Here is a 71,621-nt window from a genome sequence, read left to right as displayed (position 1 = left end):
GTGGTCGAGGTTAAAAACAGAATACAATATAACACAAGGCGGAATATCGCTCGGAGCAGGAATGGCGAGCGGACAAGGCGGTTCATTCAATCCCAGTCTCGGTCGGAGGAGGAAGCCTGCAGCCAGAAAGAAAGAGCTTCATGGGGGAGATTAAAAAAAAAAAATGGTTTCGGAGCTTACTTTTCTCTCGCTTGTCCGTCCGACGGCACGGGGGTGCCTTTGCCTTTTGGGAACATGTTTTTTTTTGTGTGTGGGAGGACGCCCGCCTTCTCTTTCTTTTAGCTATTTCATCTGTCAGACCATTACGGCCGCGACCCTCCTGCACTCCAACCGCACTGCTCCTCTGCTGACGCCAGCCTCGCGAACGATTCATTCGTGGCGAACGAGTGTTTTAAACGAATCGGGAGCCATTGAGTCGCTCGGCGAAACGATCGTGCGTTCCGGCCACAATTTCCTTTGGATTTAGACTCACAGACTGAAAATAGGAGGCCTAATGCGGGGGGGGGGGGGGGGGGATGCATTTGCCATAAATAATGTTGAATGTGACTGCTTCACAGATTGTATTCCACCAAAATCAGTCATTTTGACAAAAGTCCATTATTTTCTATTATTCACACGTGGATCGTTTTTATATCATTAAAATGTTGTTGTTTTTTGCGATAGTTTCGTTGTCTAAAAGACCTCCACCTCTAACCCTCGTTCATTATTCACCGGAAGCCCTCCCTCGCTCAATCGTGAATTACACCAACTGGATCGAATGGACGAAGGGCCTGGCGCTGCACTCTTTTCGTGCTGAGTGACTTGTCAGGGATCGAATCTCCAAAAAAGAGTCGAACCTGTCCTCGCGGTCGTTCTCAACCGAGCCTGGTGAGGGCTGCGGAGGGGGCGGCGCCAGCTAGCAGCGACGTGTCATCCAGCCAATCAGAAGGCAGAAAGGCCTTTTAAGCTCCACCCACTGTCCGTTTCAGCTCCAGTACGTTGCGACGGCGTCAAGCCGTTTAATGATTGTGTGATAAATATTGGATGTGCACTGGCTTGTTGTAGTTGATTGATACTATTGATACTCTTATTCCTGATTAACTCAGCTTATAATTTGAAGATTAATGTATTTTCCCCTGCTTTTCCTGCTATATTACCTATCATTTATGTGACTATTACTATTATTATTATTGTTATTAGGGATCCAGCCCCGAAGGGCCTTAGTGTTTTTGTTAATGAAAAACTGACGTCAGTAGACTATGGATGTCATGGATCCGCCTCAATCACAGACAAGATGAATAAAATGTGTATTCGGGGCAGTACCGACATGCCGTTATCCAAGTTTGATCCAGATCTGTCCATTATTTTGGAATAATTGAGTAAAAAAACTGCATTTTTTTTAATCATCACCATCATGCGCACAGTCTAGTGATCGGTCAACAACCCGGTCCTCACCAAGATGGCGGCACTCGCAGATGTCACTGACCTCAGAAATTTATGGATGTCATGGATCTGACGAACCCACAGAAAATCGTATTTTTCTTATTAAAAATCTTAAAAGAAAAACATCAATGTTAGAATTTCTAGACATTCCAGCAATATCAATGTGTTCAAGTTTCCTGAATTAGAATTACTGATAACAATAACCATAAGCAATTACATTTATTCTATTATTTTATTATTTGTTGTGTATGTGTTTTGAAATATTTTAATTCTTTCATGTTTTTGGGTTGCCTTCTAGATGCCTCAAAGATTTGTTACAATTACAGCAAAAACTACACACTACACACAATTTATTTAATTATATATCCTCTGCAATTGAAGTCAGTTAAACCACTTACCTTAGTTTATTTATTTATAGCTCTATAAAATACATTATTATTGTAAAGGCAGTTTTCTGTTGGTTTACAAAGTGCCATAAAATAATTCTGTTCCCCCAAAATGGATGAATAATTGTTATATATAATCGTGATAACAATACTGACTAAAATAATTGTGATTATCATTTTAGCCATCATCATGTAGCCCTACTTCAGAATGATAACCGCGGTTAGTTGCGACTTAGGAAACCAGTCCACAGCTGAAAACACCTCCCGATCATAGAATTACACTGAAACCAGGCTGGAACAAATGAATCACGAAACATACAGGAACAGAGAACCAAAGCACACTCATCCATTGAACTTTAACAAAGGACCCTGGACCCCACGTGTTGCTGCCTGGGGCTATATGTATTATTATTACCACTACTTCTGCTACTACTACTGCTACTTCTAGTACTACCACTACTTATACTACTGCTTCTACTACTACTACTACTACTACTATAATAAAGCACTTTGTGTTGTATGTTGTGTGCTGTACAAATAGAATAATACAAATTAGTGGGACAATATTTATCAGCGTGGTTTTATGAAAAAAACACAAATATATATCTAATAATATATATATTCAACTCAAAGATTCAACATGCAACTGCACTTTTTATTTAGAAAGGACACAACGCTCCATAAATTACAAAAGTTAAGAATAAACCAAACAATAATCGGTTTGCCTATATTTGACTGACTTGTTAAAAGTGTCTTATATCTCTTATCTATTATGTTGATTTCTTGCCAGTTTCGGGGGTCGAATTGACTGCCTCTCGGTTTCAACATTCAAAATAAAACATTTCAAAATGAAAAACGCTTCCGTCTGAGCAGCCTAAGGCGAATTCAAAATTGAAAAAAAAAAAAAATCCACCTCAAATATTCAGAGTTCCGCCTTAAAGATCTAAGCGTTCCACCTTAAATATCCACGCGTTCCACCTTAAATGCTGCCGGGGGCCTCTACCGTGGGCGTGTCTTCTCTCCGTCGCTGAAATGCCACTGCTCTCCGCCAGAGCTCACGCTGTGGAATGGGGGACGATTGGGGGACATTTTATGGGGTTCAAACTTTAGTTTGACGAGTAGTATGTGGTCACTTCACATTCGGTCTTTCGGTGTTGTTTCGATTTTGCACTCTGCAGCAACATCGCTCGGGTAAGTGAACTGTTCAGGCGCAGTTATTCCGGCGAGGTTACACTGTGTAGTAAATAATAATAATAAAAAAACAAAAACACGTTGCAGCTATGACGACGTGAAGTGGTGTTATAAATCACTGCGCGTTTTTTGTTGTTGTTGTTTTGCTTTTTGCTTTTAACGAATCCGTGGCTACAAGTCACAACAAGTTCAGAAATGTCGCAAAGGACCAAAAAAACAAAAAAAAAACGTGACATGTTTTAGGTCCAGTGGGTGTGAAGGTCACAAGCGTGAGACAGGTGACGTGCCGCACAGCCAGAACGTTTATGAGAAGTCACGAAAGTTAAACAGCTGTGGAGGTCTGGTGGTGGTGTGTCCTGAGCGCCGCGTTCAAGTCCATTTACAGACGCTGCTTTATTCGTACGTTTGAGGAGCCCGCGTCACCAGTCTCGTTTAGAGCTTTGAAGCGCAATTGATGTTGTGACGCGTATGATCGTAGGGGTGTTATTATATAATTAGCGAGTGGAACACTTTTCCTCTTCCTCCAGGTGGTCTTGGGCAATCTCCCAGACTCCAAACTGAGCTGATGATTATGTAAAGCGCCTTGTTTTGAAAACACAAAAGCTCCTTTGTTTTGTCAATGGCTCAAAGGGAACATGCGGGTTTTTTTTTTTTATATACTGATTTTGCTTTTCTAGGAAAGAATAATGCTCAACATTGACTTAAACTAAGCAAAGCACCAATTGGCTTTTAGAGAAGTCTTTAATGTTATTCTCAGTTTGTAATTTCTTCTGATTCTGTCCTCTGGATTGCTCTGTTGCGAGATTGGCCAGTTTAAGACTGATCACATTATTGATGCCTGACAGCCCAAACTCTGCTCATGTAATCTGCTTTGTTTGCCTCACCCCTGTACATAATGATCTAATCACATTAATTAACGATTGCAACTAGTCCTCAGAAAAAGCCACAGTGAGTGTGAGGTTATTTGTGTTGATCGAGCTTGTAAAGATCCTCTGCTCCTTTGTTTAAAAACAAATAACTCTAAAAAATCAGTTGTATTGCTTTTCCCCTGTGCTCAGTTCAAAGTGATGGCATCGGACGGGGCAGACGACCTGCAGCACCCTCTCTTCATTCTGGAGGGTGGAGAGTTGTACAGAAACCCCACTGAGGTCAAGATGAGTCAGATTGTGCTGCCCTGTCACGCCAACCACTGTGGGGAGCTGAGTGTTGGCCAGCTGCTGAAATGGATGGATTCCACGGCCTGCCTATCCGGTAAGCGGAGCCCAAAACCCACTCACAGTCCAAGCAGGATGCCTTAAAGACTTACTTCTTCATTATTGTATAAGTGAAACTTGGGGGGCGGTGGATGCACATATTCATCTCGGTCATGGAAGTTTCCGTTTCCTTGACTTTGTTGGTGCTGTGTGCTGAATTAAACAGGACATCTGTCAAATCTCTCCTATCCCAGCTGAGAGACACGCAGGCTGCTCCTGCATCACTGCCTCGGTGGACGACATCCACTTTGAACATACGATAGGGTAAGAATGTACACAGGAGGTTGGACGGGTTGTCAAGCTAGACCAGATAATTGACAGTCTCCATAGGATTAAAAAAGGAATATAAAATGCCTACCAGGCCAAATCTGAGGGTTTGTTTATTTTAGAATTTTGGCGGAATTAAAGAGGATGTCACCTGTAACGTCGGCTCTAATTTCATTCTCATTCTGCACTTTAGTAGGCTTCAGATTCAGTTGATACCGTAGTTGTTGCGCAATCTTAACAGTCAAGACAAATGTATATGTGTCCGTTTTAGGGTGGGACAGGTCGTCAACATCATCGCAAAGGTCAACAGAGCCTTCACATCCAGCATGGAGGTAGGTGGAGTGCATGTTTATGTTCCATGTTTGGGATTTGACAGAAAAAAAATAAAAATAGAAATCACTTGCTTAAGCGGCACCCTTGATGCAGTTTTGATCCTTTTCAGGTGGGGATTTTGGTAAACTGTGAAGACCTGTACTCTGACAAACAGTGGAAGGTGTGCCATGCCTTCGCCACCTTTGTTGCCAGACGCACAGAGGCTGGGAAGGTGAGCTCTAGGAGGCCAAGAATCTTCGGCCAGTATGGACACAAGGCCGACCAAAACTATGGCTTTGATACCTTCAAAACCTTTTTCGATACCTTTTTAAGAAATGTGCCATAACTGATAGCTTCACTTTGATAGCACCCCCCCCTCCCCCATGCCAGTTACATTCCATATTGATTTAATGTTATATACTGCTTTAACAACTGAGTCTTAGCTAGCTTTAGTTTGCAGTCGCTGAATAACTACTTTGGTTTTGAAATTTGGTGATGAATGCCGCAGACTGTTTTAATACTCAGTAGTAACGTACCCATGCAAGCCCTAAGGAACACCAATCCAAACTTTCCTCAACATGCTTATTGATCGGGTTTCACGTATGTGTGGAAGTGCCCCCTTCTCAAAGAATCAAATTCCAAGCCTGTCTATGTGCATTCATACATACACAGGTGCAGTTGAAGCAGGTGATTCCCCAAACTCAGATGGAGCAGATGGAGTACAGCCTTGCAGCAGAGAGGAGGAGGATGAGACTGATCCACGCTGAGATCATCACAGACCTGCTGAGCAGCAGCACCTCTCCGCACGGTATGAGCGGCCACGAGATGCCAAAGCACCGTGCCAGGTATATGTTATTATTATTATTTCCGTCCTAATTTTGATCGATCAAAGCGACTGTTTTTTGTTTTTTTTTCTCTGTGCTTTCAACAGGAGAATGTCAGGAGTTCCAGGATGCGGTTCCAGCCGAGAAGACTCAGGTGGAGAGCGTGGAGCTCGTCCTGCCCCCCCACGCCAACCACCAAGTCAGCACGTTTGGAGGACAGATCATGGCCTGGATGGAAAATGTGGCGACTATAGCTGCAAGGTGTGTACTGAGTGTTCGGCACTGAGACTCTTACAACGAAGACTCAGGAAACAACCCTTAATCCAAGGTGAACAGCTGAAATTCATTTCTAACACAAAGTACAAGCACATTTCTTCCATATTTCGAGCTCTTGCCTATTATTGGTTTGACTGCAGTTTCACCTGCTCACAATCTTCTTATCTTCTCACTGGGATATTAACTTCCTCGGTCTAGGTTGCACCTACAATTTGTTCTCCTTGAATGAATTAATGAATTTCGTGAGGAAGTTGTTGGGATTCAATTTTACACAAATTTGCAGATGTTCACTTTTTTCTTTTTTTTTTTCTTCCCCCTTTCACATAATTTAGTCGCTTGTGCAATGCTCACCCCACTCTGAGGACCATAGACATGTTTCACTTCCGGGGCCCGTCTCACATCGGTGACAGACTGGTGCTGAAGGCCATTGTCAACAATGCCTTCAAGAACAGGTGAGTGTGGATACAACCGAACAGGGCCAATAACAAAGGAGGAAATATTAAGATCACATACAACGTCATAACTTTGTCCTTTCTGTGACCTATTCTGTTTGTTTGGGTGCGTGCATGTGTGCTTCACACCACTTTAGTATGGAGGTGGGTGTATGCGCGGAGGCCTATCAGGGTGGAGAACCTCTGCGTCATATAAATAGCGCGTTTATGACCTTTGAAGTGCTGGACGGTGATAGGAAACCACGGACGTTGCCACGGATACGACCTGAACCTGTGGTGAGTTCTGGTGAAGACCTATTGCCTAGAGAGAATCTTGCTATTTATACAGTTGTTATCATTGGGGTAAACGATTTTAATTCAGAATGTATTTGTTTCGCAGGATGGAAAAAGGCGCTACCAAGAGGCGATTGCCAGGAAGAAGATACGTCTGGATAGGTTAATAGATCCGTTTTAGAGAAGCCAGTTATATCTGTATTTATATCTATATATTTCTGAAAGTGAGTATTTAGTGTGTTTGTCTACAGGAAGTACATCATCTCCTGCAAACAAACTGAAGTGCCTCTGTCTGTACCTTGGGATCCAAGTAACCAGGTATCCTTATTTGTTCTGTCAGAATAACTAAGCAGTACTTTATACATTTATATGATCAGAAATTATTTGTATTTGGTCCATAACTCAGGCCGGGCAATGGATTTTTTTTTTATTATCATTCACCATCTTTAAGTGGTTTCATGATCACACTGCCATATCACAATAGATATACGTATTTGCAGATGTCAGATTTCTGTTTTGCAGAAAAAAACAACAACCGCATTTTGTGAGAAAGTTTAACATCATCCATCCTTGTAGATGTACCTCAGCTATAACAACGTGTCGGCACTGAAACTAATGGCTGCCAGAAACAACTGGGTTTTGTCTTCTGAGAAGAAAAAGGTCAGTACTGTGGAGCTGTAATGCGTTGCATATTCCTGCCTTGACACAAGGCACAATGATCACAAAAGAAAATTGAAAAGGTCAAACAAGGCAAACAAAGTCCATCCCAAAATGTGTGGCATCGTCCCTGTTGAGGATAATTTAGTATAGATGATACAGAAATTAAAGTTTGCTCTCAACTCTCATCCCCAGGTTTGTATTGTTCCTGTTTTGGGTCTTGTCGTTGGCAGGTCAGTTTGTACACTCTGGAGGAGAACCAGGTTCTGTGTTTCAAGGTGGAGATGTACGTCAACGTCGCCGCAGATCAGACATTCCACCTCTTGTCCGACCTAAGGAGGAGACAGGAGTGGGACAGGCATTATGAGTCAGTAACAAGAACATCTTACACATTTCACTGACCTTGAGTGACTAACAATAAGTGTGTGTGTATATAAAACCTGTGTATATTCACCATCGGAACTGCTGGTAAGGAACATAAAGGTCAAAGCAGAGAAAATTGATGCAACATTTATTTGAATGTTGCTTTTACATGGATAACATGGTGCATCATTTAAGAATTTTTTTTGTAGTAGTTGTACAAATCTTGAAGCGGTTACACTGTTATGCTGGACCTATTTTTAACCATCAGTGATTAGATAGACGAAGTGTAAAACAAAAATTCAGTCGATATACCGTGAGACAATGCCTGGCGCCTTGGATCTCTGCCTTTCAACAAAATTTCCCCTGAGGAGATTAATAAAGTGCTGGGGGGAAGGAAAAAAACAAAAAACCCTTGTCGAAACTTGAAACAATTGCCATCATGAATCATTTTACGTATTGATTTGTATTATGCGTTTTATTTGGTGGGGACCTCAGGGATTGCGAGGTGATCCACCAAGTGGATGAAGAGGATACCATCTACCGTGTGGCCGCACCGTGCATCAGTAAAGGTGGAAAGGGTCAAGACTTCATCCTCTTGGCATCCAGGAGGAAGCCGTGTGACACCAGGTAGTGCACCGCAAAGTACAATAAACATTGTGTATTCTGCATCTTTTGAAGACACTTCTGAAAACATGCTTTTGTTTTTTGTCTTTTGCTGTTCACCAATGCTGCCCTCTTTCATTCCTTGCAGGGATCCTTATCTCATTGCCCTGCGTTCCGTCACTCTGCCTACACACCCGCCCACCGACGATTACACCAGGAGAGAGGTTCTGTGTGCTGGCTTCAGTATCTGGGAGGAGTCCAGTTCTGTCACCAAGGTGGGCCAAATGACACTGGCGCCTTGTTTTAGCATCGCAGCTTTCTATTACTATTATTACGCTATTACGATTCCTCCTCTCATCACGTTGCTCGATCTAAGAGCCAAGCTATGTGACATGGCCAGTTTTGAACAGTACAAAATAATTGCATTGTTAGTAATGAACATGTTATTGGTCAAGTTGGAAATGAATGTTTGAACTTCATAATTTAACCCTGTGTCTTGTTTCAGATCACTTACTATAACCAGGCGACCCCGGGCGTCCTCCCCTACATTTCCACAGACATCGCTGGTCTGTCCTCAGGCTTCTACTGCAGTTTCTCTGCCTGCAGCAACTTCCTGGAGGCAAACAAGGACAGCCTGGCCGCGCTGCCGCCTTCCCTGCTGTGAAACAGATGTACTACTACGGTCCTTGCTCTTTACAAGTGGGAAAAGGAAAATCCTTCTGGATGTCTTTCCCCGGGAGGTGCGGTGTTATTTCAGATGTGAGGGTTTAAAGCCATGTGTTGCCTTGCCAGCTCCAAGTCCACTCTGTTACATACAGGGAAATTGAGGGTTCGTTCAGCCTTCCAACCCCTTTAGAGGCTCTCGGTCGATCCTTTTGGACTTAACTTGGAGTTCATTCGGAACTGCCGAGAGAACACTGTGTGCCTTTTACAAGGAAGGCCTTTGCTAATTGTTTTGAACCTCTCCTGTTGAGCCACCTTTGGACTGGAAGCTGCTTAGGTTTTACTAGAACTGATGAACTTTAATAACCTGTTGTTGTGCAATACTAAACAATGCAGCGATCGATCATACGTGAACGTTTATATAAATCAGTAATTAATTGTATTTAATTCTAATGACTGAGGTTAATGTTTATGGTCTGTATTTGCCTTGCGTTGCTTTTTATTTAAGTGTAGTTTAGGGTTTGAATCTGCTGTTTTTGTAATAGGATGTTTTCTACCTCTGCTAAATTTCTAAATCTATTACTCACTACCTTTTTTTTTTTTTTTTTTTTTTTTTTTTTTTTTTAATATAAATTAATTTTGAGATGTACATTTAGTGTTATTGTATTTGAATTTGACAGTATGCAATCTCAGAAACCTACATGCATTTTTATGATAAGAACATAAATGTATGTGAACAATGGCCAAGTATCTCACTTGATAAGCTGCCAAGATTTAACTCAAATAAATGAATATGATTGCCAGTATATATGTTGGCTGTTCTTTAAAATTTCCACAGAACAAATTAAATGGCACAGCTGTTGCAGTGCATTTACACACTATGCACTGCAACAGCTTGCGGGATTGGTGCTATAACAAATAGAATAATAAGGAAAGGTGTAATGAATAGTGAAAAGGCGTCAGGCTTTTGGTGCTGAATCTCCATTTGGACACTAGCCTGGGCAGATGGTGTAACTGCTCAGACACATTTAAACCCAACAGCACGGCCACAGACACAATCAAGTAGACGCAACAGTTCTTTAATGTAGCTCAGGCAGAAGACAGGGGGAAAAGACAGGCGAGGAGGTCATCCAGGAAATCACTCCGTAAGGCTACCAATCCCAAAGGGGCAGGTGATAGGTGAATCTAAAAGGCGGGAACACACTCAGAACCAGGCAGGGAAGGATACATAATAATGCAGTGGAAAGCTGGGTGGAAGGTACTAGACAATCTGGTACTGCGTGAGTGAAAACGACCGGTATACATTGATCAGCCACAACATTAAAACCACTGACAGCTGAAGTTAATAACATTGCTTATCTCGGGATGGGATATATGAGGCAGCAAGTGAATAGTCAGTTCTTGAAGTTGATGTGTTGGAAGCAGGAAAAATGGGCAAGAGTAGGGATCCGAGCTACTTTGACAAGGGGCAAATTGTGATGGCTAGATGACTGAGTCACACAGGGTCATGTCGGGATGCCCAATGCAGACCGGTCAGAGTGCCCATGCTGACCTCTATGCATGTGAGCGTCAGAACTAAACCATGGAGCAATAATAGGTGGCCTGCTCTGAGCAATCACGTTTTCTTCTACATCATGTGGATGGCCGGGGTTAGGGTCCGATCAGATCAAGCATCTGTGGGATGTGCTGGAACAACAAGCCTGATCCATGGAGGCCTCACCTTGACACTTATAGGACTTAAAGGAACTGCTGCTAACATCTTGGTGACAGATACCACAGGACACCTTCAGAGGTCTTGTGGAGTCCATGCCTACACATTATAAGTGGTTATTAGTGGTGGTTTTAATGTTGTGACTGATCGGAGTATATACGCAGGCATAGACAGACATGTCGTCTCAATGCAATGATGTCACAGTGCTGATTGCGGGGAAAATCAATATTGTTTGTCTTTCAGTGGTATTTACTGTATATTATCATGAAACTAAGATATTGTTATATGAGGAGCAACAACTTTGTAGTCTTAATGGTGACCAGAGCATATGACCTAAAAGTCCTCGCAATATATAGACATTTGAGTCTTAATCTGACATTCTTTCCATTACTATGTAAGTTCAATTGGTTATGGTTATAATCATTATAATTTTTTAAATTGTGTAAAATGCTCATTGATTAGCATCATAAATATTCCATCTCCCTAGCTTTACATTTGTGTTTCCATTCACAATGCCAACATTCGCCTTATTCTCCTCCTGAAATCAAGAAATATCAAACCATGAGCTAATGCATAATAAGTTAAATTGTTTCATCTATATCTCAATAATTGAGTCTAGAATTAGGTAATTTTAACCCAGTTGTGACTTTTCTCCTCTAGGGAACCACAATGTTGGATGACCTACAATATAATACTTACAATAACATTATTATTGTTTATTCTCTTCCAGAAAAGCTGCTTTGCATGTCAAAAATAAAACGTTGTAAGCCAAACAGTAAATTAAAAAAATACTTACTGTGTGTCAAAGCAACATGAATGATAAATGAAGGGTTTTTACCTTTTCCTCTTGAGAGTCTGTTCGCTGAGGTTTATTTAAGCTCAAAATATATATTGTATTAGTTACCATATCATTATTCTTGAGCCTCTGAAACTAACAAGAATGTTATTTTTAAATATTTATTGCTCATAAATCCCATGATGTAGTTTCATGTTTGTAGCTATCAATGAATTGTATTTGTATAGATGCCTAATATCAAATCACCAAATATCACTTGGAATATTTGAAAAAAGATTATTAGTAATGTGTATATTATGACCAAGCAGGTAGAAGCATTGTTAGAACATCTAGAACAGTCTGTGAAGTTGGAAATATTTCATTATTTTGCTGCTCTCATATAGATATTGTAATTATATATCACTGAGTCCTAGAAAGTATACACGTACAACCTTTGTCTTCCTTATATCCAGCTGCCAAAGTGCCGAAAGTGAACTTTAAACTTTAGGCAACTTTAGTAAACTAGTTGTACTGTCCACCTTCCAGTAGTGAAAATATGTAAAACTGTGTAAAACCTTTTAGACCTTTGTCATCCTTCCAAGTTGTCATCTTCACTTGGAATTTGTTCAAGACCGAGTTCACTTTTTAAAATAAAGGTTTCAAAAACTTTGCACGGATGTGACCTTCCTCTTCAATCAAACACTCTCTGACCCAGACTGAGTTGTGTGCTCATCGGTCGGTCTGAGCCACTTTGACCAGTCTAACAGATCAAGATTAGAAGTGGGGGGGGGTCTAAAAAAAAAATAGGAAAAGGACAATGATCGAAAGATGTTAGCAGTTAGTTTCACAACATACAATATTCAATACTGTTCAAACATGATCATCAAAAAGGCTACTGTCAATTTTAAATTTCAAGTTATTTTCCCTTTATTATATTCACAAAGTATTTAACGAAAGTCAGAGAACTGTCGATGTAAATCAGAAATCATCGAAGTTGAACGACCACGAAGTCTCAGAAATTAGTTTTTCCTTTCGGGCTTTGGACCTTGATGGTAAGAGGAAGCATTACTATCAATTAACTACTTGTCTGAGATCACACAGTGACCCACAGCTTGCAGTGACCATATGCTGTGAATGACTGTAGTTTTCCTTAAGGCTAAATGGAGGTGCAGTGAAGAGTTAATCCGGTAAGGGGTTTTGGCAGCCAGCCAACCCCTGAATATTTTCATTGTCTCCATATTGTTGTCATGGAGATTAAGAAGCTGCAGCTGTCCCAGTCTTCTCCAAATTAATGCATTGGGGAGTGGGGTTATCGAGATAGTGTAGATGGCAGTAACACTATATTACATACAATGCCATATACATATAATAAATACAATAATAAATAATAATGCAATACATATACAGTATTTCACCTGAGATATCATAAAAATAAAATGAATTCATAAACAGAATGCATTAACCGATTTCCCAATTTCACCAAATGTACAGTCCATGAGGGCATATATCTTTGTTATGAAGTTGTATCATCATACATATCTTAAGGAATCTAAAAGCGTCCCAAGTTTTTTTTTTTTTTTACCAGGAATATTGGCATGGTAACAGTGCTTTAAAGCACTGACAAACAGGACATACAGTATCTTGATGTCCTGTATCTAAAGAGATTATTTTTGCTTCATTTCCTCGTCATTGAATATACATATTTAAACTAAAACAAAGAAAATGTAATAAAATTTAATTAAAAAAAACAATGTTCGCTTGATTGTTCGATCAGACTAAGGAAGGTCAAATGACATTGAGGCATTTTAATAGTTTAAAATAAACACTAGTTATAGACTAGTTATAACTATGAAAGTAGGTTCTACGTAGCAGCGTACGCAACACGCTGTTGCCTTGGGAACCGAACCACGCGCTGCGCACACACCTCCCAAACTGTAAACAGGCACCCACGTGACCACACACCCGGAAGTAAAGAAATAATTCTGTTGCAGGTCTGAAGTGGCGCAACTTCGGCACCAACTGGGTGCCTTGTAAAACCTTTGTTTTTATTTTGACTTTTCAAAATGAATGAGCAATGCAAAACGTTACAAATTGCAACGAGAGAGAAGCTCAGAAAGTTTGACACTTTGCGCGGTAAGTTTGGAGACCGTAATGTTTGAGTGCATGTTTTGAGCTGCCCACTTGCTCTGTGAACTAATAACAACTGGTCGCAAATATATATATAGATATCTATATATATAGATATCTATATCTATATAGATATATATAGATATATATATCTATATATATATAAAGATAGATAGATAGATAGATAGGCGGGCGCATTTGGCTTCATTCATTTATTCATTTATTTTTTTTTGCTTTCCATTGTTAGTTTCTTAAACAATGTTATGATTGTGAATTGAATGTGCAAACATGAAAAAACTTTTTTTTTTTAATAGACAAGGTCCAAACATTTATTTGTAGAGAACAATGAACGTTTTAAAACTTGATTAATGAAATTAGCAGAGTGCAAATAACCAAGCAAAAGCGCAAACTACATTCAACCATTGTTCTTTCCTTCAATTAGAGGTTTTTGTTAAGAGTCAAAAAGATGTTTTCATTTACATACATCACACACACACACACACACACACACACACACACACACACACAACACGTTTCCCTTTCATTGCACTTATTCTCAGGCCTACTAACCATTCTGCCTTTGAGAAAATCCTTTCTGCAAAAAAAAAAAAAAAAAGCTAAAATGGGTTGCCGCACCCCCCTCCTTTTTGTTTTTCACTCAGGTTCCTCTGGTTCTTTGTCAGTTGAACCATTTTGCACATTCGTTTATGATGTTGACGGGTTAGTCAAACTTTTCATCCCACAGTCAAACAACCTAATTTACCATCACCTTCACCATTCACCGTTGTCAAAAAAGGTGCCTGTGCTCACCGATGCATGCGCAATTGTGCAGCGGAGTAAACGCACCAACACATGTCGGCTTTCTGGTTCTGACTGGAGTAGGTCAGAACGTGAAGAATATTTAAATAACAGGGATACGAGAGTGATGCTGAGCATGTCCGTATTACGCACGGTACTTTTTTTGGTCCGTTCAATAAAGAAGTTTGAGTGAAATAAAATACATCTAAAATACAAACACAATGTTTTTATTTGCTTTATTTAGAGGAACGGGACACGCCATTGCTCCCTCGCCAATGTCTACATCATGCATGGAGAGGGAGAAAACTCGACATTGCAGCCCTTGGCAGGCACTCTTGATGACGCTGATGAACTTCGGTGGGATGTCATAGTTGCGCCATTAATTTCAAAATTGTCTCTGTCAGTTGCCTCATCAAAATCAATGAAATTCACATAGATGGGAGAGTTCCATTCTAAAGGTCGCCGATGATAATCCTGAGGCTGGCAATTTGGTCTCCACAAGATCTACCATTCCTGAAGCCAGCCTGGTTTTCCCTCAGTCTTTCATCAACTACTTTCTGCAGCCTCTCCAGTAGAATGCTGCTGAGCACCTTCCCTGGTGTTGAAAGGAGCATTATTCCTCTAGTTTTCGCACTCCCTGAGGTCTCCCTTCTTGGGAATCTTTACAATGATGCCATCTCTCCAATCTGATGGGACTTTATTTTACTCCCAGAAAGCCTGCGTGAGGTGGTGAAGCATGCTGGCAGAAGTTTTGTGTCTGCCTTGAGGGCCTTCACTTGGTATCTCATCCGGCCCTTCTTACCTCCTCTCAAGACCTTAATGGCCTTCGTCAGTCCCATCGTGGTGGGGGGGGTTGCAGTTTATCTCGAACAGGTTTGGAGATGGTGGAGCCTCTGTTGTCAGTTGAGGTGGTTGTCTGTTGAGCAGCTCTCTTAAGTGTTCAGTCCATCTCTGAAGTTGATCTTCCTTGGTAGTGAGGAGTATACCCTTTGTGTCCTTAATGTGTACATGTTCTTGTTTGAATTTTCTGGAGAGCTTCTTTGTGGTTAGGTAGAGTTCCTTCAGATTGTTTTTTTTTTCCTGCTGCATCCTCTGTCTGCTGTGATAAATCCTCAATGTACTTCTTTTTGTCCCTTCTGGCACGTTTCTTCACTGCCTTGTTTGCTACCTCATTCTTTCTGTGCGGCTGCCTTTTTTGTTCTAGTTTTACTTATATTTAGTGCCTCCTTTTTTTCCCCTTCTCTTACTCACTTTTTTTGCATGTTTCTGTGGATAGCCAGGGTTTGCTTTTTGTCTTTTTTTTCTCTATTCCACTTCTTCACATCTCTCCTTCCATTTCGCCTGATCTTGGGGTTGTAGTGCTTGAAACCATTTGTGGAATGTGACCTTGTATAGTTCCACTCACCCTATTTCTTAAAATTTATGTACGTTTTATTTGACTCTTCCTTTTTTGGGATTCACATGTTTCAATTTCAGCTGCGTCTTTGTTATGACTAATGGTCAGACCCAGCGTCAGCTCCCCTTTTCACTCTGACATCTAGCAGTGAGTTCCTAAACTTCAGGTTGATGCAGATTTGGTCAATCTGATTTTCCATTGTGGGGTTAGCGAAAACCCATGTTGTTTTATGGATGTCCCTGTGCGGTAAAACCGGAACACCAATAACCAAGCTGTTGTCTGCACAGACTGCTGCAAATCTTTCTCCATTTGAATGTTTGGCACCGAGCCCTTGCTTTCCCATACTCAGCTCATAACCATTGTTGTTTCCCCCTATCTTCGCTTACATGTCTCCCATTAAAATGTCATGATGTCCTTTCCCTAGTTGGTCTGGAGTATGTTATGTGGTTGGTTGTAGAAATGGACCTTGGTTTCATCATCTGCATCATTGGTGGGGGCGTACCATTGTACGATTTAAAGGTTTGTTTTCTTATGCGCGTGGTGTATTTTTTTCTGTAATAATTAGACAGGAAGTCCCCAGGTTACGAACGCCTACTTAGGAACGGCCGTACATACTTATGGACCTCTTTAAAGCCTATTGGTTAAAAAAGAAAAATTGAGTTACATACAATGGTACGTATTAACGAACGGGTGGACTACTTTGCGCAACAATCAAAACACTGCACGTTTTTAGCGGTTGGTCGGCCTGAGGGAGAGATCTCCCTCTCTCTCTCTCTCTCTCTCTCTCTCAAGTAGTTACATTTATTAATATTGTATTATTATATTTAATATGTTTTTGGTAAAATATAAACAAAGACAAACATTTTACTAATTGACACTAGATGTGAACCGTAGGTAACTGTTCCGACATGCATACAGAGTTGACTTATAGACAGACTTAAATGCAGTACTCGTTCATAACTGGGGACTGCCTGTAGTTGGGTGGATTTCCGGTTTTGCCAGTCCGCTGTACGAGCCGACTGAACCGGCAATTGTCATTATGAGACATTCTGGCAAATTACCATTGACCAGAATATAAGAGAGGCTTTTTTTCCTGGAAAAACATCTGAAAAAGTGGTGTCGTCTTATATTCAAGGTCGGGATTCTAGACTTTTATGTCAATATACGGTAGAATAATAAAAAAATAAATGTGTACCCTACAACTGTCGAACAACGCTCACACACTGTCCTCGTCTGATCCACCACCTGCTCTACATTGCTGTGATAATTCACTGGGAACCCATCATTTCCCCACATGTTCCCCCATATGTTTGTGTGCAAAATGGTTGTGTCCTACATGTAATCTACTTGAGTAGGAGCCTGTGTTTGTGCACCGACTTATTTCTTAATTTGTCACATCTCTTGTCTATCACTCTGTTTTTGTTATATTAAGACTTGTCAATTTTGCCATGGCTATTTAATTCAAGTTATTCATTGCAAGCTACTTGTATACAGTTTGTCATTGTCTTTTTGGATGTGTGTGTTTTTTTTTTATATATATATATATATATACAATTTTATTTACCAATTAATTTTTTATCAATTTATTTATTTTTAGACCCAAGGATTGTTTGGGTTGGATAAGGGGGTGTTCTGTGTGCTTGCAGGGAGGGAGGGAGGGATGGAAAGGGTGGTGGGAATGTATAAAATATGTATAAAAACTGAAAATTAAATAAAATTGTATTGGGGAAAAAAAGAAGAAGCAGACAGGTCTTCTAGCTCCTGTGTATCAGGCTCATTTGCATTTGTCATAGGGTAACTAGAACTTGAGCTAGGCTAAGCATGTTGCTAACTTGCTAATGGCTTCCAGGTGGAATTCGACTCGCGCTTGTAAAGTTTGGTTCCGGTTGCCGGTTGGAACTTGTGTTTGTGAAATTTGGTTAGGTTAGGTTTTGGTTAATGGATTTAATATTTGCACTTTTGCACATTCCCTTGACAATATTTTGCACATTCCTGCACAAAACTGCACAGCTCTTTTATTTTAAGAAACATATATATTGTACTTATTCTTTTAACCCTTTTTCATATATTCTTTTGTTAATTTGACACTTATGTTTGTTGTATTTTGCAGCACTTGCCTGTTTTTGTCCTCGCACTTTGTTTATTCTTATTCATCATCAGACCAACGCAAATTCCTTGTATGTGAAAACCTACTTGGCCACTAACCTGTTACTGATGTAGCGCTTTTCTTGCAACTCAGAGCACTTTACATACTTTGGTCAGGAATCTAAACCAGGTCTCCTCCCACATCTCAAACAGAAATTCTACCGCTGTGCTAGCCTTACAAGAAAAAGATGACAACAGAATGCGAAAGATGAATACATGCTACAATCCACAAATCTGTATTAAATATGCCTTTTTTACATGCAAAAAACAGAAAAAAATATCCACAAGTCAATCTATATTGTAAAATGTAATAACTTTTTTTTTTGAACATGGCTTACAGAACACAGTTCTGTAAGCCATATTACAAAAAAAAAAGTATCGTAAATGGAAATGCTGTCATTTATGTGATTAAATATGTTTTCAACACTTTCAGATGCCTAAACACACATTGAAATGGTTTTTAACTTTCGAAATTTTGCATCCCCCCCTTCATGCCTCACAGTGAATTTAGTCCACAGGTCTCTCAACAATTTCATCCACTACTGTTGGACAATTGGTGGAATCTGATCATCCCATCCATAGTTCCTCCTCCTCAGATCCCGTAGTATGAGCTTTAAGGTATAATACACCACGGTTAGGTTGTTCCTAATCAATTTTGTCAAATGGAAGCCTCCTTTATGACAAACAACAGTCAAATTCCTGACCATTTCAGACGGCTCTTATAAGACCGTCGTCCATGTAAAAGTTTCTATTGACTGTGGCAATTACCTCGGCAGGGAAACTGTTATGGTTGTAGCAAGCACAACTAGGTGAAGACACTGCCCCGAACACATGCACAGTCATCCTGTATTCTCCATGTTTTTGCCTTAAATTGGTTCTTGTGGTGGCCTGAAGGCAAAGAAAATCCGTATCTGTCTCTACCGCCTTGACTTTATGGAACATGGCTTGAACATCAGTCATCAATGCCACAGGTTCCTTTCTAAATCGTGTGAGGACCCCTAACAAAGAACTGGTGCGGTTAGGGCCTTGTAGAAGTTGACTGTTGAGAGGTTTTCCTTTGAACTCAGCTTCACAGTGAAATACAATATGAAGAGTGCCTTTCTGCAGATGGTTCACTCCATGTGTGGAATGTACCATACCCTTCCATCAGACTGTTCCGCCTGATGTTGTGGCACGCGTTCAGCATACCCCTTACTGATGACATCATTGAGAAAGTTGGTGTATCCCCGGTGGAACATCTAATTTCTCTCAAACCTCTTCAATCCAAAAATGTGCTGCTTGGCACAGCATTGATTGTTTGGCAGACCTCTTCTTCCTTAAAGGAAAGTTTCAAGCTATAGTGTCAAAGCTTGACTGAATCTTTCATGAGTTCCATGAACTTCATGTCATCGCTGTCATCGCTGACATCTCCTCTTTGTCTTCTGATGTCTTTTCATTAAAATCATGTACTGATTCTTCAGCAGCTCCGCCAGAGAGATTTTCCAGATGTTCCTGGCCCCTGTATGACCACTCAAGCGCTTATCGCAGTCCTTGCTCATTTGCCCAATGCGAAGGCAGCCAAAACAGATTCCTTTCTCCTTCAGAAAGTTAATCTTGTCCCCGTGTGTCTTCTCCTCCAATCTTGGACACTGCTGCAGTGTGTGACCTCGAGAGAAACACATACAAAATCTGGTGTTTCCTGATGAACTACTTTGCTGTTGAACCTGGTTAGACTTTGTGGATTCTTCAAATGTCAGGGTTTCAATGGTTGTAACAGTAGTTGCAAAACGTCTCCTTTGTATCTTGGCTTCAATTGTGATTTCATCCTGTTCACATTTTTACTTACTGTACAGAGTGGTGTATTCTGAACATCCCAAAGGATTGGGTCAGACACTATTTTGACTTGATGCTTGATGAATGTGACAATATCAGTGAACTGTGCCCTCTGATTTAATCTTTCCAGTATCTCCCATGCAGAGATTGTCAGATTTTCTCTTAGATTATATGGAAGCTTCAGAATCACTGTTCTCATATTTGCTGGCATATCCAGTTATCTTATGTATTGTGCATCCTCCATTGCATTGCAACATTCACGCAAAAAGACTGCATAGGAGTGAAGAGATTTTACATCCTCAGGCTTCACTACTGGCCACCCGAGGGCTTTCGCCATACTGTATATACAGCAGTGACCTTGTGTTCATTCCCAAAGTGCTCCTGTAGCAGATCCTAAGCCATAGCATAGCCTCTGTCTGGAGACATATGCTGACAGCTATCCACTAGCTCTCTTGGCTGACCCATTGTGTACTTATCGAAGAAATACAAACAATCCCCTCTGTTGCTTGTGTTGCTCTCCACACAATGTTCAAAGGATCTGACAAATGTTCTGTTCTACAGAGGATCCCCGTCCAAAAAATGACGTTTGTTGTATAAGCAAGTCGTCATTTCATTTTGCCTTTGCATTAAGTTGCAGAAAGCCAATGTTTCACCATAGTTGAGACTTGAATGACATTTGGATTTATTAGCTGCACATGAGGGTCCAAGAGAGGCTTGCTTGATGGTTTTCCATGCATTTGGGTTTTATTTAGTTGACTGTCCTGACTGTTTGACTCCTAATGCTTGGCATGTGGGTTGATGAGAGTGGTACAGGTTTCCTTTAAACTTGCTCCTTATTCAAAGTGTGATGTCATTCAATTTGATTGAGTATTAGAGAAAGCTTGGTAGAAGCTGTTGACACTGCAAATATAATAGCAGAAGCTGCCATTTCTGTATTGAGCTCCAGCCTTTCCTTTCTCGGCAACTTTGCTTGCTCCTTCAGAGCATGCTTCTCCTTTCAGGCAGCAGTGTGAGCTACAAGTGCAGCTCTCTCTGCCTCTGACTGAATGTGTGCTGATGAGGTAGAAGATCTTCTGGATTTGCTGCTTCTTGGACTGCTGTGACTTTACCTGCTTGATTTCTTACTAGAAACATTTTGTGGTGTGGGGATGGGGTGGTTTGAGCAGCCACACCTGCCCTGGCTCTAGGTAGTTGGGCCCAGGATCAGTGTGGCTCTGTACCTGTTGCTTGGTCCAACGAGCAACAGGTAAAACCCCTATCCCCACACACACCAGGGAGGAGCCCTTGTCATGACATGCTGTACATCTGCTCCTGAGCTTGTCCCACTTGCTACAATAAATTTGTGTGTCTGCAACCCCATTTTGTGTGTCTCTGTGCCAGAGGGCCCTGAAAACGCCAATCGGGTGGCGTGTGGCAGGCAACACTGCCACACATTTGTTTCAACATTGGAAATGCTCCCACTGGGTTTTACTCCTCTCATTAAAGTCATCATTAACATTTTTTGTAGGTTTGAAAATGTCTGCATTTGACAACCACTTATTCACATCATCAGTAAATTCATCATCACACTCAACATTTTTGCTTTGATGTTGGTGTGTTTCCCTGGCTTCATTGCACAGGGTTTTGTATTTGTCAAAAGTGCAATGCACCTCTGTTTCATATTCTTGCTCCTGCAATAGTTCTTGAATTGTCCTTTTTTGAGTGAGATGCTCTGTTTAGTTTGGACTTTCTAGCTTTCTGTAGCTTGTCCAGTTCATCCATCATGCATTTTGTGTAAGTTTAATAGAACATTAGACAGACTTAGTTTATATTTCACCATTGGCCACACCCACATTGGACTGTGTTTCAACCGTGGCAGGCTCATTAACAACAGAACCTTGATTGTGTACCCTTATATCAGAATCCATCACCAATAAAATACATAAGCAATTAATTATTTTCACAGATAGACCAACACACAGCTCTTATAAATACAAGTTGGAACCAATGCGTTGGATTTATACTCAAAATAAATGTGTACACAAACTTTAAAATGGCCATGTATTGTTGGTAGCGCTACACATATCTCTGTTCATTCACTGTCCATTGTTAGTCGGCAAAGAATAGATTGTCCGGGTGGTGGACCCTGTTCGTGGCCCTTGTAGCTAGGCTAGCAAGCACTTGTTGGCGTGGTGGTCCAACATTGTCCAACTGTGATCTAAAGTGAAACAGAAATCCAGCAATGTCCAATGGATCAGCTGATGAATCCTGTGAACGATGATCCTGGCGAGTTCCAAAACAGTACGTTTTTTTTTTTTTGTTTTAACTTAATTGTAGTAACTTTTAACAAAACGAATACTGTCATGACCAGAGCTAGGGGAGACGGAAGGCAGGCAAAGGATGTTTATTAGCCTGGACGGTGGAGCTGGCCAGGGGGACCCGGTCAGGTAGGGATGGAGCAGTGCTGGGCAGGGACGATGATGACCAGGAGAAGGGGTCCAGGATCTGGGTGGAGAGACGGGGAACCAGGGTGGATGGAGAAGGACCGGCAGCCTTGGTCGACAAGCAGAGACAGGCAGGTAAACCGGGGTGGCTGGATTTGGAGAGACAGACTGGGTCGATGAGAGGAGACAAGCAGGTAAGGGGAAGACGAGACAACGAGACATGAACTAGGAACTAGAAACAAGCACTAGGAGCTAGGAACTTGGAAAGGAGCCAGTAGCTGTACAACTCGGGTAAGCTAGTTGAGGGCCTGGCAAGGAATGGCTGGGAAGCTGAGACTAAATACTGTGCAGGTAATTGATCCCAGGTGTGTGCAATTGGGCTCAAGTAGGGACCTGCAGATGGGGCAAGGGCGGCCTCTAGTGGCGCTGGGAGGCCGTGGGCCTAACAGTACCCCCCCCTCTACGGACGCCGCTTGGCGGACACCTGGAACCGGAAGGGCGAGTTCGATTGAAATCCCAGATGAGGGAGGCATCCAGGATCTGTCTCCGGGGGACCCAGGAGCGTTCCTCCGGACCGTACCCCTCCCAGTCCACGACGTACTGGAAGCCCCTCCCCCGGCGCCGCACATCCAGCAGGCGCCGCACTGTGTAGGCCGGGTGACCCTCGATGGTGCGGGGGGGTGGTGGGGCCTCGGCGGGGAGGGAGAGAGGGCTGAAAACCACCGGCTTAAGCTGGGATACATGGAAGGTCAGGTGGACACAGAGGGAGGGAGACGGAGGAATACAGCACAGATGTTGATGATTGACACAATGGGGAAGGGGCCAACATACCGGGGAGCGAGTTTTCTGGAGTCCACCTTGAGGGGGCAAGTCCTTTGTGGAGAGCCATACCATCTGTCCGAGGACGTATGTGGGTGCGGGCACACTGTGCCGGTTCGCCTGCCGCTGGGACTTGGCAGAGGCCTGGAGTAGTGCAGAGCGGGCCCTCCTCCATGTCCTCCGGCAGTGACCAATGTGGGCCTGGGTGGAGGGTACGGCGATCTCAACCTCCTGGGCAGGGAACAGCGGGGGTTGGTAGCCCAGAGAGCATTGGAAGGGCGACAGGCCGGAGGACGCGTTGGCGCTCCAGGAGGTGGGGCTGGTGGTTGTCAGGCAGCGGAGCATGGCCTCCACCCCCTGTATCGCCCGCTCCGTCTGGCCATTGGTCTGCGGGTGGAAACTGGAGGAGAGACTGACCTGTGCCCCCAGGGCCGAGCAAAAGGCGCGCCAGACCTGGGAGGTGAACTGGGGTCCTCTGTCCGACACCACGTCCGCCGGAATGCCATGGTGGCGGAACACCTCGGCCACCAGCAGGTCTGCGGTCTCCCTTGCCGATGGTAGTTTGGGCAGGGCGAGGAAGTGGGCCGCCTTAGAAAAGCGGTCCACCACCGTGTGGATGGTAGTGTTCCCCGGGATGGTGGAAGAGCGGTGATGAAGTCCAGGGCGATGTGGGACCAAGGACGAGTCGGGATGGGTAATGGGCGGAGGAGGCCGGAGCGGGGTCGGGTGGAGGTCTTGGACCGGGCGCAGGTGGGACAGGCAGAGACGAAGGACCGGGTGTCAGGGAGCAGGGTCGGCCACTAGAAGCGCTGGCGGACGACGGCCAGGTTGCGGGTGATCCCGGGATGGCAGCTGAGGCGGGAGGCATGGGCCCACTGCAGAACCTGGGAGCGTGCGGAGTCAGGGACGAACAGGCGGTTAGGGGGTCCGGTACCTGGGTCGGGCTGGTGTTCCTGCGCTTGGGTGACGAGGGACTCGATCTCCCAGGTGTGTGGCGGCAAGGCACAGGGGTGGAAGGATGGGTTCTGGATCCCCTGTCTTCTCCTCTGGCGCGAACACACGGGACAGGGCGTCAGGTTTGGTGTTCTTGGTTCCTGGGCGGTTGGATAGAGAGAAGTTAAACCGGCTGAAAAACAACGCCCACCTGGCCTGCCGGGAGTTGAGCCGCTTCGCTGTCCGGATATAGGCCAAGTTCTTATGATCGGTTCAGACGACGCAGGGGTGGATTGCTCCCTCAAGCCAGTGGCGCCACTCCTCCAGGGCTAGTTTGACGGGCAGGAGTTCCTGGTTACCCACGTCATAGTTGCGCTCGGGTGGGGTGAGCCTGCGGGACAAAAAGGCACAGGGGTGGAGCTTACCGTCCGTTGGAGAGCGCTGAGAAAGTACGGCTCCTACCCCCGTGTCTGAAGCGTCCACCTCTACCACGAACTGGAGGTAAGCGTCGGGCTGGGCCAAGACTGGGGCCGACGAAAAGCGGCTCCTGAGGTCGAGGAATGCGGCCTCGGTCGCTGGGGTCCACTTGAAGGCCACTGGGGTGGAGGTAAGGGCTGAGAGGGGAGCAGCGATGCGGCTGAAGTTACGGATGAAGCGCCGATAGAAGTTTGCAAACCCGAGGAACCGTTGGAGCTGCTTCCTATTGGCTGGGGTTGGCCACTCCAACACGGCGGCCACCTTCTTGGGGTCCATCTCCAGCCTCCCTCGGCGAATGATGAATCCCAGGAAGGAAATGGGCAGAACATGGAAGACACACTTCTCGGCCTTAACAAACAGACGGTTCTCCAGGAGGCGCTGCAGCACCAGGCGTACATGTTCTACGTGGTCGGAGAGGGATTTGGAGAAAATCAAGATGTCGTTGAGGTACACAAAGACAAATGAGTTAAGCATGTCCCGGAGGACATCGTTAATTAGGGCCTGGAAGACCGCTGGGGCATTTGACAGGCCAAAGGGCATTACTAGATACTCGAAGTGTCCGAGCGGGGTGTTGAACGCGGTCTTCCACTCGTCCCGGTAGTAAGCGTTGCGGAGGTCGAGCTTGGAAAAGTGGGTGGCACGCTGGATGGGGACGAAGACTGGGGCATCAGGGGCAAGGGGTCTTTGATAGTGATGTCGTTAAGTCCCCTGAAGTCAATGCAAGGACGGAGGGTCTTGTCCTTCTTCGCAACAAAGAAGAACCCTGCGCCTAGCGGAGAAGACGAGGGGCGAATAATCCCGGCAGCGAGAGAGTCGTGGATGTAAGTTTCCATGGCCTCCTGTTCGGGCCGGGAGACGTTATACAGGCGACTGCAGGGGAGGGGGGTGCCTGGCAGGAGGTTGATTGCGCAGTCGTAGGAGCGATGAGGTGGTAAGGATAGCGCCCCCTGCTTGCTGAAGACCGGGGCCAGGTCCAGATATTGTGACGGAACCGAGGACAGGTCAGGGCTCTTAGGGTCCCCCGGCACCGCGTCCGGAGGCGGGGTTGAGGCCGAGCGGAGGCAGTGGGCATGACAGTGTGTGCTCCAGGAGCTCACGCTGCCCGAGCACCAGTCCATCTGAGGGTTGTGGGTCTGGAGCCAGGGGTACCCCAGAACCACGGGGTTCAGTGGGGAATCTATGAGGAAGAACCTCAAGGACTCACGGTGGTTGCCGGAGAGTAGCAGCTTGAGGGGGACTGTCTGGTGGGTAATCCGGGTCAGATGTGACCCGTTCAGCCCCTTGACCTCGAGCGGTGCGGGGAGAGGGATGGGTGTCAGCCCTAGCTGGCGTGCTAGTCCCCAGTCGAGAAAACTCGCATCCACCCCGGAATCTGAGAGCGGAGAAAGAGAGTGTTATATCCCCCCACGAGAGGGTAACTGGAGCGACTGGAACGTACCGAGGAGTCGCCCTCTCGTGGCCGAATCGGGCAGGTGGCTCGGAGGTGTCCCAGCCGGCCGCAATACAGATAGGCGCCGGTCTGTATGCGGCATGCTCGCTCCTCGGGGGAGATCCGGGGGCGACCAAGTTGCATTGGCTCGGCATCGGAGAGAGTCGGGGGACTTCTGAGGCGCCCAAGAGTAGCGGGCGTACTGTCATGACCAGAGCTAGGAGAGACCCAAACGCACGACACAGGGAGACGGAAGGCAGGCAAAGGATGTTTATTAGCCTGGACGGTGGAGCTGGCCAGGGGGACACGGTCAGGTAGGAATGGAGCAGGGCTGGGCAGGGACGATGATGACCAGGAGAAGGGGTCCAGGATCCGGGTGGAGAGACGGGGAACCAGGCTGGATGGAGAAGGGCCTTGGTCGACGAGCGGAGACAGGCAGGTAAACCGGGCTGGCTGGATTTGGAGAGACAGACTGGGTCGAAGAGAGGAGACAAGCAGGTAAGGGGAAGACGAGACATAAACTAGGAACTAGAAACAAGCACTAGGAGCTAGGAACTAGGAACTTGGAAGGGAGCCAGTAGCTGTACAACTCGGGTAAGCTAGTTGAGGGTCTGGCAAGGAATGGCTGGGAAGCTGAGACTAAATACTGTGCAGGTAATTGTTCCCAGGTGTGTGCAATTGGCTTCGAGTAGGGAGCTGCAGATGGGGCAAGGGCGGCCTCTAGTGGCGCTGGGAGGCCGTGGGCCTAACAAATACCCTACATAAGCCATTGAGGGGCACACAGACACAGTTTATTGTATAGAGTGGGCTAGTTGAAGCCCAGGAGCAGATGTAGATGTGTCATGACAAGGGCTGCTCATACCACACCATCCCCACATCACATAGCCCCGACACCAAATTGAGGCCAAAGAGAATGCTTGGCCGAAGTGCACGCACACATACACACAAAAAATATCTTAAAATACAGACTCTGACACAGGGTTCTTATACCTAAAAAGAACCGATTCTGACACAGGGTTCCTATACCTTAAATGAATAAACACTAGACCCTGAAAGAGGGTTCCGCCAACCTTAAACCAACAAAAAAATCCAACGAAACAGAACTGGTCCCCTTCCTGGGGACCTGGTTCCCCGGAACAGCACGGTCCATCCGCTTCTTTCCCCCAGGCTGAAGACAGACTACCTCCTCCTCCCTTCCAGAGCATTGGGCCTCGGGCTGCTGTGCTGGCTGGTGAAGGCGTGGCCGGACTTGGCTGTTGCGGAGGCTGCTTGGAGGGGTGGCCTGGCTGCTGGGCTGCTGGATGGTCCCAGCGGAGGGCTGCTGCTGTGTCCGTTCCCCGTGCCAGAGGGTCCCTGTTCAGGCACCAGTGTGGCCGTTTCGCTTACCACACACCACCCAAGTGGTGTTTTCAGGGACCTCCGGCACAGAGACACAGACGACAAAATTTCAGACACAGTTTATTGTAGAGAGTGGGCTAGTTGGAAAAAGCCCAGGACCTGAGAAAACAAAATGGAAAAATGCTATTTGAATATGGACAATGCTGTTATCTTCCTATGTGTGGGGATGGTGTGGTTTGAGCAGCCACACCTGTCCTGGGTCTAGGTTATTGGGGCCCAGGATCAGAGTGGCTGCATACCTGTTGCTCATTGGTTGGTCTAACGTGCAACAGGTAAAATCCCCATCCCCACACACTTCCTACATTAATGCTTCACCCTGTGTTCAGTGTCAAAACTGCATGTGTGTACATCGTAGTCACCTAGTGTTTTGGAAACAAATAAAACTAACACAAACTACATTATGGCTCCAACAATATGGTTTCATTCTGTTTATATGCCATTGTGAAACATGTCAATTATTAATATTGAATTTGTGCACTCCTTTCTAAAGACACTCTGATCGCGCTGCGGCGCTCTGAGCCACAGCATCTGACGCGAGAAACAGGACATAGAGGGAGGTGTGGGGCCTAGTAAGAGATGTGATTGGGCCAGCCCAGTGTCAGTATAGAAAATTAACCAATGGGTCACTTTATGGGCCGCCCGTTGGACAGTTTTTTATTTGTATTTATTTTTATTAAAAAAGTTATATCAACCCCAAGGTGCGTTGGCCCACCGGGAAAATGCCCGGTATGCCAGATTACCAGTCCACCCCTGGATGTATGTCTATGGAGGCTTAAGGTCCATCCACAATTAAAATCATCATAACTTGCTTTGTTGTAAATGGCAGACGGGTATTTATGATACAGGCTACTTGGTTAAATCAAAAATGTGCGTTATCATACCAAAATACCTAGCTTTCTCTAGCTTGTCTAGTTTATCCATCAATGCTTTTTGTGTCAGCTTAATAGATTGAGTATACAGATTGAGTATACTGTATATTTCACCATGGACCGCGCCCACATCGGACTGTGTTTCAACCGTGGCAGGCTCATTAACAATAGAACCTTGATTCTGTGACCTTATATCCGAATCCATCACCACCACCAGCTCAATGTCCCGGTGGTGGACCCTGTTTGTGGTCCTTGTAGATAGGCTAGCAGGCACTTGTTGGCATGGTGGTCCAACATATAACCATGCTGACACACAGTGACCGTCAAAAACAGTTTGCTTCCCGTTCCACACACCTGATTCTCATCACCTGGAGCTTAGCTATTTGCACTTCCTAAATTAATGCTTCCCCCTGTGTTCAATGTGAAAAGTGCATGTGTATACATCATAGTCACCTGGTGTTTTAGATAAGGAAAAAAAACAATTAACACCTACTACATTATGGCTCCAACAATATGGAGCTATACTCAAATACTCAAATGCAAAATACTCTATCTATCTGATATTTATATAATATAATATTTAAGATTAACTTACCCTAAGTATATCGTTTTTATCTTACTGCATGTAAAATGGCTGTTATGATGTAATTTTGTTTATAATATGAGATATTAAGTCCGTTTCTGGCAGACTTCATAGCATTCCGGACTTGCACATTGACAGCAAAACATAAGAGATCTGCTTCTTCGGGAAAAACAAAATCAAATTATTAGCTTTAGTTCAGTTAATGGGTGTTGTTTCTCCCCTACTACTGTAAATAGTGTGTGTGTGTGTGTGTGTGTGTGTGTGTGTGTGTGTGTGTGTGTGTGTGTGTGTGTGTGTGTGTGTGTGTGTGTGTGTGTGTGTGTGTGTGCCCGCCAGTCAGCCAGCCAGGTCAGTTAAAATGGCAGAGAAAAGAAAAACGGACATCTAATCATTTTTCAGTGCACCAAAAGGTCAAGAAGAAAGATCCCGGTAATATCAAAGGCAATTTGATAAAACCTTCAGAAGAAATGAATTAAGTGCTTATGGAAATGTTTCAAAATTGTGTCATGGCAAAGGCAACACAGAGAACAGAGCTGGCCACAGAGAGCCAGGGACAGTCAGACGGAGGCATAGAGTCTCGGTTAAGTTTGTTGAGCTTTTTTTTTTTTTAATCAGTGTCAATTCTAAAGAGCTGTCTCATTAGACTTGTAAAAAAGTAAAGACAATAGTCTTGCTGTTGTGTTGAATTGTGTTTTGAGCTGATGCTGATGAGCTGATGCTGCTTTCATCAGTGCATTGCTTTCCTAGGACTTCTTGTGTGCTATCACCGGGTGCGTTGCATTACATTTCACTGCATATATGTATGGAAGTATGTATATGTATGTGACAAATAAAAATCTTGAATCTTGAATCTTGAATCTTGCAGGCTTCAGAAATTGGAAAAAAAAAAGCCATTGACAAATTTACAGCACACAAAAACTGCTATAAATGAAATTATTACAACTGTATGAATGTTATTATTTTATCATTTGAACATGCTGGTAAAACCCTCACGTTATTTATCTATCAATTATCCAATATGTATAGTAGTAATAAGCGTTTCCTCTATATACATTTAATACAACAGTACTTTTGGCGGCACCTTTGGTGTCCCCTTCAGGAATTGCTCTGTCCCCCCCCAGCAGTGAAATGAAATATCTGCCCCCGGACACAGAATTCATTGTATTGTCGTGTATCTTATTTTAAGGTAAAGAGCTACAAGCTGGGGAGTTTTGGGATCTGGTGGTTGTGACCGCTATTGATGAGAGCCAAAGAGATGCCTATGAGATCCAGATCAAGGATAAGGTTGCTAGAAAGGAGCTTCCCCTTGGAATTGACTATAAGGTTTTTGCAGATCCACTTGGGGCCAAAATAGGTGAGTCCAGGACCATTGTCCAACATGTGTTCCAAAAAACACCTCCTTTTGCTCAGAAGTTAATATCTTTATATTTTTTTAAGGGAATGGAGGCTCGACCTTATACTCATTGAAACGCCTGGATAGCATCTATGGGATGGCACTGGGCAGATTCAGAGTCATCCTGATCCATGCAGGTTTGAGGGATTATTATTATAATATTAATATGATTTTTTTTTTTTAAGTATTATTAATCTTTATTTCACACATTTTAATTTACAATTATAGTATACTATGATACTATTATAAGCTACTACTTTATAAATTAAAGGAGTTTTATTAACAAAATGCTGTCAAGGATAGTAGTGTGTTCCATGAGAAAGGGGGTATACTGTAGAAAATACCTCAGCTAAGTTAAATGCTTTTTTATGACTATTGACTGGCAATATTAACTTCTAAAGCCTACTATAGAAAAGCAACAAGTACATTTAAAAAATAAATTAAAGAACGAATATGACATGACATTTTCTTTTATACAAATGACCCTTGATTCATCATAATTCCAACTATTTCCCCATATTCTCATTGCCTTCTGAATGTCGCAGGAGGATTCAGCCAGCGTTTGCCCAATGCCAGTGCCCTGGGGAAGATCTTCACAGCTCTGCCACTGGGTGAACCTCTCTACCAGATGCTGGAGCTCAAACTGGCCATGTACGTGGATTTCCCTTCCCAAATGAAGCCCGGCATACTGGTGACCTGTGCCGATGACATAGAACTTTACAGTATTGCAGAGGATAACCGCATACAGTTTGATAAGCCTGGCTTCACGGCCTTAGCCCACCCTTCCCCAGTCTCCATTGGAACTACCCACGGGGTGTTTGTATTGGATCCACATGAAAAATCTGGCATGGAGGAAATTGAATACATTTCCTGTGTTCAGTTCCTACACAAGCCAAGCATCGCTAAAATGCGGGACAGCGGTGCAGTTTGTGAGAAGCATGGAGGTTGCTTTTCTCTGACAGATGATGAATTTGTCTACACAGACAGTACATATTATGTGGACTATGCCACTGCGATAATTCTTCTCGGTCTACTGAAAAAGATTGGACCACTGGAATGTGAGATCGATGCCTACGGGGACTTTCTCCAAGCACTGGGCCCCAAAGCCACCATAGCTTACACAAATAACACAGAGAATGTCAGTAAACAAGAGGCCAGTTTGGTGGAGATGCGGCAGAAGATCTTCAATTATCTTCGAGAAACTCCCCTAAATGTAATTCTCCTCAACAACTCCAAGTTCTATCACCTCGGGACGACCACTGAATACCTCTTTCACCTCACTGAAGACCCTGTGCTGAGACAGGAGCTGGGCCTACTCTCCTCTGCCTTCAGTCTGTATCTGAATGAGGTCCCTGAGAGCTTGAGGGTTAGCTGTGTCATGCAAAGCATTGTTGATCCCAGTTGCTTGGTGTCCCAACAGTCTGTACTGGAGTATTGCAGTTTGGAGGCAGGCGTGACAGTGGGCAGAGGTTCTATCCTGAGTGGATGCAGGGTCAGCCAGGGCCTCTCCGTGCCAGATGAAGTCTTCATGCACTCCCTGTGTGTGAACCACCAGGACCAGTCCAGGTTCGTAACGGTCTCTTTTGGAATCGACGACAACCTGAAACAGAGTGTGCAGGGCCCAGCAAATATGGGAGGATTAAAGTTTTTAGGCGTCAGTTTGGCCAAGTGTCTTGCTCAATGGGGGCTGAGTGATGAAGTCCTGAGGTTTTCTGGAGACGTGTCCCACTGCAGTTTGTGGAACGCCTGTCTGTTCCCCGTGTGCTCGGACCTGCAAAGCTCATTCTCTGTGTCTTTGGAAATGTTGCAGGCTGTTGTTAGTGGCTCTAGACTCACTCTGCCCACAGACATGAAGCTGATATCCATGCACGAAGCATTACAGTGTAAAAACCTGAAGGAGATGTTGAGGCTCAGGAAGGAACTGCACTATGACATCTTGCAGAAGAGATCTATTAACTGATCCACAATGTACCATTGAAATGATGTTCCGGCTTTTACAGTTGTGTCCAAAAGTTTACATACCCTGGGAGAATTTATGATTTCTTGGCCATTCTTCAGAGAATATGAATGATAACGCAAAAACCTTTCTTCCACTCATGGTTAATGGTTGGGTATTATTATTATTGGGTAGCTATTTATTGGCAAACAACTGTGTTTACTCTTTTTAAATCAAAATGACAAAAGAAAGTACCCAAATGACCCTGATCAAAAGTTGACATACCCCAGTTGTTAATACCGTGTATTGCCCCCTGTAAACTTTTGAGCACAACTGTATCTCAAATGAATAAGTGTTTAATAACAGGTAATTTTTTTTGTGGTGTAAGGCTTAAGAATTGTTCAACAATTTTGTATAATCCCATACAAGCCTACAAATTGTGTATTTTTGATACTGGATTTTTCTTTATTTAGTATTTTTGATTAATCCAGAAATGTTAATTCTGTTAATTCATTCAGAGATTTCAATTCAGTTTTTAATTTATCAATATCCTTCCAGTGTGAATGTGAACGCTTGACTTTTTTTATATTATACACATATGCATATATATCAAATATTTTCAGCAGTTTTTGCAGACAAAAAGGGGCTTGTTAATCCCCTCAAACCATATCATTTTCACACATAAGTCGTTTTCTGTATGTACGTAAACTAATTTAGGCTGTGGTAAGGTTCTGTTAGCCTATACTAGCTTGCTTTTACAGGTAACATTATCACCATGTTAGAAATTAAAATTGCACTCGTCAAAAGGAGTATAATGTATGCATGGTTATATGGTTTATTTCACTATTAAATTATCATATTAAAAGACTTATTTAATGGGCACCACTCCCAATTCTGGGAGAACAGCAAATAAACCAATGTAACTATAATGGATCAGTCTCACAATGATTGGAGTAGTTCTTGTCTGATACATATACTACTGTCTTCCCCTCTCAAGGAACATAAACAGATAAACTGTGATTGCGGAGACACAACTGTGGGCTGTGATTTCACTGTCAGGGAGTCCAGGTGAACTGATTCGACTCTGACGGCTTCCGGGTTGAAGTATGACGGCTTCGGTGCACTTCTCTTGTTGTGGTTGAGGGTTGAATCAAATTCATCTAGCTACACTAACTTTAATCAGTTAAGCTTGAATCTTTCATGGATTGGTTGAAAACAAAAAGAAAATGATGTAACGTTGCAAAAACCGCAAGGTTTGGTGATTTGAAACAAAAGAAAGATGATAAGAAAATAATTCTTAGGCTGGGTGGCTGGAACAGACTTGCTCATTCAAAGTTTTAATTGCGTGTGAACTTAAGCGAACACCAAAGAGTTGAAGAAAAGTCGAACATTAAATAAAATAAGGAAAGTAACTCAAATGAGGACCCGCCTATCGATACCTGGTGGATGGCTCCTTTTAAACACTAGAATGAGAACGAGGCGTTTGGGTGTCTCGCCTTTTCAAAATGATGGAGGGGGTGGAATTTTTGTGTGGTTCCTTTCTTACTTGCTGCTAATTCTTCCTAACCAGTGAATGACATGACATTTATTTACACTCAAAAGTCACATAGCTCCACACACTATATTCAAACCAATTCATCATTTTCAAACACTTGTGATAAGGTTTTACAAAAAACATATAAAATAAAAAAATCCCCTTGGATCAGACGTCGGTCATCTTACAAAATCGAAAACGATTCGTCACTAACTAACTATTAAGACAAATTCTAATTACTAACTATTAAAACATAATTTCAACACTCATAATAAATAGCAAAAAACATCCTTAAGTGGAGCGCCTCTGTGTCGGTGACGCACATTTTAGTATTTTAGACCTTTTTGTGCATAATCTCCGGGTGTGGCAATGACATTTCACTTCATATATGTATGAATCTTGAATCTTAAACATTAAACAATGAACATTGTAATCTTGGTGGTTCCCACAATTTCTTTATGTTGATCACTAGATGGCAACCTGGCAACATGAAAGTTAATACATTTAAATTGTATTATTGGTAACTTTGTCAATTTACGTCGTACAGTGATGAGTTGGGTCGTTTTTCATAGAAACATCTGCAGAAGTAATGTTACTTCAATTACTGACTGATTTGACCCGGGTTCACATTAATTCCGACTTAGGCTGAACGCAAAGGAGAGATTGCAGATGCAAATTACTTGTGGCTCTCATTCCAGACGTGTTTTGGGACAGCCCCCCCCCCCCCCCCCCCCATGGCTGGTCTGTCTTGATTAATGGGAACCAGGGGGAGGTAGGAAAAAGTGGCTCATTGTTTGGTCCACTGACCTGAGTGGTTTTTCGCCTCATACTGTTGATCTACTCATCGGATCTGATGTCTGTCTGTCAGGATGCAGACGATAGTAAAACACAAAGGCCTCAGGTTGGGGTTTCGTGATCAAAAGGTGAAGACGCATTAGGTGTGAAAAGAGGGAAAGAGAGAGGTTTCCTGACAGTCATTTATATGGTCCCATCGTCCAGTCCCAATTGGCATTTACCTTGACAGGTGTTAGCAGATCCTGTGATCTCAGCGAGGGAATGCAGTCCTGGCTGTGTCTGCTATGTACATATACTGCTCAGTCTCCTTTTGAGAGCAGGTACAATATTTAGTGTTGGTCACTGTCTACGGTTGTTGTATTAAAAGATTACAGGACAGTATAAGACCATGATCAAGTGTTTAATAGACTATTGGTTCTAGTACACAAACACACATTCAAACTGGCCCGATCACATTCAAAGGGAGATCAGTTGTCATAGTTGTGAGGCATTCCACTCAAAGAAGTTTATTTTTAGCACCAAGCTGTGATCCCCTTTATCTGGCCCTGTGTAATTGTGGTACAGACAGAGAGCGCAGGAGATAGTATTACTGCTTCACTCTGGCGAAGCAAACCACACTACACTCACTGAAAGAAAATAATCTCATCAATGGGAAATTATAAATCAAGACCAACTCAGACTTGCACAGGTAAATAGCATCTTTATGGTTTGTCTACAAGACTACAAGATTTTCAAGCAGGAAAGTGGAATTATGTGACCTGGTTTATGCCTCAGTCGTGGTTTATTATTCATGCAAATTTGAGAACATAATCGTTTATATTTCACACTACCTGTCAGATGGCGTTGTAATGAAAACCAGGTAACAATGTGCAGGATTATTTGATACATTTCTAGAACGTTGATTTTTGCAAAGACATTCGTTCAAATTTCACAATGTCACTTATCTGATAGTATTGTATATTATGACTAGCAATCCAAATGTCATGATGTCTTTTTTTCGTCATGAAGATGAGTGGAAAAAAAAGGTGAGCGAATCGTACTCGGTGATCATCGAGAAGTTGGAGGATGACCTGCACGTCAAGGAAGACGAGCTGGTGCAGCTAAAACATGTTTTCAGGTGGGAGTGAACAACCATAACCTAATCTGTCATGTTCTACAAATCATTTAGTATATAAATATATATTTAAAAAGGAGCAATGGGTTTGTATCCTCGCTGGATTCTTATTCTGTTTCCAAGTGTATAAATGTGAATTTTCTGTGGCTCAGCTCTGATGAAGCTTTTCAGAAAGTGAACTTCAGCTACAGGACTGAAAGCGGTCTCTCCCTCCTGCATCTGTGCTGTTCATGTGGAGGTATGCTCAATTGCTGGCCAGCTATTTTTAGCTGTTCGCCTAAAACACTACACTGGGATAGAAGATTATTTTACAAGATCTGGCTTTATTTTCTAAATTGATGTTAAATTTCATCCCCATACAAGTTAGATTTGGTTATTTATATTAGATTACGTCATGTGTTACAGCTTTTTAAACTGACTCAACCAGCTGTTTACAGTATAAGTAACCCTAAATACCTGTACCACAGTGTTCTACCTATCTATATCTTTTACCTGTCTATATATGCCCTCTTTTTGGATTTTGGATTCCCAAAACTGTAATTTTCCCCAAGCGCACAGTCTGAAAGCGTGTCAATTCGCACCAGATAATTCTATTTCACGGCCTGAGTCGTCTTTCTTACCAGGGAACAAGACTCACATTCGGACTCTGATGCTGAAAGGCCTGCGTCCATCTAGATTGACCAAGAATGGATTCACAGCCCTCCACCTGGCAGCTTATAAGGTGAAAATAAGAGGAATTTTATAAAAGATTCACAAGCCCTGATTTCAATCCTGGATCCATCTGGGGTTCGTGAGATGTCATTGGATGAATACCTAGTTTGAATTCCAGAATGAATTCCTAGATTAACCACATGGTGGAGTGCAAGTCGCATACAAAGCCAGTTGGATGGTCCACTGCAGTTAATGCGTGGTTTGTTCAAAACTTGATGGTACAGTGATAGAACTGGTGTTGAGGTGCGTAAAACAACACCATCATTGGCCAAGGGATGGCCAGTAGTTTGATGTGAAGGGCTGTTCACACCCTGTTGGAGGATGTACAGCCATTTGTGTTCCTATGGCCCAGGATGATGCTGAGCTGGTGACCGCTCTGCTCCATGGGGGGTCTGACGTGCAGCAGGTGGGCTACGGGGCTCTGACCGCCCTGCACATCGCCACCGTGTCTGGACATCTTGAGGTCAAGAAACAACTTGTTTTCCAAACCAATTCATATGACAATCAAAGCTTCCACCGATGATGTTTATTTGTTTGTCTCCTCAGGCAGTAGATATCCTCCTCCAGCACGGAGCTTACGTCAACGTCCAGGATGCTGTGTTTTTCACCCCCTTGCACATTGCTGCGTACTACGGCCACGAGCAGGTCATTGTTAGTGTCAGGTCTTCCGCTGCATCAGGGCTGTTCAACTGGCGGCCCAGGGGCCAAATGTGGCCCTCCAATAAACCTAAACTGGTCCTTTGAATACATCTGAAGGTTGCCAATGAAAATTATAGATTATATAAATGTGAAAAAGTAGTAAAACAAAACAAAGGTTGCATATTACTATGCAGGAGCAGTACTTAAAGAATAATAGCTGTGTGTTTATTCTCAGTCTTTAAACTTTTAAAGAACTGATAAAGATACTTTGAAGAATAAGGAGTGCATTTTATTTTTTGATTGTTTTACAATTCTGTTTCAACAAATACAATATCCTGCTTAATCTATGTGGCCATTTATCTGGAAACAAATCTGGCCCCTAACACAATTTAAATGACCAGCCCTGAGCTAAATGTTGCTTGCTGTAATAATAATAACTTTATTTGTGTAGCACCTATAATATTATTAATTCTATATTACTATCGATAATGGTGTTGGACCTTTTTAATAATTGTAAGGAAATTTATTGGATCTATTTGGATTGAATATAGGAATAGGTAATAGGTAAACCACTGCACAGTTTGCAGTGTTTTACCCATTCTAACATGTTTGTGTTTCTTCTCCCAGGTGGTGAAGCTGCTGCTGAAGTTCAGTGCGGACGTGAATGTGAGTGGAGAGGTGGGCGACAGGCCGCTGCACCTGGCCGCCGCCAAGGACTTCCTGGGCATCGTCAAGCTGCTGATGGCGGAGGGAAGCAAGGCTGATGGTGAGACTCTGAGCTTGTGATGTGTTTGAGGCCTTGAATGTGTGAACACAATAAAATACGGTCACATGTACTCCCCTTGTCCAGAGCCTCTTCTCTCGTCCACAGCACGAGTTGCGCTGGCTGGGTCCTTCGAATTCTCAAACTTTTCTGATTGCCTCTCAGCTAATTGCAAGCAATTACATATAGCACTCATGGATGAAGTGGACAATATGTCGTCTAGGAATCATTGTAGTGTTGATTAATTAACTGCTCAGGGAGTATACGTGTCTGACTTTTTCCACAACCTCTAGTAAATGCCCAGGACAATGAGGACCACGTGCCGCTCCACTTCTGTGCACGGTTCGGACACCAGCAGATCGTGCGCTTCCTCCTGCAGGGCAGCTTTGGCGTCCAGCCCCACTCTGTCAACATCTATGGGGACACGCCACTGCATTCGTAAGTCTTTCACATTTTTACTGCTTTTCTTAGAATAGCCAGATAAGATAGGACTCTATTAATCCTCAGAAGAAAAGAAACAATGGAGTCAAGAAACACGTGTACACATCTATCTAAACCAAGTAGTACATATGAAGTAGCACAATGCTTACTAGTGAGCCCAATATGGTCTACAGTGAGAAGTAGATGAGCAAGTAAAAGAAACGGGTTAGAAATCAGATATCTATGCAGTTTTGTACAATATTAAATCAATGTTGTCGTTACACTTGTGTTTCACCAGGGCCTGCTATCATGGCAAATTTGAGGTAGTGAAGGAGATCATTCAGCTTTCTGGCGCCGACAGTTTGTCAAAGGAGAATATCTTCAGCGAAACTGCCTTCCACAGGTATCAAACTGCTTTACTTTCACAGCAAATATTCATATTATTTTCAACTTGTCAACTTGTTTAAAGTTAAAATCCACCTGAGTGGATGTGTGTTTGTTTTTTTTCACAGTGCCTGCACCTACGGTAAAAACCTGGAAATGATTAAGTTCTTGTTGAGCCAAAACACAATGAGCATCAACCATCAAGGCCGGGATGGACACACTGGTACTTCTTACTTCAAGTAATACACAATTACACTTATCTATCCTTTTAACATCAGGTCTGTATGAGATCACTCATGCGTTTGATGTGTGTGTGTGTGTGTGTTAGCCGTGTCGTCCATCACCCCTGACTCCAAACCTGTGTTTTCAGCGCTGCACAGTGCCTGTTTCCATGGCCACATCCGTGTGGTGCAGTTCCTGCTGGACAGTGGCGCCGACATGAACCTGGTGGCCTGTGACCCGAGCCGGTCCAGCGGGGAGAAGGACGAGCAGACTTGCCTGATGTGGGCCTACGAGAAAGGTGCGTCGATACCATGGAGATGATGGATTTTGCATGGCCAGGAATTCTGGACGCTCCTCCTGTGACCTCTCCCTCCATGTTGTTTTATCTTCTCAGGTCATGACGCCATCGTCACTTTGCTAAAACACTACAAACGCCCCGACGACTCCCCGTGTAACGAGTACTCTCAGCCAGGAGGGGGTAGGTCCTCCCCTCTCCTGTTCCTCCCATTGGTTAAATAGCACTCTAATAACTTTATTTACTCAGCCTGCATATGTGTTGCCTTTTTCCAGATGGCTCCTATGTTTCTGTGCCATCTCCTTTGGGAAAGATCAAAAGCATGACCAAAGGTACTGGATCAAAGCATAAAAGAGTTGAAGTGTAGTTCCTGTTCCGGTTTAGCGTCAGGGACTTCTCGCATGTATTTTAAAACCAAAACAGCAACTGGGACATGGGGAATAGTGTGCCCTTTCTATTTATTAAAAAAAAAAGAGTAATCAATCTTACCTCAAACATTTTGTTGATTAGTCCAAAGCGAACAGCGAAGCAGTAAACGGTGAACTTTAAGCAAGCGCCAAGTCAGTCTGAGGTAAAGCTGTTGAGATTTGTATGTGATCTCACCATGACAAAAAAAATTTAATTTAATAGCCTGAGACTTGAAAACTGCCATCACTAATCATCCCCAATTGCCTTTGTCCACCATGTTTTCATGGCATAAAAACTAACTGTATACAGCATTAGGGAATTAGACATCAAATTGATTCATTGATGATTTGACTCTACAGTGACAATTTTAACACAGAAAAAAACAAGAGAATACCTAAGAAGTAAAAACAATTTTTGGATTGAATTAATCAATTTTAAAGGTATTGTTCATACAGTTCACAGAACCATTTGAGTTAAGGTTTGTTTTGTATGTAACAGTAAAACCACAGTGTTCTCAGACACAGCGCTATAACATTTTGCTGTAAAATTTCATCCTGTGTTTTTCAGAGAAGGCTGATGTTCTTCTGCTCAGAGCAAGTCTTCCGTCCCATTTCCACCTGCAGCTTTCTGAGCTGGAGTTCAATGAGATCATCGGCTCAGGTGAAACTACACGATCCCATCTCTTCTCACCCCTGGATGATCTGCTTTACCAAAGAATAATACATTTAGCCCCCCCTGTGTTATCTTTGCTCTTGTCCACATGTAAAGACATGTTGTTCTTGTGTATAATAGGTGGTTAATTGAATCTAAAACACTTCCTGTATTGCAACAGTTTCCTTATCGGCAGTATTTTCCTGCGTTTTTCTTGGCTCTGGTGACATTTTCAAAATTCAGATATATCAAGGAGGATTGGGACTTTCAGCTGGTTCTTACAGTGGCGCTACACACTAGAATTAAGAGACCAAGCTTATTTTTTTCCCTTATTCTTTGGTATACAAATGTTGTTTTTAAACACTGGGAATTGTTTTAATCTGAATCTATTCTTTTGGCCAAGTAAATTTTTTTGGCAAAACACGTACAGTATATTAAGGCCATACAGGGAATTTCTCATGGTCATGATTGGTGTAAAGCTGTACAGACAATTAGCATTAAAAACAAATAAATAAATAAAATCAAAATCATGCAGATACAGGTCACCAGCTCCAGTTAATGTTCACATCAACCATCAAAATGGGGGGAAAAATGTGATGTCAGTGTTTTTGACCGTGGCATGATTTTTGGTGCCAGACGGGCTGGTTTAGGTATTTCTGTAACTGCTGATCTCCTGGGATTTTCACACATAATAGTCTCTAGAGTTTACTAGAATTTTGTGAGAAAAAGAAAAACATCCAGTGAGCAGCGGTTCTGTGGACAGAAACACCTTGTTGATGAGAGAGGTCAACAGAGAATGGCCAGACTGGTTCGAGCTGACAGAAAGTCTACGGTAACTCAGGTAACCACTCTGTACAACTGTGGCGATTGCGGGTAATTCTTTCTTGGCACACGTTGTGCCTGGTAATACTAATCAATCATCGTTTCAATGCCAAAGCCTCTACAGCCTCATTCCTCTGCTAAGCTGGAATGTAAATTGAAGGGTGGTGTTGTAGGGAACAGGGTTGGCATGGTGATGAGGACATCTTGCTGGCTAACAGCTGCACACATGGTGATATTCCCTCCACACTGTCCAGGGACATTCACAATGGCAAGGTGGCCAATAATATTCTGTCCCCGCCCCCTTCTTTTGGCTAGGTTAAAGCCAACCTCAGTAAAAATATAAATGTGCTGAATTGCAGTGGCATCCAGCTCTAAGACTCTCTTAAACAGACCAAATAATATGAGGAATAGACAAAGTGAATGTTATTTAATATTGTGTTGCCTGCAGTTCTGTGGTTCTGTATTTCTCTTAGTCGTATGGTATTGTTTGCCGCCACCATGTCTACAAGAGGGGCCTTCTGTTCCGGTGTGAGCAGCCGGTGTCTTCCACCGTAGCCTCGTCGTCTCAGTTCTGCAGTATATCCAAAAATATGATTGGTTAGAGTAAGCTTTTTATCCTAATATGAAATGACATTACTGTAACATTGGCCAACAATCACTTAGTAACATAGGCCTACTGATATGCAGTATACTACAGTATACATACATAAAGAGCTGTAGCATAGTGTAGATGGTAGGTAACTTACCGGTTCCATTCCTGAATGTACGGATGATCGATGCAACCCGGTAGTGGCTCAGGTTGGGCTGAACTCTGCCCAGCCTCCCTCATCCTCAATCCATGGTTGAGCACGTGGTCAACCAATGTTGCCCTGGTCTCATCTGAGTCAACTGCACGTCCTCGTCCTCGTCCTCGTCCTCGTCCTCGTCCTCCTCTCACTCTCACTCTCACTCCTTGCCCTCTAGCTCTTGCTTCACCACTGACCTCCATTTTCCTCCAAAACAGGAGAGCTCATCTTTAGCCTTTACTACTGCTTAGTGCTAAAGCTCTGATTTCAAAGTGAACAATTAAGCAGCTAGTGTTTGAACCTGTGAGGAGTGGCTGTTGCCACTTGCTAAATAAAGCTTGGCGTTGTGATTGGCGTTGCTTTACAAGGGAACACAAGAGATTTTAATTTTGAGTGTTGTGCCTGATGTAGAGAACTTTGTGTAGTGTTTTGCAAAAAGTGTGATTTAGAAAACTGAGTGTAAAGCAGAAATTGTGCTTTTCATTTGCATTTGAAGTTCCAGTTTTAGTGTGTAAACAATTGTGAAAAACGGTAAATGCTCATTAACAGTCAAGTATGTGACCTTTAACACTACTGCCTCTACTCCCACTACTGACACTAATCTTCCTCACCAACAGGCTCCTTTGGAAAGGTCTACAGAGGGAAGTGCCGAAACAAAATTGTGGCCATAAAACGGTAAACAGGCATAGAACCTTCCTTCCTTCGCCTTCTGCTCAGTCCAGACAAACTAAGTGACGAGCTCCTCAACTCAACCTGTAGTTATCGAGCCAACACCTACTGCTCCAAGTCGGACGTGGACATGTTCTGCAGGGAGGTCTCCATCCTGTGTCGACTCAACCACCCCTGCGTCATCCAGTTTGTGGGGGCGTGTCTGGACGACCCCAGCCAGTTCGCCATCGTCACCCAGTACGTTTCCGGAGGATCCCTCTTCTCCCTGCTGCACGAACAGAAGAGGTGAGGAAAGACTCCACACACCTGCAGATACTTGTTTCTTAAAAACTTGGAGAAATATAGTGTCTACATCCGAGACCTGTCCCAGAAACGTGCAGTCTTAACAATTTGATACTGAGGCTCTCTTTATCAGAATCAGAATCAGTCAATCAGGAATTTGTCCTGGTAGGGATTGGTGCATTGATGTAGGGACAATTACCATAAAAAGCTGACCAGTCAGAAAAAGAAAATAGCCAAATATACAAAAATAGTCAAAAAACAAAAACAGCCAAATATACAAAAATAGCCCAAAAAAGCCAAATATACAAAAAATTTCCAAACATATGCAAATATACAAAATGTGATTCTATACACATGGTAAGTTAAAGTTTAAATCCGTGACTGTGGTCTGAGAGGCAGCATGGTTGCTCATTAGGCTGTTGGGTATAAAATACAAGTATAGATGGAATTATTGATCAAAGTTAACTATATGTTTACAATATGTAGCGTACCAAAAGACATAAATATTAAAGTGTACATTATTTCAACCAATAGACCGTTTAAGTTAATTTCCCAAATGAGAACCCAGTTCTTGTCTTTATCATGCGTAATGATGTTCCCGTGACTTATATAATTTGTGTATAAAATACTTTGTAATTTATGGTGCCTGATTACCCCACATAGCGACACATGTTTGGGGCAAAATTCTCTGCCTCTGCTCTCTGGTATCTGTGAATGAATCTGTCCCCTCCGCTGCCTCCATCATCGATCCAGAAGTGTTGCATTAACTCGCAGCCCAGGTGTTTCCTTGATAGACTGCCCTGATCGATTGGTGTAAAGTGGCGGCAGGGTGATTGGCAGCGGTCCATTGATCGCACGCTAAGTGGCGGCTGCGTTAACGATGTGTCAATGAACAGGCTGATCGACCTGCAGTCGAAGCTCATCATTGCCATCGACGTCGCCAAGGGCATGGAGTACCTGCACAACCTCACACAACCCATAATCCACCGGGACCTCAACAGGTTAGCTGTATCGGCGATAGGTCCCATTGGGTGGGGGATGATACGTGAAATAACCGTCGTTATGGTGCTAAACATTGATCAACATGTTGCTTCCAGTCACAATATCCTGCTCTACGAGGATGGACACGCTGTGGTGGCTGATTTTGGAGGTAAGGTGGTGATCTTGTACCATTGTTTCCTCTGACATGCTCCTGTCTTTACAAGGAGGGAAACGAACGAATGAAGGAAGAAAGACAGAAAAACCATTGAATTCATTGTTACTTTCCCGGAAGCTCAGTTACCTTAGAGGGGATAAATGATACAGGGGATGGATGAGTAATCAAACAAAAATAATTAATAAAAATAAACAAAGAAAAGCTAAAAGAAAGAATGAAAGTAAAAACAATAATGAAGAAAGATAGAGAAAACAATCTGAAGGAAATAAAGAAAAATAATAATCAACAATTAAAAATCATCCTTAAAAATCTCTCTGTTTGTGAGGCTCAGTTAGATGTTAATGAATTAAAATGAATACTTAAATCCAATTAAAAGTGTGTGTGTGTGTGTGTGTGTGTGTGTCTGTGTGTGTGTGTGTGTGTGTGTGTGTGTGTGTGTGTGTGTGTGTGTGTGTGTGTGTCCCTTTTGCAGAATCCAGATTCCTTCAATCTGTGGATGAGGACAACATGACAAAACAGCCCGGGGTCAGTCCCCGTGTTTTATTCAAATTACATTTTTTCAATTTCTCAAATTAGAATCATTAACGTAAGCATGCAAGGCATGATCGCTGCCGAGGGCAGGGCGTTCTGCATGCCGACAAATGGAGTTGGATAATTCCAGGTTCAGAAAATAAAGCCCCTGTCATTGCTTTGAGGAGGACTTTTATACTCTGGACCGGGAAGTACTGTCCCAACTCAACTAACAAACATCTCTTATACAATTGAACATCTTGTGGTTTAAACACAAATGGCATCACTTAGCTCCAGAAGAGAAGCTTGTGTGTGTGTGTGTGTGTGTGTGTGTGTGTGTGTGTGTGTGTGTGTGTGTGTGTGTGTGTGTGTGTGTGTGTGTGTGTGTGTGTGTGTGTGTGTGTGTGTGTGTGTGTGTGTGTGTGTGCGCGCGCTGACTCAACTCACCAGCGCAGAATGCTGTTGCTGCAGTTTGGTGCTGAGTGCTTCTGCTTCCCCGGGAACGAACCCATTGTCCTTCCAGGAGCTTGGTGATTTACATCAGTAATTGGGCTTGGGCTAATGTTCTCACAGTCGGTGTGTGTGTGTGTGTACACGCTCTCAGAACTTACGCTGGATGGCTCCGGAGGTCTTCACACAGTGCACGCGTTACACCGTCAAGGCAGACATGTTCAGCTATGCCCTGTGTCTGTGGGAGCTTCTGACCGGGGAGATCCCCTTCGCCCACCTTAAACCTGGTACCACACCTAACCTTTTGTCTGTGTTATGTCAGGGGGATATGCTATCTGGCATAAATGTGTCCACCCAGTGGCAGTTTGAGAAATATTAATTTTCATTCATTCATAGCAGTAGAGGGCCACTGCAGCTCACTGACTATACCTATTCACAACACTAAAAATATTGATCTTTTTGAATCCAACTTAATTTCCCACTGAGTAAACTCAACATTTTGGTAAATTTGTTAAACACAGTGAAAGGAAAAACCCTAAATTCATGTCTGAGTTGGTTTCCTCCCTCCTCAGCTGCTGCGGCTGCAGACATGGCCTACCATCAGATCCGACCTCCTATCGGTTACTCCATCCCCAAACCCATCTCTGCTCTTCTGATGCGGGGCTGGAACGCCTCCCCGGAGGCAAGTGGCCTGTGTGTGGTATATAACCTTTTTTTTTGATTTTCTGTAAAGGGATTATTCTCTAGACCAAAGAGCCCAACAAGATAAGGTAAGCCCTTATTTTCTCTATGGATATATATAGTATAGAGGCCGGGAGCCGAGTCAGTGATTTCTGAGTCAGCTGCAAACGGCCGCAATTGATGTTCAACAATTATGAATGGGAAAGGCGAATCCCCAGATGCCAGATTATCCCATAGCGGTTCACTTCTACCTGTACAGACAACCCGCACCATCCTCCCTGGGTGCCGTGCCGTGCCGTGCCGTGCCGTGATGTTCAGGCCTGGAACGCTTATTTTGCCTCATGACAATCATTAGAGGGCCAAGCATGTTGGTACATTTCACCCCGTCCTCCCAAGATGCATCTGGCTGCACTGTTTGCCAGGCGGCGTTGCCGGCCAACCGGCCCTCTGAATGTCACAGAGGAGCTTGCGTGGGTTATCACCTTGTCCCTGGTGCTCCAAGGTGAAACTGGGTCAATCAAAATATAATCAAATATAATTCAAACATTGATGATCCTCAGTGGACTCAAGGCCCATGAAACAACAAATAAATGAGAATTTACATTTTGGTTTCAAGTTAAATAGTTAGATATGTAAATATGTAGGTAGATAGATGAATGTATAGAGAGCTAGATAGATAGATACTTCATTCAACAGCAGATGACATCAAAACAATAATAATAAAGTAATCAGAATAATAAAACTGGCTATTCACAATAAACCTAATAAATAACAATTTGAAAAGTGGAAATATACTGCACAATAAATAAAAATAAATGATCAGTAAATTGTTAACCTCTGTATCAACAATTCACATTCTGAAAATAGGAAATGATTCAAGTTTGTATACATACATATGAAATAATGCAATTAAATACTTCTGATAATGAATTATAAAATTAAGTTTTTTAAGTTAAGGTGTTTACTTGTGTTGCATGTAATAGGGGTGTAATTTAATGAGCGCTGTGTCAAGGCAGACCAGCATCTTCGGATGCGATGTATTATTGAGGAGCTCCGGGGTGGTACTGTTTGTTGTTTCACAGCGAGGAAAGAGATCTGAGGCAGCTTCTGAAGCAGAGTTCATCTCTGCGTCATGAGTGGGTGGACTGAATGAGCCACAGTGTGTGTGTGTGTGTGTGTGTGTGTGTGTGTGCGCGCACATTGGTTTCCAGTGTCCACCGTTTTTTTTTTTAGCCAGGTATCAACTTCTTGAGGATTATTTCATTAATAAATTATGTGGGATTCTCTACCCACCGGTACGGGCTTAGAGAGGGAAACAGAGTCTTTCTGACAGCGGGGCGGCGACATGGCATGAATTTTATTAATAATTATAAACAAAAAAGCCTGCTGGCCAAAACGATAAATAACAAACAATAGTAATGACAATCAGTCAGGCAGGAGGAATGACCACTTCCCTAGGTCCATGTCGGCTGATGAGCCCCGCGCACCATTCCCCCTCTGCAAGACAGACAAACATTGAGAAAGCTTCCTGTCCCAAATCAGACCAATCAGCGCCGCGTGGACGCTAATTCAGCAATTCGGGACAGCTGTGCGGCCTCGGGAAGAAATAGACATTTTTAATTAAAAAAAGACGTCTTCAGAACAAGATAAGAACAAATCAAATCTGCAAAAGGTTTTGGCTGTGTTCCCAGCACAAGCCCCCGAGGCGAACTTTGCTGTTGGTCTTTCTCTTGCTCTGAGAGCTCCCCTTGTCACGATTGCTCCAAATGGTGTTGCGTCATGGCAGGCCCCTTCAGCCTCCTTTTCTGAGTCACTCAATCTCCCTCTTTTCCCGGGTCGACAAGCTTGTTTTTTTCCAGAGCGTGTTTTGGATGTACTGTACCTTCTCAAATATAAACCGGTGCTCAAATTAAAAACCAGTAAAATGGGCCGTGTGTGTGTGTGTGTGTGTGTGTGTGTGTGTGTGTGTGTGTTTTTTCCTCGTCCAGCGCTGCACGACATGCACCGCGCCGTCACATGCTGTTCCTCCCTGTGTTTTTATTTTTAACTATTTGTTTTCGTTAGTTTCTACTTGTATGATGGCAACATTTTAAACCCAACTAAGGGACATTCCGCCTTGTATTAGGACTGTGGATTACCAAATGTAGAGAAAGAAATCTCTGGTCCACTGTGCGTCCCGTGTCTTCGAACAAAAAAAATGCAAGTTTATTTAGATGTATTTATTTTGAGAAGCATGGCATCCAGACGGAAAGTTTGATATAAATTCAAAGAGAGAGTTTTGGTTTGGTTTGGTTTTAGATATAAAAGCCTGTTTCCAATAAAAGCTTGGTCACTCTGCAGTTGGGGTAAATTAATGCCCCGGTCACTATTTGATGAAATACGGGTACTTTCAATTAATGACATTGTGCGATCGTTGCAATTGATTTCCCTATTTCTTATAATCTTATAAAGCAAATCCACTGCCACCTCCTCTCGCTGTTGAGTTTGAGCATCTTTCGCCGCCGAGTTCTTATCGAGTTCTTATTGAGTATCCTGCTGACAGTGCAGGACCCCGCCCCTTGGTCCGGCGCAAATTATTATTATGTTTTTTTGTTTTCTTTATATTTTTCTATTCAGGACAGACCTGAGTTCTCTGAAGTGGTGAACAATTTGGAAGAATGCCTCTGCAATGTTGAGGTTTGGATATTGTATTATAGGAAGTTAAAATAAAAATAAAAATACACACATATATATATATATAAATAAAAATGAATAAAACCTATATGGGCTTTTAAAAAAAAAAAATTGTTAATTTAATTTAAGTCCATATACTTAAGGTGTTCATACTATATGTGTATATGTTCATATATATTTTTGTGTGTATGTGTGTATATATATGTGTATGTATGTATTTATGTATGTATGTGTGTGTGTGTGTGTGTATATATATATATATATATATATTCCCATGAAATGTTATCTGTTGTTGATTGCTTGGTGTATTAGATGGTGCATTTTGATATGCTTGTGTGTGTGTGTGTCCTTGGCCTCCACAGCTGATGTCTCCGGCCTCCAGTAACAGCAGCGGCTCCCTGTCTCCATCCTCCTCCTCTGACTGCCTGGTGGGACGTGGCGGACCCAGCCGCAGCCACGTGGCCGCCCTTCGCTCACGTTTCGAGCTGGAATATGCCCTCAACGCTCGCTCCTACGCTGTCTGGACCCAGAGGTACGAAGAAACACACACACACACACACACACACACACACACCACACATACTGTATCTATTAGGCCGTTTTGGAAATTCTACGTCCTCTGATTGCTGTGGTTCTGGTCATGTCTGGGCCAGACCAGCAGCAGGCACTCGGCTCTCGCCATTGTTTCATTTGTTACATTGTTGACCACTTGTGCTACTTTACTGCAGTTGAGAGGAACGGAGTTGCTAGGATACAGCCAGAACACAAAGCAAAGTAAATGCAATGAAACATGCATGGTATTTTCTGACTCAGGACGAAAGTTTGTGTGTGTGTGTGTGTGTGTGTGTGTGTGTGTGTGTGTGTGTGTGTGTGTGTGTGTGTCCACGTGTCTACAACCAGTAAAAGAAGCTACTGGGGTGTCTGGTATCAGGGTGGCAGACAGTAGGGCCTGCTGTTGTGTTTTGCTGGTGTCTCGTAAGAAATTCCTTGGCACTCCATCATAAGCGTCATTCTAGCCTCTCCTCTCCAGAGAAAGTGCTCATCGTACAACTCCTGAGCACAGACACATTTTATCAATATTTGATTATGTGGGGCATATTAGTACGTCCAACCTCTGTGCTGCAGAAAAGAATCGCTCTCCCAGCGGGGTAGTGAATGAATGGTTGTTGATAATGTTGTTGGTTCACAGTGAGCGGCGCGGTGCTTCTGGAGGTGTCTCTCTGGAGGAACTCAGAAGGAACATGCAGTTTCCACCCATCGACCGCAATGGTTTGTGCATAAACACCAACATTACTACAGTTCTGGGAAGCAGAGGGAATGAAATACTGTTATAGGGATTCAAGTCAACTCAAATTCTATTCATATGTTTAAAGTTTAAAACAGGCCGCAATATTGAATTAAAAAATTATAGAATGTTGTACGTTTAATATATCAGTTCTTATATGATATTTTCTAATTGTTTATTGTTGACAAACAAACAAAATAAATTAGCACCTTGATATTTTTTGTTAAATTAAAAATATGTTATCATTGTTATCATTATAGATTCTTGCAGATTGTGGTGTTCAATTAAAATGACCCACATTCATATTCAAATCATATCCATATTATTCATTCTTATCCTTTATTTTCTTCTCTTCTTCCACAGGTTACGTGTCTGATCCCATGAGCACCATGCGCTTCCATGCCCATTCCTCCTTCAGCAGCAGTGGCAGCTTTGAGGACAGTAACTAATTATTTAATAAGGAAATAAATGTTTTATTAATAGTATTATATTTTATATTAATTAATCCAATTTAATTAACGTTATAATTATAATAATAATATAACACATTAATTACATTTTATCTTATTTAATTTTTTAACACTGGAGCCAGGGTATTCCGTTTGGGTAAAGCTGGAATTACTGTATATCCATATAATATGTCAGTTCCTCTTTAAAACAGGGTGGACATGATGGTCCGTTCTGTTATTTAGAGGATAAGTAAAAATAAAGAATTTATTGTTTAAGCAAGGAGGTTATGGATAAAGCGATGTTTTTTAACAAAGCTGAATAGAGCCAAATAGATCCATAGAAGTCAGGAATTGTCTGGTGTATTTCTACACATTCTTTTAAGTGGTCCTAACATTTATATTACCAAAAGTTACTGGTACAATTAGTATACAAATATGTGTGATCATTAAAGATATGCTAAAATATATAATATGGAGTTGTGTTATATTTTTGGTTGGTTGGTATTAGTGGTCGACCAATTGATAGGGCAGCGATTAATGAGGCAGATATTTGCACATATTGAGATTATCTACATCGGCTGATGCCTGTGCTTAGGAGGCCGATAAACAAAAATTTCTGCAAACTAGCAGTCAAAAATAGCAATTTTTCTATACATCGATTCTGGATGTTTGAAACAGTTTCAATACTCATTTTCCGTACTATCGATATACCAGTACCAGCTGCTCCTTGCTCTCTCTTCTCTCTGACAGTGAATCATACACACCGCTGCAGTGCCCACATAGCCCTGCCTCCTCTCACTCACTTGCAGTCTCATACGCTCTGGTTTATTATGGTGTGAGTTCATTAAAGATGGCATGTGCAGAGCCTCCATGGCTGCATGAGTGCTGTTTGGAAATACTTTGCATTTGAGGCAAAATGTAAACCTTAGTCAGAGAATTCGAATGGAGTTGTTTTTTTTTCTCCTCCAGACAGCGCTATACCGTGCTTGAGTTCTTGTGGCAGTTTTCCTGTGTTTTTATTTTAGATTTATTTTTCTGTTTCCTAACTTGTATGAAACGAAACTTTTTAAACACAACACTGTTATATTTAGTTTTGGTTCAATAAGGGAACAGAGCTGCAGGGGGACACAGAGCAGAGTGCAGATCATGGGCCCTCCCGATGCACACCATCGTGAAAATCTGCTACCTCAATGCCTATTCACACTTAAAAAAAAAAAGTATATTAGAATAAATCCTGCACTTCTGCAACGGGGTGACTATTTCCCGACTTTAGTATACACACAGTAAAGTTTCGTTTTTTGATCACCTGTGGAAATCTATTTAGTTGATGCATTTTATATTTAAAATTAGTGCACTGCAGAGACAATGCAGACAATAACGTTAGTGTCAAATAAATGTTAATTTAAGTTCAGCAATTTTGTGTCTGATTTGTTATTATTAGATTGTTGTATTTGATCAATTTGATTTGATGCAAAAAAAAACAACATGATATCGGCCATCAGCCACCCCACTTTCTAGATATTGGAATTAACATCAGCAATTGAAAAACCCATATCGGCCGACCACAAACTTTTACCTATGCAAATGTCTATTGATTGAAATTCTAACCCTAAAAAACCATGAAACCATGTAACATGGAGGTGTAGCAGTTCTCTTGCCACGCGTGTGGCTGTTCCATGGCTCCCCGACACAGAGACACAGGCAATGATGTGAAGGACAAACCACTTTATTGGCAGGATGTGATACACCAGGAGCAGACAGAATGGTGTCGAGACAAGAGCTCCCTCGCCAATGTGTGTGCGGATGGGTGATATAACCTGTTCTCATCAATTGCTCTGACTGGCTGCTTAAATCACACCACCCCCACACTACACAAGGCTGATAGAAAGCTGAAAAAAATCTGATTTGTTGATCCCAATTATTTTTTATTCTTTGAAAGGCCTAATGACACAATTATTCAGTGATTGGATTTGACAGGAGATTAAATGTAAAGGTAAGTTCTAAGGAAAAAACGACTTAAATAATTCAGGGAAATTCAGTGAAGCAGGCGATAAGTAGCTTTTTGTGAAGCAAGAGGTAGGATTGGCAGCAGTCACGACACAATCAGTGCCTAATTTGGGCACTTTTACACAGCCAATCATAAATCAATTAGTCTAAGTTACGATCTTGTCACCTGCTGGATGTATAATATAAATTACTCTCCTTAGTTCTTACAGTAACTAGGATTAGGAATAAACTATGAACTCACATAAATTTACACCAAGTGTTGCAAAAACCCTGTGCAAAATGGATACAATTATGTATATCTGATAAAAGCAAAAGTACTGTTGTGCTTTGCCCACTTGGCCAGTCACAGGAGATCTTAATGGGTGTTAGTGTGCTTTAAGCCAAGCTTAACCATGGGAGTTCTAAGAATTATAAATTATTCAATGGTTTTCTGGCATGAGTAGAAGAGTATCTCTTTACACAGGATTGGTGATAGGGCCTGCACTCGATATCTTTCACAAGATATCTTTTACTGACTTTTTGTCAGTAATTGAAAGGATAAAGACTTTTTGAGGTATCGCTGTAAACAAAGACACCACATGTCTCTGGGCTTCTGTAGAACCATGATACGTCTTGTTCTGATTTCACCATGTGATTAAGAAATGCCTTTATATTTTAGGATCACTTTCAAGTAACCATCTGATTGTTGTAAATGTTGTGTAAAACAAATCTCATATCTCTGGATATTTTTAATAGTACTTTGTGGTGGACCGAGGGGCGCAATTAAGCCGTGGCTGCAGACGGCAGCATGGCTTCCCCTTTCCTGCTCAGCTGCCTCGAGTCGGCTGAAATCAGCGCCCACACAGCACTGATTGGTCCGATTCAGGGCAGGGAGCTTTTTAATATTTGTCTGTCTTGCAGAGGGGATCAGCGCACAGGCTCGTCAGCTGACCAGGAGCCAGGCTGGAGTGTCATTTATCCTGCACCCAATGCATAATTCTGTACCATTTATCCTGTTGGCCAGCGAGCCTTTTTGTTCAGTTTTTATTAAAAAAAAACTCTGGCCATGTCGGCAATCCACAGCAAAAAAGACTCCCCAGGACCCACGCGGGATTCGCCAGGTCCCCAGCCCATCCCTGCGCTCCGGAGGGGAACGGCTGGGCCTTTCCTGCTCCCACAGGTGTCGAGGAACGCCACTTTTCTTTCCCGCATGGCACCCCTCCCACCAGCCCGGGGGAGGGCGGATGTTTCTGTGCTGTCCCCTCTCTGTCCCCCTTAAGCTCCCAGGGTGGTGCTGCCTCAGGAAATCAGGGAGCTGTGCAGGGGTGGGAGCAATGTGGGCAGCCCGGCTATGACCGCCAAGGACTGCCCCCGGATGGAACTCGGCTAGGTGGCTCGGGTCGGGACGGGATCAGGATTTGCTGAACTCGGGCTGTTCACAGACGATGATCCAGTAAAGCATAGTTCCACCAGGGGCTTTGGTGGAAGTTTTATGGGGAGAAATTTGCTGTGTGCATGCGGATATGCACACATATCTGATGGTCCGGCCAAAAATTTTTTACAAGGGGAAACCACGGCACGCTCACTCACCTGTGTTTTTTGCACATTGGGGACAGGTTATAATGAGTGAGCCATGACACTCAGACAGGAGAGGAAATAACCCAATTGTTGGTCCAAAAGAGCCAACGGGAAATGCTCTTCCAGGGCGCTCACCATAACCCGATGGCCGGTCACCTCAGTCACAATTAAACACAACAGCGGATAATGGCCTGCTTTTATTGGCCGGGCATTTGGGCAGATGTGCGTAATTGTCCGACATGTGTCCTGAGTGCCAGTTAGTCATCCCTCCGGCTACGCAAAGAGCGCCGTTGAGGCTCCTCTACTAGTCAAAGTCGCATTCAAAAGACTCGGATGGACCTCATCGGGCCGTCAGACCACAGTGGATTATGCAACCCGGTACCCCGAGGCATTGCACAGTATTATGCCCGAAGTGTGGTGCAGGCACTGCTTTGGGTCATCTCCTGCATCGGGAAATCTTGACCAACCAGGACACTACCTTTTATGTCACGTACACTGCGGGAACATTACAAGTTACTGGGCGTCCACTCAAATCAGACCAGTGTTTACCATCCCCAGACCGATGGTCTGGTGGAGCGCTTCAATAAAACAATGAAATACATCATTCGGAAGTTCTTTCATGACGTTAGCCGTAATTAGGACAAGTGGTTGGATCCCCTGTTGTTTGTGGTGTGGGAGGTTCCCCAGACCTCCCGGGATTTTCTCCCTTTGAACTCCTCTTTGGCAGGAGACCCCCGGGTGTGCTAGACTTAATTAAAGAAAACAGGGAGGAAGGTCCGAGCACCAGTAAGATACAGTATGTTATGGACCTGAGAGCAAAGTTAAATGCACTGATTCAGCCGTTATCACAGGAGAATTTGCTCTGGGCTCAGTGCCTCATAAGATGGGGGGGCTCAGACGATTTGCACTGGGAGACAAGGTGTTAGTGTTGCTCCCTATGTCCAGCTCTAAATTGCTCGGAAGTGACAAGGGTCTTTTGTGGTGACACGGCGGGTTGGATAGGTCGATTATGAAGTCCAACAGTTTGAAGGCAGGGAGTGACACCGATTGATCACCTGAACCAGAGGAATGGAGGGAGGTGGTGTCTGTGGCTCTGTCCATGGCCGTCATTGAGCAGGATGAGTTGAGGCCGGAGCTTTCAAAAGCGGCCGATCATACCACGGCCCTGTTTAGTGACCATCCCTCTCAGTCCCAGAGGGCGGACATGACCCCACTTCAGCGTCACTTCCCTGATGTTTTCTCCTCCCTGCCAGGCCTCACACAACACCATGTTGAGATGACCCCGGGGGTGAAGTTGCACTGTCAGCCCTATCGCCAGCTGAACTTAAACGCAATATAGTGCAGGCGGAATTAGAGGCCAAGCTGGACATGGGGGTGATAGAGGTGTCCATGAGTGACTGGTCCAGCTCATGCTGGTAGGTAGATCCGATGGGTCAGTCCGGTTCTGCGTAGACTACTAGAGGGTGAATGCGGTGTCAAAGTTAGACGCCTACGCAATGCTCCAGGTTGATGTAATTCTCAATTGGTTAGGTGCGGCTCATTTTTACATGACACTGGATTTAACCAAGGACTACTGGCAGATTTCCTTGTCTCAGGAGTCCAAGGAAAAATCTGCGTTCTCCACTCCGTTTGGGTTGTATCACTTTCGCACACTTCCATTCGAGTTAATCGGTCACCTTTCAGAGACTCATGGACCACATCCTGCTTCCACATGTAGCATAAGCCGCAGCCTACCTAGATAACATAATCATTCAGAGGGACACCTGGGATGGGGCATATGCAGCATGTGGACGCAGTGCTTGAATCCCTGAGGCGGGCGACCCAATGAAGTGTGCCGTGGACAGGGGGAGGTATGGTATCTAGGGTACCACTTGAGTGAAGGCCTGGTCCAACCCCAGCTTGATAAAACTGCTGCGGTCGTGAACACACCGAGACCCAAGACCAAGAAGGAGGTGAAGCAGTTCTTGGGCTAGCCGGCTACTATAGAGGTTTGTACCCGACTTTTCGGAGCTAACCAGTCCCTTGTCCGACTTAACTTGAAAGGGCTCTCCAAATCAGGGTCAGAGAAGTCAGCAGGCCTTACTAGGGTCAGCTGTCTGTGGGAAGCCAGTGCTGTTTAACTCTAACTTCTCACTCCCTTTCTGTCTGCAGACTGACGCGTCTGACAGAGGGCTGGGCGCAGTCTTGTCCCAGGAGGTGGAGGGGACCGAGCAACATGCTGTACCTCAGCCGCAAACTTACAGAGCCGGAGTCAAGGTACAGCACAGTGGAGGAGTGTCTGCTGATCAAGTGGGCCATCAGTTCCCTCCACTATTACCTCCTGGGATGCGCTTTCACCCACTGGCTCCACTGCATGAAGGACACCAATGCCCGGATCACCGGGTGGTACCTGGCTTTCCAGTCCTTTAACTTCTGGGTGATCCATAGGCTGGTTGCGCAGATGGTCGTGGCCGACTTTCTCTTCCGCTCCAGGTGGGGTTATCGGTCGGACAGCTCCCCAATCTAAGTTGGGAGGTGGGGGTATGTGGCAAACCAAGGGGCATGGTTAAGCCGGGGCTGCAGACATGTCTGCCTTTCCCGTGGCTCCCCAGCTGCCTCGAGTCGGCCGAATCAGTGCCCACACAGTGCTGAATGGGCCGATCTGGGACGGGGAGCTTTCTTAATATTTGTCTGTGTTGCAGAGGGGAACGGCGCATGGGCTAGTCAGCCAACCAGGAGACAGACTGGAGTGTCATTCCTCCTGAACCCAGCACATTATTTTGTACCATTTACCATTGTCCCATTTCCTGCTGGCTGGCGAGTCCTTTTGTTCAGTTTTTGTAATAAAACTCTCCGCCATGTCGGATGTCACCCACGACAAGAAAGACTCTCATCTCCCTCCCTTAACCCCTACCCTTGGGCAGAGACTCCCACATACTTTTTTAAAATCCCATTTTAATTTACTACATCCCTTGCATCCCTTTCTCTTGCAATATGAGCATCATTCTGTAAGTTAATAACCACTTTCAGTCCTCGCTGCAGTGAACAGGGGGTATGAACTACGGCCAAAATGCGAACTCTCCTCCACTGAGAAAGTTCCCAGCTGGTCTTTACTGAGAGTATGTTTCAAGTCCTCAATCAAATGAGCCTCTGTGCTCTCTCTGCCAATGCTCCTGTCTGGTGATTTAGATTGGACTTGTCCGTTTTGGGTGTCCCCTTCATCATCATCGTCTGACTTGTTAGAGGTTAGAAGGTCTTTTACTTGAGTAACCTCTGTACTTTCTCCTGTTTTATTTTCCACTGTCTCTTTAGTATCTTCATATTCTCTGTCAGCGGGAGATGATTTGAAGAGCATCTTCAGATAACTTTGTGCTAGCTCCTCAGATTCTGGTGAGGGAAATATGTCCACAACTGTTGAATGTTCTTCATGTAACTGTGGTCTAAATTTGATTGCTTCCTGCTTTGGTGGGTCCCGATTGGTGCTCAGATCAGGTCTGACTTTCGCCCCTGAATCATGAGTACCTGCAATGCTTTCTATCTCAGTTTTTAAATTTTCAGTATGCTCAATGTTCACCTTTGTAAGGGCGTCTCGATCCCTCTCCCCTTCAAAGGACCCATTGATCTCTTCATGCTTTTCTGAACTTGTGTCATCTTTTGAAGACTCCCTGGTACTATGTTCAGTCTTTGTGATTAGTGTAATGGTACCCTCAGTCGTCTCCTTAAGTTCCCCTTTATCTTTGGTAGGTTCACTTTCACAATTGTCAGAGTGATTGCCTCTGGGGTCTGATAGCATGGGTTTGACTTTAATACCATGCTCAGAGGTATTTCCATCGCGTTCCAATAGGCGTTCTACTTCTGTTTTTGACATCCCTGCAACAATTCCATCTTCACCCTCTTGTGCAGACATTTTAAGTGGACTACCTGATCTTGATAACGTTCTCTCCTTAGTCGTTTCTATTCCTCTTGTATCAGACACCGTGGTGTTTCCATCTGAAGGCCACTCCTTCCACTCATCTAGAGGCTGAACAAATTTCTCAAAGAAATTTGATGCTTGATGCAACTTCACCCAGTTTGTGACCAGATCCCTGTTGTCCTCTTTTTCCAAAACCTCTGGAGTTACAGCATGATTCTCAGTTGCATTAGTGTCCCGGAGGTCATAATTCTCCCCCCCTGACCCACGGCCCTGGACCTCATAGTCGCCAGGGTAACCATGAGGTGAGTGTGGTTGAGGTTTGAACACCGCACTTTGGTCTTCTTCTGAGGGCTTGCTTCCCCCCCCTGTGTCCAGGGCATTTTCTTTATTCAAGGCAGAAGGGTCAACGCCAGCAGCGTTATTATCAGCATCTGAGAGTTTTCCTGTCTTTGAGTCAGACCGTGTTAAGGATTCCACTTTCTCTTGCTCTAATTTAGACACGCTGCTGTCAAACTCAGATTGGGTGTGATAGACAGAAGAAACAATTATTACCTCTCTGACATTGTTCTGGACATGTTGATTGTTGAAACTCATTTCTAAATTGCCACCTTCACTTTTCTCTTTGTATCCATCTCCAATATCCAAAACCATTTCTTCATTTGTATCTTTCTGTTTATGATCGCTATCAGAGTCTTTGTTTGTGTCAGTATCTTGTTTTGTTTCCTTACTCTCTGTGTGTAGTTTATCTTCTGATTCTGCTTCCCTTATGACCTCTAAAGCAGACTCCTCTTGATGGGATTTAGATTTCGTATCTATATCTGCTTCCTTGTCTTCAACTTTATCTTCATCTTCATTTTTACTCTCCGAATTGTTGTCGTCACTTTTGTCACAATCTTGTTCTGTTTGCTTACCATCTCTGTTTTGTCTGTATTCCTTACTGGCTTCCTCTGTTTTATATTTATTTCCCAATATGCCAGTTGTGGAAACCTCATCAACCTTGACATTGTCACATTTATCACCTCTTACTTCATGGTCTTTACTACCTTCTCCAGTGTCAATCTTATCATTGTCATCTTCAATACACTCTTCTGTATTTTCATCCATGTCCACACCTTCCACATCCTTTTTCTCTTGAGTTGCCTCATTGCCTTCCACCGTGATCTTCTGCTTTGCTTCAGCAGCTGCTTCTGCCTCTACAATTTCAGCATCAACTCCACTTTTTGTACTACTGCTGCTGCCTTTTTCACATTCTCCCTGAACACCTTCAGACTCCAGCATATTGTCTCTGGGGTCTTCAGCCTTTTCTTCAGGTGTAGTCCCATTTGTTGCATCTGCTGCTTTAAGGTCATCTGGATCCTCTGAATCAGCAGCGTTTTCATTAGATGTTTCCACAGCTTCACTCTGTGCTTTTTGTTCTCCAGTCTTCTCGGCCTGTTTGTCAATATCCTCAGAGCTTCCATTGCCGTCAGCACTCTTCTCAGTTGTGGTGATCTGTTCTTCAGATTCCTCTTCATCCGCTTTATTTTTACTACTTTCACCACCATCTTCTGAGTGGATGTCCTCAGTGTCCTCCTGAGACTTCTCTGCTTCCTCAACCTTCTTTTGCTCTGCCCCTTCATCATGATTTCCTCCCAGCGGTTCTTCCTTTGCATTTGCTTCAGCATTTTCATCTGTTTTCATGTCCTCTCCTTCTTTCTGTTGTTCTTCTGCCTGAGTCTTATCTTCTTCCATCTCCTCCGTTTTTCCACTGTTTTCATTGTCGTCTAAATCACCCACCTCTGTAGTTTCACCTTGATTTGTCTCTCTGTCTCCTACATCACCTTCACACTTTTTGTCTATCTCTACATTCTCCTCTACATCATCTCCCCCTCCATTATCCATCTGACCGCCATCAACACTCTGTTTTACATATTCATTTTTACTAGCGTCCCCATCTAAATCCTCTTTCACTGCCTCTTTGGTATTCTCATCTCCCTCAACTTGCTCATCGTCCAATTGTATCGCACTCACGTCTGTCTTTTCAGCATGAACCGTCGTGTCTCCACTCCCCGCTGATGAGCTCCTTGAATTCTCTGCAGTAACTTCAGTCTCTGAGCTCTCAACCACGGCCTCCTTGTTTCCCGGCTTCTCCTCCTTGTCAGTCGAAGGTGGCTCTTCGCAGCTGATGGCCTCCAGCTCCGTCGAGAGTTCTGCTTTGATCTCTGCCGCTTCACCTACCTTCACTGTCACTGTCTCCACCTCCGCATTGTCTGGCACTGCCATTTCATTACTCTTCAGTTCTGAGGAGGACAACTCATCCTTTCTGCCACCTTCAGACCCTTCTTCTGTCACTTTGACTTCCACAGATTCCTTCTCCTGGTCTGTCTCGACAGCCTTAGGCTCCGCTGGCTCCTCATCTGCCATTTTCTCTTCAGACGGCAGCTGTGCCGTTGTATCCGTGCCTTCCTTCACGTCAGATTTTTCTTCCTCCACCGCATCTTCTTTCCCATCCGAGTGGTCTTCCTCCACCATGTCTTCCTTCTCAGCTGATTTTTCTTTCTCCACCACATCTCCTTTCTCATCTGTTTCTGATGCAGTCTTTTTCACTTCCACATAGTTTTCTTCTGCCTTATCACTGGCCACATCAATGGGCTCTGCCTGGGGTTCATCTTCATCTTTCTTGTGCTCAGATATCACCTCTCCAGGGTCCTCCACCACTTCTCTAGCCTTGTCAGCACTCTCTTCTACATGGCTATGTTGTTGCATCATTGACGTTTCTAATTCCAAAGGAGCAGCATCTATAAATACATGAGTAAAATTTTTGTGGAGAGAGCATCAATATTTGGCACCTTCTGTTGTTTGTCTGTCTAAAACCAAACCAACCAACAATGAAAAGTCACTTCCAATTAATTTGCTTATTATTTTGTTACCAGCATACATGGACAACAGAACTGAGTGCATTGCGGTTAAGTACAATTGATTAAAATGCAAATAAAACAGCAAATCTCATACCTTGAATGTTTTGCTGATGGCCTTTGACTGTAGACTCCTCTTCCTCCTCAGTTGTGGTATCACTGAGCTCAGGCTCAGAGTTACACTGGACCTCCAACAAAATGGCTTCCGCGAGCTTCTCCTGTACAGACTTGGCTTTGGTGTAGCATGAGAGAGAAAGATACACAGCACTTGCAATTAAGTCACTGAATTATTGTAAATCAAAGAGGGTGATAAACCACAGATGGTGTTTATTTAATGTCAATACATGCAAATGAAATACAGCTGTTTCCAGCATCACATGCAAAAAAATGAACGTGCACAAAAAAAACCAACTAATGCACATGCTTGATTCTACAACAAGGAACAGAACCACCAATTGGACTAACAGCTTTTATATCTTCTCTATGTAGTTTTTCAATGTAAATCTGAACTTTTAAGGATATTACATTGATATATTATATTTTAGATATTTTATTTTAGACTCAAAACATGTTTCTCTGTTGTTTTACCATAATAAGTATACAGACAAAAATTAATTCTAGTATGCATTTTTCTGTTTCCAAAACTACACAGTATTACACTGGACATTCAAATAGTAGTTGGCCATCTCATATATCTAAAGGTATATAAGATTGCCGGTTATACTTAAGTCTAAAACATTTACATACATGAATCAAACAGCAGGCACAGATAGCTGCAATGCTCTCGCAAAAACATCCATTGGCTTCTTCTTTAATGTCATTTGAATTAAGCGTGTTAAATTACAACGAGAGATAAGCAGGGATATCTTCACACAAAAACAAATAAACAAAATAACAGAACAAGGAGGTATATAGCAAGCTCTCAAACAACAACAAAAAACACCCACAAGGCAACATTTAATAATTGTTTTCCACTATTAAAATAAGAATTATTCTATGGCATTAATCTGTGACATGTTTGATAGACTAGTAGTGTCCGAATCATACTTTGTCTGCTTATGATAATAGTGGTAAAAGCAGAAGATGATGATGAACTGAGATCCAGCTGTGTCACTCTGGTGAGGTAAGTGCATACTTACCCCTCTCTACCACTTCCTCCACCTGAGGACACTCATCCACCTGATTCTCAGACTTATCATCCTCTGTCTTGGCTCCTGAAGTATCACTCCCTTCTCCGCCCTCGTTCCCTGAGGGGGCGCTGGTCTCTGGGACATCCAGCTCTGTGCTGTCCCCGGCGCTGTCCTGCGTCTCTGAGTCTTTAGCTGTGGTGGGTGTTGTGGTGGCAGGTGGAGGTGGGGAGGCAGCGGAACGGACCTCTGAAGCTCTGGTGTCCTCTTCTTCAGCCACTTTGTCTTTTTCGGCTTGCTGAATGGGAGTTTCCTCTTGGATGACCTCTGGAGTGTCTTCCTCGGAGTCCCTGGACTCTACCGTCTGGTCCTCTTTGGGGCCTTCATCCTCCTCCTCCTCCTCATCCTCAGTGGCCCTGTCACTGTCTGAAGAGCTTGAGGCTGAATGGGACCTCCTGTCCTCTATAAAAGGGAGAGAGAGAATCTTTTGCTGTTGTCAATTATTGTTCTTGTCTTAAGGCGAGAGCTACGTCTTCTACTGAGTTGGGTTTTTTTTTCCATCTTTTCCGTTTATATCCCTATGATTATGAACAATCCATTTAAATAGAGAATGTCACCCACCATGTCTGTCATCATCTTCACTGTGAGAGGCGTATCGCTCCTTGTCCTGCTGTTCTTTGTCACTAGACGGAGATGGAGATTTCATGTCTTTACTCTTGGAATCTGTGCCAGGCATCTCCTCTTCTGCCTCAAAGTCCTCTTCATAATCTATGGAGATAGAAAAAACTTGAAGAAGATAAACCTTAAGGTCATGCTTCTGATTATATATGTATGGTCACCAAGGGTTTGCGTCAAACTACCCTTTGAATATGGGCTTGTAAAGACCTTTGGGACTAAGCTTTACAATTACACTTGACTTGGTGCCAGTCACTACTGTTTTACCGTCTCTGGGTCTCTCCTCCTCAGGTTGAGTGATGTCTTTGACTTCTGTCTCCATGGCCTCTCCCTGATTGGCTCCAGGATCTGAGTTGGGGATGTCATCCTTCCCAGCCTGTTCCTTCTCTAACTCAGCAGCATCGTTGGGGATGGCACTGGGGCTTCTGACTGTGACCTCTCTTACTGCCTTGTCTTTGACCCTCTTGGGAGGCGGCGTGGGCTTTTTGACCAACCCCATTGCTATAATGCACCTGGAAAAACATGGGGTGCAATATTTCAAAGTGTACAATGCTAGACACAGCAGGTTTAGGAGGCATGGTTCAATAGCCGTGCTCTTGAAGAACACTAGCTAAGGTTGATCTTACTTGTAGCAGGGTGAGGCTCCCTCAACACCACAGAAGCCAAAGTGTCCGTGCCTCCCACCCAGCCGGGACCTCTTTCTGTGCTTAAACTCGCAGCAGGAGCTGAGGCGCTCCACCTGTAATCCATTCAGGAAAAATGTCAGGCTGAAGGGGAAACCTCGGTGGCGTCGGGATACAAACTGGAACGTTTCTGAGGAAGGGATGATGGGAACATATGTAAGGTATTGGATTTCAGCATTTTGCTTTGCATTGCAGTGGGATGTGACAAATTCATGTTCCAATGAGACCTCCTAAAGATATCCCACAGAGGGACGGACACACAAGCTCTCTAACCTCTAGCAGCGTAGAACATGGCCTTCCTAATCAACATGGCCTTCTTTAGACTGAATTATATTTCATTGTATGGAGATTGGTCATTTTCATAGGCTTCCAAACTGGATTTCCCCTTGTTTAACACACACACACACACACACACACACACTCACCCCCCTCACGGAGTCTGCCCTTGTACACACAGAGGTTCTCCCCGCCACAATGCTGCTGGAACACCTTGACCTCATCCCTCAGGTCGAGCAGATCATGGGAGAGGTGCACGGTCTTGCCAAAGAACACCATGTTCACCTGCACTCCACTCTGACGCATGGAGGACCTCAGCACGATGGACTCCTAGACCATAAAAGTAAAAGTTATTCTTCGTAACGGCAGGATGGGCTTAATTTAGTGACGATTTGATAGATGGGTTGATAGCCAGACCTCGGTGTTGTAAGTTCCACTCGGTGCGGTGGTAGAGCGCAGTCTACGGCCCCTGAGAGTGCCGATGGGCGTGACTTTTGAACCTCTGTCTTTCCTCTTGGTGGTCGGTGGCACCGGGGTGACAAAGTTGTTGACGACTGGGAGGCAGTACGGGGAGATGCCTTGGGAGAAATCTGTGTTGATGAGATGTCTTTTCGGGTCTCCTCTGTCCATCTGATAAAATTTTATCACACATCAATGGATAACTAATGTCCAACAGGTTCACAAGTGTCCACATTAAGGTTTTATACCAGAGTCGTCAACGTGTCAGTGTCCATGGCTTTATTTATTTCGGAGGAAAAAAAAGTATTCTGAAAAAATATTGTATTGTCCATGTTGGAAAGTAGACGGTAGTTTTCAGGAGGCAGTTCTTCCAGATTTACAAACAATACAAATTCACATTATTTCTTCCTAAATGGCCAATAGCTTAGCTTCCCTTCCGTTAATTGTGCTATCATTGTCACAGCACATTGAAATAGATGCAATGGAATGTCAACTAGTATGCAATTATGTGTTTATTGTGACCCTTTCGAGTTTTGTATGACCATGGCAAAAATCCCTATTTTACAAAAATACAGCGTTTTATTATTTATGTTTAAGTAGTAAAATAACAATTAACAAATAAACTTGACGTGACACATTTTCCCACGTGTTGAGTGACTCACAGTGTAGTTAAATGGTGGCTCCATCTCGGTCGACAACTGCCGCTCTCTGTACGGGGTCTTTCCTCGGTGCGAGGCCGTGGTGCTGGTGCTGTTGATGGGTTTCAGACGCACCGGCCTCTGCATCTTACCAGGGGCCGTGTTGGGGCGAGAAGAGCCCGGCTGCACGTCACACAAAACACAAAAATCTGTCTGGGCTGTAATTCAAAATTAAAATGTATCATAATTTGAATATGATTTTGTAGTCGTCCATATTATGACACAACGAAGCAAAACCACCTCTTATACAAGATACTGTATGTTTTCTTAAACTCTCTTTTAAAAATGCAGAAAGGCAACCGTTTCTTTTCATTATCTCATTATCTTTTATTGATAAATAATCATCTTCTCATAGACGTGTCACCCTCAGCAGATCTCACAACGACAAGCCCTCGCATGTTAAAAAAATGTCAGGGAGAGGGAGGGAGAGATTTGAGAAGGTAAACAAGAGCTTGTGTGTTTTCATTGGCACAATATCAGCTTTTAATGTTTCTAAAGTTGTGAAAACACGCATCTAATCCCTACTTTTAACACCTTCCCCTGAATGTAATCTGAGAGCACGATAGAAGTGTGAAACCAAAAGAAGCCACGTGCTGTCAGTGCTGGCATGTAGATAAAAATATGTTTTCCAAGCTACTGACTCAGGCCATTCACCCAAAAAACTATTCACAGTGATATTTAGAGCATTAAATTGTGTTTCTGTTTTTAAACCATCCTGCTAGCATACCACGGTAGAGCCATAGACTCACCGACTCTGTGGATTCTGAGTTCTCCCCCTCCCCAGAGTGCTGCGTCGGGACCCCCCTGGGGCCCGTGGGCGGCCTTGGAGACAGGATGTGGATGAAGTCCTCTTCATACCTTTTAGAACACTCCACCTTCCAAAAACACATATGGTTTTAACATAATAATAATAATAATAATAATAATAACCTTTTTTTGTACAGCCCCTTTTTATACACAACATGCAACTGAAAGTGCTTTACAATAATAAAATCTGGTCAATGACAATAAAAAGGCAAAATGCATTTAGTAGATATACTCAATTTCAGTTTTGACTCGTCAATTTCAACTGAGAAGTATCACGATCATTCCTCAGCGAATGATTCATAATCATTATTACTCTTAAATTATTGGTCTCACAATATGATGTGTCTTGTCTATACAGTATAATTCTTTAGGTGTATTGTGATGAGGAACAAATCGTGTTTTTGCGTTGGAATAATCGACCTTGATCTTATGCACTCGTTCTCTCCTGGCGAAATCCTCCAATTTGCGTTTGATCTCTATTTGATGGAGGCGCTGCATGGGAAGTGCACGGAGCACATATTTGCATAATTCATTATGTCAAGGAGATCCACAGATAAGATGTCCGTGTTTACTCTCTGCATCCGTCTTTTTACCTCCATCTCCAGCACCTTGTGGAAGATGGCCTGGGCCAGGCATTCCCTGACGTGCCTCTGGTGCGCTCTCTGCATCAGCCGGTGCCGGTGCTCTTTTTCTGGGACAATCCGCCCACTGCGTGTTATCTGTGAGGATAAACAATGTGAGATGCGATGTTTATATTTCCCCTCACAACTCCTGTTAATTTGGCTAAATGGTAGAAATTATTGTTTTTAAATCTGTTTTGCATTTAATTGTTTACAATAACAATCATGGAACACAAGGGAATACACACACACACACAAACACACACACACACACACACACACACACACACACAGCACCATGTAGCTGTGGTTTACTTCATCAGACTAACTCCGATGTTTTTAAGTAGGTTGTTAGAGAAAAGTAAGAAGAAAAAAATTGTTTTCATTGTTCAAGAACCTCAAGTTTTTCTATCTTTTTTCCTTGTGTGCCAAACACAAAACATAGTAGTTATTATACAATAGTTCTAATCATGAAACATTACCAACTTAAGACCCTCTTTATACAGTGGATGGGTCTTAATGCTCCTGAGGGCCTGGAGTTAAGAATTTGGAAAACAACCATACACCTCTGTGGTCCGGTGGCTAATAGCAAATATATATATATTGCGAAATATTGTAAATAAAAAAACTCAATGCAGTTGTCTAAACAAAGAAATGGTTCATTAAAGATCCTTGGTCTCAAAGTTATTTGTGGAACCAAAAGTGGTTCTTCTATATGATCACTCCAAAGAGCCATTTGTTCAAGTTGACACCTTCTTTTTTCTGTGTGCTTGTCTTGCTGATGTGAAGTGTCAAATCTGCCGTACCAGTTATTTAAACTGTACATGAATCTCTGTAATTGTGTATTTGTGTCACTCAGACATACCATGCCAACTCTTTGCAGGTGCTTTCTTATCCGAGTGTTGTTGAAATATCCGGTGAGATGTTTGTCTGTGAGACTGTTGTAGGCTGAAATTAGTCTGGAGAAATGCACAAACAAATAAGAAAGGTCTCAAACATACAAAACAAGATATTGAATCAAATCCAGTGAGATATTTCTTGCGCTGTTCAAGTCTGAAAACACAACACCTGCTTTTTATTGAGCTGTCACTGCAATAGAGAACTGATTCTCAGTTATTCCAAACGCACGACACTATTTGTTGTCGTCGTCTTGTCCTCATTAATATGACATTGGTGTCAGGTCTTCAATGGAATGTATTCAAGTCTGTCCGAAGCACATTTTTTTTCCGACACAGATTTGATTTCCTTGAGTGTTTGTGAGTGGGACAACAGGATCTTACAACTATAGGATCTATTACCGGTGTCTGATTACTCATAGGAATCAGAGGGGATACATAGCACACTTAACCCAATCACCCTTTTGTGCCGTTGTCTGTCTGAGCCTCTGTGGAGCCATGGGGACGGTTTATCTCTGGAGCTGGATCAACAGACCATGTCCAAGTGTAATGCAGCATGCCTCACTTTGCCTCTGAGCAAAGGATGCTCTCAGTGGGTGTTATTCAGAAAAGCATATTTTTGATGAATATTAACATATTTTTTTATTAGTATGCTCTCTTATTGTTAATATTATAATAATAGTAATAATAATAATAATAATAATAATATCCTTTATTTGTGTAGGATCTTTCATACACAACATGCAACTCAAAGTGCTTTGAATTCATATAAGGCAATCAAATTATTATAATCCATTCCTTCATTATATATTGTGCATATTTTGTGTTATTTCTGAACCTGTTAAGCTTTTTATGCTAATTATCTGTACATCAATGCACTACCCTTTCCAAGACAAATTCCTTGTACATGAAAATGTACTTGGTATAAACAGATTATGATTAATATAATAATAATAATAATAATAATAATAATAATAATAATAATACAACTTGTATTATCAATGCAAATCGACTTATATCATTAATTTAGGCTGTCGTAGCTTTATACAGAGATGCTGGAATAGATAGAGAAAAACATTTGGTTAAGCCTTGGTCGCCTACCCTGGGTTGAGGGGATCCATGGCTCCAGCTCGCAGTGGGACCTTCTGGGTGGAAGCTCTCGCAGCGCTTCGCTGTCCTCGCGGAACCGACGACACTGGCCGTTGCTATGGCAGGTCACGTGACGACGCCCGGAGGCAGCTTGCTTTACTTCACATCAACAAAGTTTACTCAAACCACCGATGTTTGGCGAATAAAGGGATGCCGATCATTGCTTTTGTTCATTCGTTTTTTATTTGTTTTATTTAGGTATTTATTTACAGATGTTGCATGGTTGCTTCACTGAGTACCCCCCCTCCACCCCCCCAAAAAAATTAAAATAATAATAATAAAAAATTACAGTTCGATGCGCATATTGTTATTATATATTAATTACTAATATCTCAATAATAACGGTGATATTACCCTTGCCAGTCTTTATTTTCTCTAAATGTTCTTTGAATCACCCACATCCCCCTTGTGGAAGTACAAGTCAGGGTATTTTTGATTACAGAAACTCATTTTAGAAAAGGTATGTTTGTGCACCTGTTTATCAGTCAGTGCCATATGTCCGCTATTCTTGTCGTTAAAAAAAGGACAACAAGTATGACATTTTTCTACTTCATCATAAAGAACCCTGTTCAATATGGCCGAATGCACTCACTGTGCACTTTGTTAGGAATACCTGTACACCTACTTATTCATACAATTATCTAATGAGCCAATCGTGTGGCTGCAGTGCAATGCGTGAAATCATGCAGATACAGATCACCAGTTTCAGTTAATGTTCACATCAATCATCAGAATGGGGAGAAAATGTGATCTCAGTGTTTTTGACTGTGTCATGATTGTTGGTGCCAGACGAGCTGGTTTAAGTATTTAAGTAAACACTGATCACTGGTGCAAAATACTAAAAACCTCCAGTGAGCTACAGGTCTGGGGGCAGAAACTCCTTTTTGATGAGAGAGGTCAACAGAGAATGGTCGGACTGGTTGGAGCTGACAGAGAGGCTGCGTTAACTCAGATAACCACTCTGTACAACTGTGGTGAAAAACATCTCAGAATGCACAACACGTGGAAGGTTGAGGCGGATGGGCTACAGCAGCAGAAGACCACGCCAGGTTCCACTTCTGTCAGACAAGAACAGAAAGCTGAGGCTGCAGTGGGCACAGGCTCAAAACTGGACAGTTGAAGACTGGAGAAACGTGGCCTGGTCTGATGAATCTCCATGAGGCACAGATGGTACTGTAGGGTCAGAATTTAGCACCAACGGCATGAATCCATGGACCCAACCTGCCTTGTGTCAACCGTCCAGGCTGGTGGCGGTGGTGCAATGGTGTGGGGAATTCTTTCTTGGCACATTTTGGGCCCCGTTAATACCAGTCAATCATCATTTCAATACCACAGCCTAATATGAGTGTTGTCTACTAATGGCTTCTTCCAGCATGATCACGCACCGTGTCACAAAGCAAAATTCGTCTCAAACTGCTTTCGTGAACATGACAATGAGTTCAGTGTTCTTCAGTGGCCTTCCCAGTCATCGGATCTGAATCCAATAGAACACATTTGGGATGTGATCGAACGGGAGATTCGCAGCTGTAATGTGCAGCTGACAAATCTGCAGGCATTGCGTGATGCCATCATGTCAACATGCACCACAATCTTAAAGGAATCTTTCCAACGTCTTGTGGAATCCATGCCAAGAAGAATTGAGGCTGTTTAGAGAGCAAAGGGAGGCCCTACCCAGTATTAGTATAGTGTTCTTAATAAAGTGCTCAATTAATGTAAATTAAAATACCCTGTCAATACCCTACACATATGTATTCGTTTCCATCCGTGAGTAACTGACCATATGATCAACTTTCCTCTACATTGCGCATAGTGACTGGAGCTCTTTTAGTTAGAACTAGTTTGTCATCAGTACCAGCTGTAACCAGAAGATGGCGCCATCGCGCTGTAATGTAGGACCAGATAATTTGAGCGACTTTTAGTGATTGGATGTAGAGTCGCTTGAAATAATTTTTTGGGCTCCCGAAGCCTCGAGAGCCAGACCGTGTAGATTAGTCCAATATTTGTTTTGAATGCCTCGAGAATTTCATTGTTTGTACTTGGAAAGTTTTCATATTTTAGGTTATGTAAGGAAGCACATGAAAATAATGGAAGTGCAACGTAAAAAAGGCAATTTACCGAATCACACTTGAGGGAGCTGCAAATGGAGCTGCAATGGCGAACCATGTTCGGTTGATTTCCAGTATGTCTCAAATATTTAAGATGCCTTAACAATTGGCATGATACGTGAGGTCTCAAAGCATCATGAGACAACATACAGAGTTCCAAGGCAGCCAAAAAGTCAACCGTCGAATAACGGTTGAAAAAATCGCTCACAAAAGCCGCAGAATTATTTTATATACAGTATGTGACACATGAACAACATGTGTCAGCGGTCAGCTCCATGACCCCTCGTTGAACTGGGAAGTTCTGGAGCAAATATAATTCACAGTAGGTTCCTCCATAAATAACTGGAGGTCTTTCTCCTCGAACAGTGATTGAATATTCCACCTCAAATAATTCAGATCTTGCTGGACAACATTCCTAGGAGGATTGCAGCTTTTCTGAAGGCAGTGGAAGGCCTCCGGTCATTGATATTGATTTATTCCTGCTTGTTTCTGTTATTTGGTCCATCTTGTCAGTCAGTAAACGAGGAAGTGAAGCTTTATTCATAAACAACCTTTAAAAACAAAGGAAATGTTGAAATATATAATAAAACAATAAAACATTGATTCAAATTAAAATTTCAAAGAGCAAGTAAACAACAATGACATCAATGAACTTGAGTTTTTTAAATGAAGATCTATCCAGGACCATTTCATATGTAGCGTACTAGCTCTGAACGGGCTGGAGCCCGATTGTTTTTGTTAATGAAAAACCTGACTTCAGTAGTCAATGGTTGTCATGGATCAACCACAATCACAGTCCCAACATGCCGTCATCCAAGTTTGATCCAGATCAGTCCAATATTGTGGAATAATTTAGCAAAAGACTGTTTTGTCATCTGCCAAACGCGCGGGCATGCGTAAATAACAGCTGGCACTGCTCACATGATTGCATTGCAGTCTAGTGATTGGTCAACAACCGGGTCCTCGCCAAGATGGCGGCACGTGCAGATGGGACTGACCTCAGACTTTCATGGATGTTATGGATCCGACGAACCCACGGACAATCGAAATAAGATTTGTATTCAGGTTGTATTCAACAACATGAGGTCGTTCGAGTGTCATCCAGATCGGTTCAGTATTATGGATGGAGTTGGTGATCAACAATGACTCCAGCATTAAGATGGTGCCACGCATAGACATACTGTATACTACAACCAAAAAGATTTTGCGCGCATGCCCAGGCTGAAGGAGTACACAGATCACTCGAGTCAGTAACACAAACCATAGCGCAGATGTAATTGCGATGCGACTTTAACTAAAGGAAAATAAGATACAAATTCTTAACCATATGGAGTAATAATGTGACAGGTATTATTTTTACCAGAAGACAATTGGATAAAACAACGTGCAGCTTATTAAACGTCATAAACATATACTCTTTTTTTTAGATTTGATTAGATTAGATTCAACTTTCTTGTCACTAGCAGAGTACAGGTACAGAACCAATGAAATGCAGTTGGCGTCTAACCAGAAGTGCAAAAGAAACATTTAAATACCAAAGTGCTATTTGAGTACAGTGTTTCTGTGCAGTTATGTAGGCAAAAGAGATGTATTATGTACAACAGTGTAGGGTTATAATTACAGGTTTGTCAGCAGTATAGGGGGATTATGTACAGAGAGTATAAATAGACATTTTATATCAATGCTATATATATATATATACATGTAGTATATCTATGTATATTGTGCAGGTTTTGGTCAGGTTATGGAATATAAAAAAAAAAGTTAACTTAAAAAAAGTATTGTGCAGTTTTTTTTTGTTTTTTTTGTTTTTTTAGGTGATAGCAGCACAAGGGCAATTAATGAATGTAAATAGGTGAACATTGCAGAAAGTGAGATGCAACAGGTAAACAGGTAGCACTGGACATTTAAAAGTCCAGTGCTAGAGGGGGGGGGTTGGGGGTTTATTCAACAGTGTTACAGCCTCTGGAAAGAAGCTGTACTTGAGCCTGCTGGTGCGGGAGCGCAGGCTCCTGTATCGCTTGCCAGATGGGAGAAGGGTGAAAAGTCCATGGTTGGGGTGGGTGTCATGGTTAGGGTGGGTGTCATCTTCTGAGGACAACTAGCTGTTTT

The 71,621-nt window shown here is 43.1% G+C and overlaps 4 protein-coding genes across 5 annotated transcripts in view; 3 read left to right on the top strand and 1 right to left on the bottom strand.

Moving 5' to 3' along the window:
• Positions 1-320, bottom strand: part of ssbp3b (single stranded DNA binding protein 3b) — a 15,186-nt gene extending 14,866 nt beyond the window's left edge. For both annotated transcript variants that reach the window (XM_080010971.1, XM_080010972.1), the window contains exon 1: positions 181-320. In XM_080010971.1, coding sequence (XP_079867097.1) covers positions 181-236 — 56 coding nt within the window. In that variant the 5' untranslated portion in view covers positions 237-320. The remainder of the gene's footprint in view (positions 1-180) is intronic.
• A 2,541-nt stretch (positions 321-2,861) lies between these two features.
• Positions 2,862-9,664, top strand: acot11b (acyl-CoA thioesterase 11b). Its single transcript, XM_080003684.1, has 16 exons — positions 2,862-2,999; positions 4,058-4,250; positions 4,447-4,516; positions 4,791-4,851; positions 4,962-5,063; positions 5,504-5,639; positions 5,763-5,916; positions 6,264-6,383; positions 6,521-6,659; positions 6,763-6,818; positions 6,908-6,974; positions 7,233-7,316; positions 7,547-7,680; positions 8,172-8,303; positions 8,428-8,554; positions 8,785-9,664. The coding sequence occupies exons 2-16, from the start codon at positions 4,067-4,069 to the stop codon at positions 8,941-8,943; spliced, it is 1,725 nt and encodes a 574-aa protein (XP_079859810.1). The 5' UTR covers positions 2,862-2,999; positions 4,058-4,066; the 3' UTR covers positions 8,944-9,664.
• Positions 9,665-13,491: 3,827 nt separating this feature from the next.
• On the top strand, positions 13,492-32,757 carry fpgt (fucose-1-phosphate guanylyltransferase; the record flags this gene model as incomplete). Its single annotated transcript, XM_080012674.1, has 4 exons — positions 13,492-13,561; positions 29,824-29,991; positions 30,075-30,167; positions 30,576-32,757. The coding sequence occupies 4 exons, from the start codon at positions 13,492-13,494 to the stop codon at positions 31,988-31,990; spliced, it is 1,746 nt and encodes a 581-aa protein (XP_079868800.1). The 3' UTR covers positions 31,991-32,757.
• A 2,095-nt stretch (positions 32,758-34,852) lies between these two features.
• tnni3k (TNNI3 interacting kinase) lies at positions 34,853-50,122 on the top strand. Its single transcript, XM_080012664.1, has 25 exons — positions 34,853-34,983; positions 35,304-35,412; positions 35,562-35,647; positions 36,033-36,130; positions 36,473-36,583; positions 36,667-36,765; positions 37,387-37,525; positions 37,816-37,960; positions 38,241-38,345; positions 38,455-38,549; positions 38,697-38,846; positions 38,943-39,026; positions 39,119-39,175; positions 39,819-39,911; positions 42,127-42,184; positions 42,269-42,463; positions 43,357-43,461; positions 43,558-43,610; positions 44,089-44,141; positions 44,731-44,863; positions 45,149-45,258; positions 47,874-47,933; positions 48,293-48,462; positions 49,120-49,199; positions 49,579-50,122. Exons 1-25 carry the CDS (start codon positions 34,944-34,946, stop codon positions 49,662-49,664), a joined length of 2,514 nt encoding a protein of 837 aa, XP_079868790.1. The 5' UTR covers positions 34,853-34,943; the 3' UTR covers positions 49,665-50,122.
• The last annotated feature ends 21,499 nt before the right edge of the window (positions 50,123-71,621 follow it).

This window comes from Zeus faber, assembly GCF_960531495.2.
Source record: "Zeus faber genome assembly, chromosome: 1".
Classification (NCBI taxonomy): domain Eukaryota; kingdom Metazoa; phylum Chordata; class Actinopteri; order Zeiformes; family Zeidae; genus Zeus; species Zeus faber.
Note: the sequence above shows the minus strand (reverse complement) of the source record. Positions and strands in the feature narration are given on the sequence as shown.

Coding starts and splice junctions, on each gene's coding strand:
- tnni3k (XM_080012664.1), top strand. CDS start 34,944: ATGGGAAATTATAAATCAAGACCAACTCAGACTTGCACAG. Junction 39,176..39,818: donor GATCAAAAGCATGACCAAAG/GTACTGGATCAA, acceptor TGTGTTTTTCAG/AGAAGGCTGATGTTCTTCTG. Junction 49,200..49,578: donor TCCACCCATCGACCGCAATG/GTTTGTGCATAA, acceptor CTTCTTCCACAG/GTTACGTGTCTGATCCCATG.
- acot11b (XM_080003684.1), top strand. CDS start 4,067: ATGGCATCGGACGGGGCAGACGACCTGCAGCACCCTCTCTTCATTCTG. Junction 5,917..6,263: donor GTGGCGACTATAGCTGCAAG/GTGTGTACTGAG, acceptor CACATAATTTAG/TCGCTTGTGCAATGCTCACC. Junction 8,304..8,427: donor AGGAAGCCGTGTGACACCAG/GTAGTGCACCGC, acceptor CATTCCTTGCAG/GGATCCTTATCTCATTGCCC.